Source organism: Anguilla rostrata, chromosome 16, assembly GCF_018555375.3.
Source record: "Anguilla rostrata isolate EN2019 chromosome 16, ASM1855537v3, whole genome shotgun sequence".
NCBI lineage: Eukaryota > Metazoa > Chordata > Actinopteri > Anguilliformes > Anguillidae > Anguilla > Anguilla rostrata.
Window position 1 is genome coordinate 19,314,975 of NC_057948.1, and position 72,089 is coordinate 19,387,063.

Below are 72,089 nucleotides of genomic sequence, written 5' to 3' on the forward strand. Positions count from 1 at the left end.
GCCGCACACGTGATTGGCCAAGGCGCCGCCAAGCCCGGTCATCGCGGTAAAAGCCTGGCTTGCCAGATACTGGCCGGTCAATCGCGGTGAAAGGCCTCGGCGGCCCAGTATACTGGCCGTCAATCCGCGTGAAAGCCTCGGGCTTGCCCCAGGTTACCTGGCCCGGGTCAATCCGCGGTGAAAGGCCTCGGGCTTGCCCAGGTATACCTGACCCGGGTCAATCCGCGGTGAAGGCCTCGGCTTGCCCAGGTATACCTGACCCGGGTCAATCCGCGGAAAGGCCTCGGGCTCGCCAGGTATACCTGACCCGGTCAATCTGCGGTGAAAGGCCTCGGCTCGCCCCAGGTATACCTGACCCGGGTCAATCTGCGGTGAAAGGCCTGGGCTTGCCCAGGTATACTGCCGGTCAATCGGTGAAAAGGCCTCGGGCTTGCCCCAGGTATACCTGACCCGGGTCAATCCGCGGTGAAAAGGCCTCGGGCTTGCCCCAGGTATACCTGACCCGGGCCAGTGGAAACATCAGTTCTCATACGGGAGGAAGTGAGAGAACAGCAATCACCTTCCCCTGCTCTCCGCGCTGCCTCCTCTCTCTGTACCTCCCTCTTTTCTCCTCTCCCCCATCCTCGCTCCACTTCTCTTCCTCCCTGCCTCCATATTTTTCACCGTCTCTCCCCTCTGGCTCCTACGGGCAGATTTCCTTCCTCCGTGTTCTCTCCTCCTCCCTCTCCTCCTCCCTCTTGTCCCGTGTCCACGTGTGGCCGGGGCAGGCGAGCGCGGCCAGGAGCGAGGGCCAAAAACAGCAGCGCCTCTCCCGCTCCAGCCCCGTCCCGCTGGCGGCGCACATGTGGGCGGGGCCGGTACCTGCAGCGCTGCGGGGGAGGCCGGCCGGCCGGCGTCCGGCTTCCGGAGGCGCGCGACGCGAACACGGCGGAGAGGAGAGAGGGACCCGCGCGGGACACAGCGGCTCTGTTCTCCCCGCTCCGCGCCGCCGACAAGCCCAAATTAAGTTATTCGATTTCAAACCCGCGCCCCAACCAGACAGAGAGAAAAATCTCTTTTGTGCCCTGCAGACGAGTAATTTCCATCCCGCCTTTTTTTCTTTCTTTTTTCCCCCTGCATCTTCCTTTCACGGAGAAAAAGGGTTGACAAGTTCTTGTCGTTTCTGGCCGGTTCAAGAAGGCTCCAACAAAAGCCCCCTTGTTCTGGGCCTACCCCTGTCAGACAGCGCACTTTGATATTAAAAACTCTAGAAGGAGGGAGGGAGCGAGGGAGGGGGAGAAAGATGAAAAGGCTGAAAACAAACTCCCACTGTCTCCTGCGCTGGTGTCTGTAGGTGTAGCCCCAAAATGGACTCACAAATATTTGTCCAGTCAAAACAAAATAAAACAAGCTCTTTGACATTTTATATGGCAGCTTCAGACAGCCGCTGCCAGTGTGCCTTCAGTGCTCGTCTTTCTCTAATGAACACTCCAGTATTCCCTCAGTGCCTCTTCAAAGGGACTCAGTCCTCTACACAGGCAAAGAACGGCCATCTTTGACAGTACTATACCCATACTGCCAGAAATCAAAACTTCTGATATCCCCTCACTATCTCTGAAAGGAGACTTGGCCATTAGCTCGGGGAAAGCACAGACATCTTTGAGAATACGCCTGATATGAAAATTCCTTGGTGATACAACGGCCCTGCTATGAATGCCGCAGCCGCACACTCTATTCAGAAAATGGCAGGAGTGCACTTGCTCAGAGTAACAACTGAGGAGCCGCTGTCACAGAGACTCTCTTCACCCCAAGTGATCTGGGGAAGTGTTTCCACTGGGCTGCTGACAATATCAAGGGGTGCGGGTGAACCTCGTGCAAAAGGACAGAAAATCTGTCCTCAGCTTTCAGTCTTCATGTAAAACCACTGGGGAACATTGGTGCTAGAGTTGCGACTGGTGTTCCTTCTGATTAAAGTTACAGATGACGGACCTGTGTCAACTGAACAGTTTGTGAACAGAACTGTTCAAAAGAGTGAGCATATACGACGGTCATATCAACCGTAAATATAATAATTTGCTCATGAGTTCAATATTTTTGGCTGGACCACAACAGTGGGGTCAGCCCTACAAACGCGAATGTCTGTGACTGAGTGACTGAGTGATGAAGTTACACCATTGGTCGGCTGGATCACGTGTGTGAGGTCCAGCCATATACTAGGTTTTAACCTGGTCTTGTTTGAGGTGTGGCGAAACTGGAACATAACAAGATGAAAGGGTCTGTGAAACATATGGAAACCCCACAACGTTCTGAACACAGCTGACTTAAACCGTGAACATTTCCCTGTAAACGGTTTGAACATCAGCAAAGGAACTGCCCGAGGCAATAAACAGAGACCGGTCGCATCCGCCGCCAAACCGCGCCTCGGCCTCGCAGGTGAGTTCCGTCTGCAGCAGCCGTCGGCACGGCGACCCCGCGCCGCCCGTCCCGCCCCGCTCACATCTGTCACGCGCTCCGTAAACAGCAGCCAGACTGGAACACAGATGATGGTTTTCTGACACTTGTCTTGTTATGGGAACAAAGGAAAACAACAGCGAGAGCCAGCACACTTACTCAGCCCGAGAGACAAGCCCCAGCCTGTGGACCTCTCTGTAAAAATGCAGGAGCCAGTATAATGTGGAATTTCTGCCTCTTTTTTTCTCTCCCTCTCTCTCTCCCTCTCCGCTTTCGAGACGCCTGCTATTAGAGTGGTTTTGAGGAGCCTGCAGGGCAGTTATTACAGCACTTATATTAATGCCTGGGATTGCTTCATTCAGAGTATACTGAAAGAAAAGGAAAAAAATGACACGCACAATTAAAAGAGCGCTTGAACAGCAAAGGACAACATACTCGGCACTATTGTAATAAACCAGGAGTGCAGCACCAAGGACACAAAGAGCGAGCAAAATACACAGATTGATTCGCTGACTTTGAAAGTGAAGAAGTCTAGTTACTCAACCAAAGTGTGATTGTCGTTAGCTTGAACTGTCAAGTGATTGCTTTAACAAACAGAGCACCAACCACTGAAGACCACATTAAAAGGAATCACTGAAAAGGTGAAGTGACTGTTTAGATTTTACAATGTTACAGGTCACTGGAAACGAAGAAATGACTACCTTGCAGGTGGAGTGTTATCCTACAATGTTTTTTTAATGCAGAACAAAGAAAGGAAAAATCAAGACATGACATCCAAAATATGAAGTAGTATGTAGTATGAAGGAATCAATTTCATTTGCAAACAGACAAAGGCCTGCATTAAGTCAACATTTAACTCTGATGCACAACTTGACAGTTTTGCTCTTCACAAACACAGAGCACATAAAGTTAAGGAGTATCACATGTATGTTAAGATACGGAAAAATGTTGATTCGTTCCAGGCCTAAGATAAAATAATGGAACAATCTAAGTAGTTCCACACCTGCTAGTTTTCATAGACCCATCCCTGCAGTCAGGTAAATGTTCTAATCCATGGCTACAATCAGCATGAGAGGTCAAAGTTCAAAGGTTGGCTGAGAATGAACCTCGCCCGACCTTGCTGCTGTCGCTGGGGGCTCATTCTCGACAGGGATTCTTGGCCATGTTAATGGCTGTTCGAACATTGTCGGCACCGTCAGCTCTGACAAGCTGCCGCCGCTCTCACCTGCAGCAACAGGCGAGGGGTGGGGCGCCAACATAAATCTGCAGAGGAATCCCTGAGAACCAGGCCGCCCCAGCTTGCTGTAAGCTCTCAGGGAGGCGGCGCGCCACACTGCAGCACCGCTGGAGCAACGCGCTCAGAGCCCTGCGGGGGGGAATGGGCCGTGCCTGCAGGTGGGCATGGAAACAGAGGGCTCTGGGCTTCCTACACAATTCTAATTTGCTACTACTAAGTTACCTGAGTGTGTCACATGATTTAGCTCCTATGGCTGTTCTTTTGTGATTTACAGCTGCTATCACATGCACATGGTATGCAATGACATCAAAAAAGGTTTTCATAGTGATAATTTAAGAATAAGTTGACATTTGTGTGTAATTGGTTGTGCTTAATTCATACAAGTCATATTTACTATTCTTTCAGTAGATTTTCCTACAGTAGCTTTATCCCAGACCAGCAACAGGACACCAGGAGGCATCATTGTTAGGTACTGCTCGATGTTCAGTTTGAATTAGCACAGTGCAGATGGCCCTTCTGCTTTACAATGCGGGACCTGAGAGGGGGCGTGTGCACGAGTCTGATTGGCGGTGATTGACACCTGCGCGTAGGTAAAGGGTGAGTGCGGCTCATCGGCCTGCCCCGCTCTCGGCCCCACCTCCAGAGCGGCAGGCGAGCTCTTACACACAGGCGCTGACAGAAGCCAGCGCTCGGCCTATTTGGCAGGGGCTTTAACAGGGCCGAGATGACAGACAGCGGCAGATTAAGATGTTAAACAGCCTCGCTAGCGACAGTCAGGGGCCCGCGCTCCGCAGATGGAGGCACACAGAGCCGCCTCAGCTCGTTCGGGGGACAGAGGCGCTCGTTATTATTTACCCCGGGCCCCTCTCAAAGGCCCCTCTGTGTGCCGAGGAAAGCCCGGCCGGACACCTCAGGCCCGAAACAGGGGACCTGCGGGGAGCGGACAGACCCCTCGCTCTGCGGCGGGGAGCGGAGAGACCCCTCGCTCTGCCGCGGGGAGCGGAGAGACCCCTCGCTCTGCCGGAGAGACCCCTCGCTCTGCAGCGGGGAGCGGAGAGACCCCTCGCTCTGCCGGAGAGACCCCTCGCTCTGCCGCGGGGAGCGGAGAGACCCCTCGCTCTGCCGGAGAGACCCCGCGCTCTGCAGCGGAGAGACCCCTCGCTCTGCCGGAGAGACCCCTCGCTCTGCCGCGAGACGCGCCGCTCCCGATTGGCCCCTATCTGACTGCCGCCCCGGCCACGTGGTCACAGGCCTTCCGCAAGCCGGCGGACGGAGCTCTGCTCCGGGCCTCCGCGATAAATCCGCCGATGGGCGGAGCCTCAGCTGGCTGACGGCCCCGTCCGCGACTCCCGAGCGACGTGTCCATGTGAGGCGCGCGGACGGCCTCCGTCTGCCGCCGCGCGTGCGTGTGCGTGTGCACACGCAGCCGCGTTCAGCGTCCGTCGCGGCCCCCTTTCGCAATAACAGACGCGGGAATCAATAATGCCCCAGGCCCGCTGGCAATCACTTAGATCCTGCAAAGCTAATTATTTCCACACAAACTCTCTTCAAAGCAAACATCCCTCCCTGTGCAGTCCTTAACTGCTCCAAACTGCATTTTGCATAGCAAACTCTCAAACCCCTTCCACAGGCCGGAGAGACCGATGTGCAGCGCTGAGGTCGCAGGCAGCGTCTCCGCGCATATCCATGAGCGCTCGCGCGGCGGTTTGCTCCGGCGCTCTGGGGCGGGTGACCTTGAAGGCGGAGCCGAAGATGGGCCCGATCTCCTCCGGTGCGGTCCGCCGGTGGAGGAGCCCCATCGCGGTACCCTTGGCTTCCCTTTCAGAGGGAAAGCGTAGAAGCAAATTGAACGGCCCGGGAAGAGCGCGACCCCTAAAAATACTCCCTGTCCCCGTTCCAGTAATGGAGTTGACATATTGAGTTCGGGGGCTTCCGGCCTGCCGGGCGCTGATCAATGGGCCGGGCAGCAGCACAGCAGCGCAGGCCGCCGCTGGCTCTGTGCCCTGCAGGGCCATCGACTGCGCCATTGATCCCCCTGCAGCCGCATCGATGCGCGCGAGCAGAGCATCGCTGCACCCGCGGCCATGCACAGACACCGCAGATCATTCACACCCTGGATCAGGATGAACACAGAAGGCTGTATGGAATGACCAATACAGCTAATAAGCTATATTATCCACTAAAAAATGGAAAATGAGTCTTTTATACTACTATAATTGCTCAGAGGAATTGATTTTGTTTAACAAGCAATATTTTTTCCCCAAAAAAATATGCCAGTACTTCATGTACCCTCCCTTCTCAAGGATGTCAATAAGTTGTCTCCTAAAGTGTTTTGTAAGCATTGATGGGGGATCTTTGACCACTCGTAAACACAGAATCTTTCAGGATCTTTCAGATCCTTGGGTACGTGCTTGTAGAAAGCCCTCCTCTTCAATTTAAATTCCAAGGATTAAATGAATGTGAACTAGAACAAGAACAGTGTCTTTACTGGATGAGCCACCCAGTAGCCCCCAATTCCATTTTTAACGCAGCCTGCTGGGCAGCATGTCTATATGATCTACAAAATATTCCTACAATCCTCTCCATTCAATCAACATTTATCAACTGAAGTCTCCCCCCGATACAAGCACAATGGCTTTCATTGATTTTACCGAATGCTACAATCAGCCAACCTGGAGTTACACATAAGAAAGAGGAACGGTCTTTATTTGTGCCCAGTTAAGGGCAGATTTCGACTGAACCCAGATGCGTGTCAGGCGGTGACAAAGCACAGGACTGAAGCAGGCCGCCCCGAGACATGCGTGAGACTGTTTCCCTTCCGTCATAATCCTCTGCCGTGAATGCTGTGCCTTTTTTACATTAACGGCACCAGCCTGAATAATGTTTGGGGATCAGGTTCAGACCGGGAAACAATATCGCTCATTCAGAACCCTGTATTTGGAGAAGGATACAAATGGGCACTGGAGAGAATATAAAACAGTGTGCATTTGCATAACTACCATGTTATTCTCTGTTTAGGAAACAGTCCTTCCCATGCAAAGGGATAGTTGTAAAAATAGATCATATGTAAACAGCCTTGCATTGTTGCAATAATCAAAAACACTGTGTGTGGCTGGAACTGAAAAAAAAGGAATTTGGACTGGTACCACTATACCCTCCTATTCAAATGCCAACAAAGTAATTGAACAATTACAGATACAAGTCACTTTTGTTTAGCAGCGTGCTTCGCACGGAAACAAATTTTCCAGCCCAACAATCCGGTAGGCACCAGGAACATTTAAAGCCACTCCTGTGGTTTTCCTGCAGGATTCTGTAAAGTTTTAAAAGCGCAAGCTTTCCATGAAGTAAATGTAAAAAAGCTTTCACTGGATTAGACTCATTCACACTTTCTCTGTTCAGAGTTAATGTACACGCCATTTTCACCTAAATTCCATGGTAAGGAGCTCACAGTGTAATCACGTACTCCCCCAATTAACAGAAATTCATCTTTGTTTGTTTGCTCTTTCCTGAAATGCCCTGGCTTACTTTCTGGATATTATTATGGTTTTCCTTACAACATTTTGATTTTATTAAGGTTTTATTATCAACGTCTGCTTTTGCCGCCTTCAAATAGTCTGCATAACATACACCCAAACACAGCTGGCTCGTTCACATGCAAATCCATTCTTACTACGCATATACTCCCAGTCCACAGATAGCAGAAACTGAAATCTGGTTGCAATAAAATCATTCTCCCCAGTGACTTAATGGTTTGCCCACTGATACCAGTGCTGTTTGCACAGAATGACGCACCCCCCCCCCCCCCAACCCCCATCCACAAATCCCATTAGAGGTTCATGCACAGCTGTGTAGCAGTAGCTTCAAAAATTCCCATAATGGAAACAATTAAAGGTTGACAAACACAGTTAATAGCAGAAAAAGAAAAGAAACTGCAAAACTTTTTGAAAGAGCTTCAAACATCTGGACAGTCTGTGCACCAGAGGTTCATTCAGGGGTATTGAAAATTTACGGCCCAATTAGAGCAGCCCCCTTGCAGGTCCTCTGTCATTACCCCTATTGGCGCGGCTCTATGGCTGAGTGTGTCTCATGCAATCACCAGCAGATTTTTCACTAATAAAAGGGACCTGTATTAAGCCCCTCCCACCCCCACCATCTACAGCGTTTGCATACCTCACTGAGACACCCATTATAAAGGAACCAGGAAACAATACATTAGACTATGTATCCATCAGTACTTCCTGACACTGGACTACGCATCCGTCAGTACTTCCTGACATTAGACTCCGCATCCATCAGTACTTCCTGACGTTGGACTACGCACCCATCAGTACTTCCTGACGTTGGACAATGGATCCGTCAGTACATCCGGATGTTGGACGGACAAGGCATCTCTCAGGACTTACTGCCATCTCTGGCTCCTTCCCAGCCAAGACAGTGGCAGATTGGAAAAATAAGAGGTGTGTGTGGTAGGAATTTCAATCTTCCTTGTCACTATGTCCCTATCAGAAGCATAGGAACATGATACCACGATAATGAGAAGACATGATCACAAGTTTTCGTCAGAGCAGCCACATGCACGGGAATGGCTTGGGAAGGCCTTGTGTCCTGATGCTAATCTATCAGCGACTGCCATTGGACAGTCCGTCTCTTTGGCTGTGAAATTAAACAGTAGTAGTTTTCTGTTGCAGAAAATAAATTCAGAATTTGCTTGCAATTGCAGCAGCCTTATATATGTGTCCATGTGAACATTAATGCAGACAAACGCACATATACATACATGCAGGTACACACACACATGCACAGACAGGCAAACAAATGCACGCACACACACACACACACACACACACACACACACAGACACACACACAGCAGGTATGCCAGGTCTGTGGTGCAGTGCTGGAATGTGAAATCTGACCTCTGAGAAACCTTACATTCTTTACTTCATATTTCCTCCTCGTGCAATCACATTCCAAATCTGTTTGGTCTAAATTTTTGCCACAACATGAGCACTTCAAAAACAACAAAAAAATACAGGTACTTTGTCTCTGCGGTTCAGCAATGATGTTATAAGAATTGCTCACACAGCCTGTGTTCATATAGCTTTTTTACCCTATGTCCATTTTCTCCCAGTGTGTACTGCCCGATTGTGTATCAGTCCTTATCACAGTGACCTCCTCTGTCCATCAGGAGAGCACATACAAGCCTTCACTCTGCTCCAGAACACATGACGTCAAGCTGCAGCTCCGGTCACTCTGCAGTCCAACAGTCAATATTGGACAGACACTGAATGCATGGATGGAGGATGCTTCACCTGTAGCTTGTACAGGCATACTGTGGTGCCCTACTGACCACAGTGGGGGTCACTGGAGTATAATGAGGAACACACAATCCCCAACCCTATGAAATAAGTACCTGATCAAACAAGTGAGGACATGACCAAAAAAACTGAGGGATCCATAGGTCTGACAAGTTCAGCAGTTGAACCAGCAGAGATTAGGAGATCCAACAACTGTGATGCACATTTTAAACAATTCAGAAGTCCACAACATAAAGACACAACAAAGGCTGAGAAGATCATTTTAACACAGACTTAAAGATAACACAGGCTGACAACATAAACACATAACACTGGCTCGCAACATAAACACATAACACAGGCTGACAACCTAAACACACAACACAGGCTCACAACATAAACACACAACACAGGCTCACCATAAACAAAAACAGATAACACAGCCTCCCAACATAAACAAACAACACAGGCTAACACATAAATGCGTAACATAGGCTAACAAATTAATTTGTGTAAAACAGGCTAACAACAAAAACACACAACACAGGCTCACAACATAAAGACATGACACAGGCTAACAACAAAAACACATAAAACAGACTCTGAACACATAGTGCATGCATCACAGACTCACATCACGCACTTAACAGAGGCTTGCAACATAGGCCGAAAACATACAGCACAAGCACCTAGCATAGACCCAAAACACGCTACAACATAGACACATAACAAAGAACAAATGAATGCAACTCTGGCCTACAAAAAAGACATATAACTCAGGCCTAAAACACAAACATATTGCAGACAGCACAGATGCATAACACAGGTTGAAAACACAGACATCCAACAAGCCTCCTACTACACAAGATAACCCAGGTCAACAACATATACAAAGAATACAGACATTAACATAGTCCCACATCATAGGCCCATACTACAGTCTAACACTGTAAACACAACACATCCCCATAACACAAATTCACATTTTAGGTCTACAGTACAGATAACATAGGCCACTGTTACTTGGCAACACAAGCCACTACACCAGACTAACAATACCGTTGTACAACGCAGGCCTATGATCCATATCTGCAGTGCAGTCTCACAGCATTGTTTAAGCCATTTCACAGCCCCACAGCACCAGCAACGCGGAGAACCTCCCCAGGAAGAAACCTGACACGGGCCGGGAGCTGGAGTCCATAAGGCCGCCATCAATGCGGGCCAAACCTCAGACTGGAAGTTTGGAAAGCAAGGCGGTGTGACTGCATTTCCTGAGTCCACCCCATTTAAACTCACAATATGGAACACATTAGGAGAACCAAGGGAAAAAAAAGAGCGAGAGCATTTTATGGCTCCACTGACAAATACATCCTTCAGAGTACGTCTTTTTTTGCAGCCTGGTGGAAAACAGCACATGGGTTAAAAGCGGAGACGTGCAGTTTTCTTCCCTTTTGCTTAATCAAAGACCATAAAGCAGTCAGAGGTAAAAGATTAATTTTCTTAGAATTTAAGCGATGTGGTGAAGTATGTTGATTAGCCGTGGGACCCTTACATATATATCACTGCACTCAGACGTGACGCAGGGGGAGAGAGAGTGTGGAGGGCTGGGGAGAGGGGGGGGTCTCAACATATAGTGCAAACCTGAAAGACAAATGAGAAAAATCTAAATGACATGTCCTTCTGCACAAACTGTTTCACAAAAACAAAAACACAAAAATGACCGGTACGCTTTATTGGCGTATTACTGAGTCCAGGGGGATCAAAAGTGTTTTCCAAAAGAGTAAAGCAGCAGACCTGCCTGTGTCAATAAATTCCTATCCTCTGTGTTAAAGCAAAGAGGTCCCACAAAGTGCCTTCGTCATACTAGGCGGATATATTAGACAGTAATTACAGGATGATTTTTAAGAGCCTGCCTTAACATACACCCAGAAGGACTTTCCAAGGCTTGTGGATTTGCAAGTGACCAAAAAAAAGATTAAATGATTGGCTAATTCAAGACCAATCAAAGTGTTTCCTGTCCACAGTGCATAACCTCCAACTGGACTGGCTCAGCCTCTCATTAATGAAGTAATTTCTTCTCACAGGCCTTGTTTGGTACAAACTCTGCTATCCGTAAGATCTGATTTCCATGTCTCCAAATGCAGGCATTTTAGTATAGATCTGTGAAATGGAGAAAATCTCAGGTAACATGCATCTATATTTAAGAATAATTAACAGCATTGAAAGACAGTTTGTTTAGGAAACGAGGACTGTGGGACCCTGGATCCAGGCTGGAAGGAGGACTGTCAGAGACGGGCCCGGAACAATCTGGGACAAGGACTTGCATGTAAGAGGAGAGCAAGAGGCAGAGAGAGGAGGAAGGGAGCACAAACAGCTGATTTCATGGGAAGAGGGAGATTGGTAGTTGGATTATTTATGTAGTTTCTCAGTGTGGATGAGTTCAGAATATGCTGGAGTGGGCATATTGGAAGTTTGGAGGAGAATGGTGAGCAAATTATATCAATCCACTCTCTGAGGGTCAAACAAATGGACGTCCCTACATTCCAACTACTTTTATTTTTTGAAAGACCTTTTCTTCAGTCAATAGCTCGAGGACTCCCAGCATGAGGGGTGAAGCAAGCCTCAAATTGGACCTCCAACGTAGGGATGTGGAGGAATGGGATGCAAATCTGCGGCACCAAAAACTCTTTCTTGTTGGGTTCTGTGCCAGTGACTAATGTGCTCCCGGGCTTCCAGCTCTGTGGAAACAGCGCAAAGAAAGGGTGAGTCAGGCGTACACTACACCGGGTGGCAAAGCACGGGTGACCACAGACCAGGTCATTAAAAGCAGACCCAAACCGCTCAGCAGAGGAATGACATGATCGGAACAACACCAATAATGAATGCAAGATGGATGAACAGCATCGGTGCACTATGAGGGGAGAGAGGTAGTCTTTGAGCCAAGTTTATCCATGGTGGACACAGCACAGGACCACTCTGCTCTGGTGGACCACTTTAAAAAAAAAATTTGGAGCGCAATGTGGGGATGTACATCTCGACAGAGTGAAGACACCGACAATTCTCCTCCGAAACATGGGGGGTCGCTGGCTGTTTCTTTTCACGCCACATAAATGTACTACAGCTAAGCTCCCATCCCATCCCATACACTGGGCAACACAATCATCGATTGCACATCACCCTAATCTCCAGGAGCAGACATGAAGTATGTCTGTAAAATAGAGGAATTACTTATATTTTAATGCTTGTAATGATCAGAACAGGTTAGCCAGCAAGCTTTGGGGCTGTTTTTCCTTCTGTTAAACGTGAAGTTAATATGTTTATGTAAGCAAAAAACAAATCCCATTCATGATGAACTACAATAATCTTAAAAATGCAAGGAAGACAAGATGAGTAAATAAGAGAGTGACTTGTATCCAAGCTGGGGGAGTAGGGGAAGGATCACTGTTATTTTGATTCAAAGGCTTAAAGAACTACGGCAGTATCTCTGTGAGTGTGACAGCAGCAGATCTCTGTTGGATGTGATCCCATGTCTCATGAGCATTTCAGTTTTGGGAGGACTCAAGACATCATAAAAGCGGTGATTCTGGAGAGCTCTGACAAATCACCACCTTCAGGGCCTTCCTATGCAAATCACTAAGCTCACTTACTCGCTCTCACTGTGGGCTGCTCAATCTGCTCCGGGGAGGTGCTGGATGAACCCTCCACGCCGAATGAAATATTTTAATGCTAGTTTAAAACCACATATTCCCTTATGGAATGGAACAAAACACACAAGTCAACGACATGACTCAATGACCAGATGACAAGTGCCAAACATTACTACTCTTTTTCTGTAATGGAATCAGGAGCTCCCTGTGATCAAAACCAATATTCCTTTTCTCTCCCAAGAAAAAAACTCACAACGCCAAGGAAGTAACTCTAGTCTGTGCCTTTGTGAATGGAGTCTTGTCCCACAGTAGGGGTTAATTGAAAGAGGAATGCTTTTGTGATTTAACGAAAAAAAAAGAAAGGAAAAAAAGTCCTTGGCCAGGTTTCAAGCTGAGAAACCCAGGGCAGAGCCATGCTGAAAGACTGGACTGTATTCACCCAGTCTCAGTGTCTCTCTTTAATTACTGCAGCGGCTGACAGATGCACAGCTTAAAGAAACAAAACAAAGAGAGGAGATATAAAACAGACAAGCTGGTAATTATTTACTGAAGACATTTTACCTATATAGGTAAAATGTCTTCAGTAAATAATACACATACATATACATACACACACACACACACACATATATATATATGTACGTGTGTAAGTGTATTATAGTCCAAGGAGAGCTAAGCGCTGGACAAGGGGGCAGGGGAGGAGTGGTTTTTGATGGACGCCGTCAGAATACTCCATGCACCTATGTGTGCTAATGCACGAGCATGTGTAAATGTCTTATGTGTATGTGTGTGAATGTGTACAGGGGTGTGTATGTGTATTCACATGCGTGTTTCGTTGTATGTGTGTACTTGTACTTTACTGTCCACATCTGTCCTTGTATGTGTGCGTACGTTTGAGAGTGTGTTCTTGAGTGTTAGTAATTTTGCATGTCTGTATCTCTATACATTTCTTTGTGTACTTGGGTGTTTTGCATGAGGTTGTATGTGTACACTTGTGCAAGACTGTGTATATGTGTTCTGTTTGTGTCTGTTAGTGTAGACACATGCGCATATGCTTATATGTTGTGTATGTGTGCGCTTGTATGAATGAATATGCGTGTCTACACTAAGTACTTCTGTGTGTGTGAATGCATGGTGGCATTCTTTTAACCTCTGTGGAAACTCGCTTAAATAAATCCTGTTTGTACGTCAGAGGGGCCCCGCTGAACCCTATAATTACCGGTGGATGGGATTTGCCAGGGGAAAAAAATCTGTGCTGGTAGGATTTGGTTACTGATAAACCACCTAGAGTTCCAGGCTCTTACAGTCTGACAGGTTCTAAGTCAGGGTTTTAACAGTGGCAGAATTATCAGGGGTTAACTTCAACTTTAAGGATAACTTAAGTCTGCTCCACCAGGGAGACAATGAAGTATGAACCACTTCGTCTGAAATAACCTTACCTATTAGTCACCTTTCCACTTCCAGAAATACTATCTTTCCTTTTCTTCTCTGTCTCCTTCCACACCTTAATATACTACGGAATCTACATCTACCTTACTGTCTCATATTTTGGTTTGAAGTAGTGCTTCATTGAGGTAAGCTGACACCCACATATTCACCACCAAATAGGCTACTTGTTACCCAAATGAGGCGACTGTACAATATTCCCATCTGTAATAACTGGCAGATCAGGGGAAGTAGCATTTAGCTTTAAACAGGACTACGCCCCACAATTGCGACCCAGTATATTTGTTTATCAATACACCCCACGGTAAAAGAGTCCTCATAACCTACACATTTAGCACTACCTGTGACATGTCCTAGATTTAGGAGCATATGGAAATGCTTCATAAAGTGAATTGTACATTGAAGTATGGATGTGTGGATATCCTGTTGTTCAATTCTCCTAAATATATTGTATATTAAGGTAAATTTCTGAATTTCTAATCGCCGTGACCAAACAGGGGCAAACAAAATGGCACCAACCAATAAAAACACCCTGGACAGACAGAAAAAGCTAGAGAGTGGACTGGCTCCCAAAGACACAAGGAAACTGACAAATTAACACTGATCCAAGTGACAAAGAGAAGTAAAAATTTCACTGAAGTGTAATTTGACTCATGGAACACCTTGAGGTTAAAACAAATGCAAGCCACAAAAGTTGAAAGTATCCTGAGGTGAGGACTGTAGCAGTCCTATCACCATACGAAGGCTCTTTCATAAACCATGCCAGAACATTCTGTGGATTACCTCCTCTCTGGCATGTGTGAGCAAGCCCTCCAAACTGCACGACAAAGTGTGTCTAAATAACTCCTGCAACAAAGAGATGTGTAATTAAAGCCCTCAGCCGAGGTGAGAAGACTTCCGCAGAACTTGCTCATGAGAGACGGGGAGCAGGAAACATCACCAGCACTCTGTGTAATCTTGCTTTTTTAAACATGCTATTACTTCATGTTGCCTGTATTCTGTCCAGATGTGCTGTATCTTTTCATCAGCGTGGAGTGGTAGCTGCACTAGTTGGACAGCTGCACCGTGCTGCTTTACCTACCAAACTGTGTGATTGTCACTCTCCTAAGGTTTCTGACTTTAGAGAACCTTCCCATTATCTTTCCTACAGGAAGCTAATCATACATATATTATTGCAGGAAGCCATTCACATGCACAATACCCAATGACGAGGCCTAGCTTGAGAAACTGGACAGGCTGGAAGGCTGGTTGCTTTCCCAGAAGGGGAATTGCTGTTGAACCCTCTGAGAAGGTAACATGACCTCAATTGCTTCAGCAAAGCTGCATGAGCGAGATGCCACTGTAAAATGCAAGATATGTGAGTCCCTCAAGATAAAGGCATCTGCTGAGCCAATAAGGTATAATATAATAACAGGGAGGAAGTAAATATTGGGAAATGCCTACTTTCAGCTCGAGGGGCACTCAAATGAGATTTTCTGCGAGGCGAGGATGGTCACTCTGCTCTTTCTTGTGCTTGTTGGAGCTTCCACTTTTACAGGAAGAGGAATCCGAGCTGGCAGAGCTTGACAGAGTCTGAGGTCTGTATTAGCAGGATTGTTCCAGATGGTGGCGGCACACCAGATGGTTCCGTATTACAATTTTAGAACTACATTACATTACAGGCATTTAACAGAAATTCTTATCCAGAGCGACTTACACAACTTTTACATAGCATTTACATTGCATCCATTTATACAGCTGGATATATACTGAAGCAATGCAGGTTAAGTACTTTGCTCAAGGGTACAATGTAGGCTACTAGATATAGCATTCCAGAAGGTCATCGAAGACTCAAATGATTAGAGTTAAAATACTATATTCTTACATACAATAACTACAAGTAGTTGAGTTTGAGAATTCAAAGTAGCGGCAGTGGTGGTAATACCGGTAGTGGTTGTAGTAGTAGCAATATTGGTAGAGAGGTGATGGTGGTACTGTAGAAGTAGCAGTAGTAAGCCAACCTCCCCTGCACTACAACTGGGATGGTTGGTATGCCATCAGCCAATTTACGGCTTGCTGGGGCATGCCCCATTCCTATACAGCATCAAGGGTTTGCCACTTTCCAGGGTTTCCTACAAACTGAACCACATATACTATGAAATCTACAACTATCTTACTGTCTCATTTTTGTTAGAAGTAGTACTTCATTGAGGTGAGCTGACACCCACATATTATTCACCCAATGTTTGTTTCCCAAATGAAGTTACTATTAAATGTACTGATATCTAAATGAGGCAACAAACAATATTGAGTATTTTAGCTCACACAAATTAAACAAGCTTTAATCCAAAGCAATGCTACCCAATGTTTACTAAACATAAATATTTAATGTAACTTTTTTTCCATCTCGAATGTGGTCATTCAAACTTTATAACTTATAGACAGAGCTTTGCATGTGTGAGTTACTTGGCATTTTTGTACATTGAAAACGTGTTTCTCTTCAGATTTAAATCACTGTAGTTAGCTAGGCTGTTTTCACCATCTGAGGTAGGCCTAACACATAGGCTAACAGCTTTCTAGCTAATATGGCACAATCCTTGCTTAGCTAGCTATTTACAAGTCATAGCGGGCGTCCCCATACTTACCGGCTACGTTGCTGGTATATAGCGATCTAATTTAGCAAACAATTACTTCATAAACAACATAAACTCAATTTGAATAGGCCTACCTTAGGTAGCGATCCCGCCTGTAATGCAGTACGCTTGCCAGTGCAGCTCTTGTCCTGACAAACAGCTTATCCTGTTGTTTTGGGGCTAGACATTAAGTTTGGTTGTGTGCAACAATTTGCTACAAGTCAGCCAGCTATGTTGCTAGTTTATTGTTATCTATTTTTGTTGTAACGTTTGGACCAATTAGCTAGCTACTGTGTTGTTGCTTATTTGCATTTCTGAATCGCGTATAAATTACACTAAAGTCAGTCGCGTTTGTTTATTTATTTATTTATTTATTTATTTATTTATTTATTTATTTATGTATTTATTGTTTAAAATATATAAAAAATAACAAAATAAAACTAGCGTGATATAGGTTGGGAAGTTCAGGCTTTGGTTCAGAATGTATGTGCATTGTGCAAACTAGGAGTTATGTCCAGAAGAAGTGTAATAAGCCTTTGGCAAGCAAACTAATAATAGCACAGACTTGATGGGCTTGGGCTCTTGTAATAAGACTTAAAATACTAATACGGTAGCCTAACTAAAAGATTCAAAAATGCATTATATAATTAAAAAAACAGATACATGTGTATATTCGTTGGTGGGGGTAAGAGGTCACTGCTGTCCATCCTGTTTGAGGCACAAATCTACATATTGTGCTGCAAAGTTTTCTCTGAAGTAGAAAATATTAGCTTGTGTTAAGGTACTGTTTGCTTGACAAGTGAAATTCTAAAACCGTCTCACATCATTGGCACGGTTTTGTATCATTTAGCAAAAAAAAAAAAGTAATAAAAATAAAGTCTAAATATAAGACTAAAATACTCGTTGAAACTGACTTTTTTTTTAGTGTTGGACATTAGTCACTCATCGCAGGTTTTAAGACTGCCACTTCCGAATCATTCAGGAACTCATTGAAGTATTATTGTCGCTGTCTGGGCTGTGACAGACCATAAAAGCTTTGTAATTTGGATCACAATTCTTCCACCACGTCACCTTGGGTTGTTCTCTGAGCAAAAGTATTTCATTTACAACAATCCTTCAACTTGAATCTGTAACTGGAAAAAGGAAATACATTTCTCAGTCTGGGAAAAAGTATATTAAGTAAAAGTATGTACTGTATTTTAAAATATACCACAGGAATGTTTAACAGAAAAAGCCAATAGCACTTACAAATAATTTATATGTACTTTTCATAGCCAACCGACCACTTTACCTGTGTTTCATCAACCTCACGGAAGCGACCTATGCAGTGCTCTCTGAAACATCTGTTTGCACACTATTCCATGGTATCCAGATGTGAACAGGGAGGAGTCCCAGTTGTGCCAAGACTGCCACAGATTACAGTAGCCTAGCTCAGCCTACCACAACCCTCTCTGAGGCCAAACGCAGCACACAAGGCCTCTGATTTAATCTGGACGATGTGCGTGTTTTACATCTAATACAAGGGAAGAAAAGGCAATTACAGTGTTAGGCATTTCGAGGCTGGTCAGCTAACAGGAATAGAACCGGGAATGGGAATATAGGTGAAAGACTGGGTGTTTGCCCCTTGGAACCCTGTTGGAACCCCCAGTCCCACCCCCTGATCACTTGGCTTTAAAGATGAAGCAGAAGGAGAACCACCCTGGAATTCACAGCCTCTGGAATGTTCTGAGGTTTTGGCAGGGGAAAAGCTATAATCACAGGGTTTCCAAAGCCATGTTTAAAAAAGTATAGTCAGGCACACATTTTAACACACATACTGTACTTGCACATACAACACAAATCTCAGAAGGAAAGTAAATCTTTCGGCATTCAGGAACTTCTGGGTAATCTGCAGGATTTACACATTTGCAGGTATTTTTAAGGTAATGCATTTGTGTTTACAATGTTTATAAGTTTATAATCCTCTGAAGTATAGTTTAGTATGGATAGTAACCGTGGTACACCATTGTAATGCATCAGTTCCTCCCATCCCTCAGGAAACTGTATCATTCATAAGTTAAATTGTAATAAGAAATCACAAGATTTTACTGTTTCTGTTTGTCTTGCTTTAGTATTGCTATTTTTTGTGTGTCAAATCATCTCTGGTTTACTCTTCTGAATTGGGTTGCTTGCAGCTCAGACCATTACACAGTCAAAGAAAACAAAATGGCCGCCCAGTCCCCTCACTAGAACAGTAAAATAGCCAACAAAGCTGAGTTAAATCCGCATCCTGTTAATCAAATCCATTCTGCAGGCCACTCACACAGTTCTCCTGTCCCCATCTCCAACCAGCCCAGCTACAAAGCTGCCACAAGTATTTTTTGATCTCCAAAAAAAACAGGATGCTTTCCCAGAGATGCAACCGAGTGTGCAAAAAGAGAAAAAAAATTAGTAAAAGAAGAAGTAAAGGCACGACAATTCACCCTGCAGGGTCTAATTGGGCCCACGTACCCGCTGCGGTTTGTTGTGTAATCTGTGAGCTATGCATTTCGGCTTCTCGCTGCCCAGTACAATCGTCTGCCAGTTCGTTTCCAGTGGTGATTGGGGCCTGTTTCCCACAACGCAGACACAAAGGCATGGGCTAATGCTCCCCAGTTGTACGCAGCTGAGCTGGAGAGGAACCCTGCCTCCGTGTTTGAGCTCTGCACAGGTTTGGCTAGCGTACAGGAAGCAGAATAAAAAGGGCTTGCGGCCCCTTTCTCCAGAGAGGCCACCAAGGATGGAAAGAAAAGATGCCTGAGGTGAAAGTTCCACTATTACTGGTGTGTTAATACAGTTTATGCCACATTACAGCATCTACTCCAGCGTACTTAGCTATCTGCTTGGGTAACCCCCCACACCCCTGCTGCAGTAGTGGCACCTCGTCTCAGCATGGAGGGCAATTTCACTAAACACCTAGCCACATTTGTTAAAATAATTTTCTCCACAGAAACAGCACATTTTCGCTAATTTACAGTGTTGCTTTTCTCATTAAAGTCATAAAAACAGTGTGGTGGTGAATGTTTTTTGCCGATGGGTCTTTACTGAACCTGGGTGCTACAATGCATGAACACTCCCACCCCCCAACCTCCAGCCTCCACAGTGACCATCAATACCAGCAATTAGTAAGGAAGCTAGGTCCACGACCTCCAACCACGATTCATTTTAATAGATTTCCCAAATGAGTTCAGGCTCAAAAGTTTCAATAGTGGCCATTCACACAGGAAAGGGTCTAAAACTCTGGCCACCACCTCCTTGATCACAACATAACCTTGAATGTAAGGAGAAATGTAGCAGCAGCCTAGACCAAGAAACCGCTAACCACAGATAATGTGCGCTGGGCTCACTGTAGAGCTTTGTCTCCAGAAGGGCTGGGACCTGGCAGTGAGGTATTGGGCATCCAGACTGCAGAGCAAGCAGGCAGCTGTGCCAGCCCACAGCCAACTCACTGTCTTTGGGTGCTGGAAGCCCTGAAGGACTGCAGAACTGCTCCATCTTCCCCCACCACAGTCCATTGAGAAGCTCCATCTTCTATCTGTATACCATTCTCCAGAACAGACTGGCAATCACTGTGGATCTCCAGAACCTCAGGGTGCTCTAGTTTCACATGAAGTGACTGTGACTGTATGACTGCTAGACTGCTAGACTGCTGGAGAAGGGGGGGGGGGGGGGGTGACCATTTCTTGTGACTGAAGAGTTTGAGGTTCACTGCTGACTTTGAGGGGCTATTGGAGGCGTGAAAGAATCAAAAAGCAGTCTGATCTGCCTCTCCTCTCTTCCATTTGAAGATAAGCCATTAGATGTTATGAAATCAGGGTGGCCATTATATAGTACTGTGGGGGTACGAGTAAGGAGGCCCAACAAATTTTGGGAAAACACAGGATAAAACCTCACCAAACTACTTGAGGACAAGACTTCAAATAGAAATATTGGGGAAACCTCTCCTTAATATCAGATACCCTTTTGCCAAAGCAAGCCTAGAAGTTTAAATGCTAACCAAGATTATTTTATCCACTAAAGAGGAAACATTCACTTCATACATCTTTCTAGTACCCTCTCCAAAAGTTGGTTAACCTGAAGTTTCAGAATATTTCACCCCCTGCTTTCCTCATGGAAAGCAATGTGTTTAAAGCTGTAAACCTTAATTTTTTCATATAAAAATTCCCTATTTGATAGCTTTTCACACTAGAATTTTTGTAGCGATATCCATTCAATGTTTGTGTTCTGTAATTGAATGAATGAAACATTGCATTTATATAGTACTTTTCCAGATGCTCAAAGTGCTATAGAGTGATGAGGGAGAAACTCACCTTAACCAACACTAATGTGTAGCACCCATTAACACTTTAAACATAACAGCACAACATAATATAACACTGATACAAATCAAGGGTGGACTGAATAAGACAACTTGGAAGAGCAACTCAAACCTTCCTGTGTATCTCTCCATTGGTGCGGTTTGCAGAAATAATGGTGTAATGACTGAAGACGGTGTCCCAGTATTTTGTATTTTGTACCACTAGGCACTGGGCATTGTATGCCATCATCACAAACATGTCCACATGCAGACTTTGGCTCTCATCTGTCAGTGTGTGTCAGCACATACATGGCCAAGGAACCATTGACACGATTGAAGCGTACGAATGTTAACACTTCAAAAAACTGACAGAGGGATGCCAGTTCTGACACTAAAGCAGAAGAAACTCTCCGGAGATGGAAACACGAGTGAGAGGGGCTGGGATTTGGGTGACAAAATTAGACAACCACAAACGAAAGAAAAATATTATGCGAATACTTTATTATCAATGTGTGAATGGTGTTAGCTTTTCGTCTGGATATTAATAGTACATGAAAACTATACACCAAAACCAGCCACATCCTATTTTTGCTGTATAATTTTTCAAATTGGTATTGAAAGATTCTTTATCTTTTATATATATTTATATATTTATATATAAGCCAAAGTGCATTTTCCGGTTTCTTTTTCCTCTCTTCCATATACACATTGCACCATACATAAATAATTACATTGTAAAAATGACTCCGTATTTACAGGTATAATATATATTTCATATAATATATAAAACTTTATATTAAATCTAGGTAGATGATATTTGGATATTTTCTGGTGAAAGCGGTCCATCTGTCGAGTCTCTCTGTCTCTGTCTGTCTGTTTGTGTTATCTGTGGTTGCTGAGCAGGATCTCCAGCCAGCAGGGACAGGAAGTGATGAACTGCCGGGAGTAGCAGGGGCCCCAGCCCTTGGCGAAGCTGATGCGGACGCTGTTGGGGTCGTAGGGTCCAGGTCCGTCCAGGTACTCGGGGTCGGCGGCGTGCTGCAGGAGGCAGGACCTGTCGTAGTCGAACACCTTGATGGAGTAGCCCGGCATCACCTTGCGCACCACCAGGCTCCTGCAGTTGGGGATGTCCAGCGTGGGGGAGTTGACGAAGATGGGGTGCTCGCTGCGGTTGTAGGCCCACACGCCGTCGGGCTCCTTGCTCAGCAGGATGCCGAAGCCGATTTTCCCCCGCGTGCGCTGGACGGTGCTGCTGCGCTGCTCCAGGCTCAGCTGGCCCAGGCAGAAGCCGGTGCCTTGAGGTAGATCATAGAAGATGCTGACGGAGTGATCGTACACTGCGTAGAGGCGGCCCACCCGCGTCCGGTGCTCCCAGTACGCCACGTTACACCAGTGGCTCTGCTTGGGGGCGTCCGGAGACATACTGGGATCTGAGGTTACGAGAGAAACAGAAGAGAGAAAGGGACGTTTTCAATTTTGAACAGCCTGTCACATGGAACACATTCAAACAGCTACACAAACAAGCAGCTACACCAAGCAGAAGCTAGCATTTGCCATCATATAAAACAACTACCAATTGGTCCCTTACAGGACAGAGAGGGGACAAAAGAGACAGATTGATGCTTATTAAACAAATTAAAAACAAAATGAAAAATTCAAGTTACCACGCTGCAAATAGAATAGTCCCAGCTAAAAGGAAGGATTAGGTTTAAGGGGATTAACTGTCTCCTTTTGTTGTCTGCAACAGATGTCCAAGCTATAAATACAGAAGGAGGCATTGTATTGAAATTAAAGCAACATATAAATACTCTCCGTAAGCTGGCAGCCCCACACTGCTCCCTGATATGAATAGCCTATGGGGGTATTATTAGGTCAGTTATGCCTTGGAGGAGAGTACATGGTCTGGTCAGTCAACGCTTTCCACAGCCTTTAACACTGACCTTGCCATTTATGAAATAAACAGACCTCGACCACACAGTGATTACAAGTTTTTTTGAAAGGTCAAATGAAAAACAGTGTTCTGCTGCAAATGCTAGCCAAGCTTGGTTGACATTTTCTCTGTACAGAAAACCTGCATGAGGATCGCTTGCTACATTTACAGTACAGGGAGAAATGATGACATTAAATAATTTGTCATAAAGATTAATCTCTTTCTTTTATAGCTTGCTTTCACCAATATAACAACTTTGTTACAGGTTTTACAGATATTTACTGATGCACTATTACACATTGTGCAAGGGTACAATGGCCATGCATTTCTGGAGAATGAAATGAACACCCTGAGAGCTCACCACACAACCGCCTGTAATAAATATGGTTTTGAGATGAACTCTGACCTGTGATGACCACATAGAGTTAAACTTCTGCACACGTTTCAGGAAATATAGCAAGATACAGCTTGCTGAACATGACAGGGCACCTACCGGGGGGGGGGGGGGGAGGAGGAGGATCAAGGCGAAGGCAATTCAAGCTAACCAAAACCACGTGTCATTGTTTATGGCCACATAGTCCCATGCATATCGCTGACTTTCCTCTCGCTGCAGGGTTAACTCCCGCTGCACGCATTCAGCGCAAAGCAGCAGAAGCACACCGAGAGAGCTCAGCTAAGAACCGGACTGGCTTCAGCGCAGTGTCTGGAAAGTTCCAGTTACGAATGTTAAAAAAAAGCCACCACTGCAGCATTTAAGATTTCAGAATAAATACAGATCTAATATCTGGTGCACGCACGGGGATGTGCAGAACCAAAGTGCTGAAAGGTGTCGAAACCACAGTGCTGGAAGCCAACGTGCGTAATATGGGAAGGGGGGGTGAATTATGTACAAGATCTGCACTGCACTGAGAGGCACAGAGATGAGAGATGCAACCAGGGCTTCAGTAAGGTAAAGCAAATAGCACAGTTTGTTGTTTAGAGGAGGCAGGAAATTTGCGGCTTGAAATTTTTTTGCCTTTCCAAATACTGGACTGATGTAAACATAGCGACAGGAACTGGGGGCAGAGAAACATAGCCAGCAGGTCTGATCTCTGCTAAATGAACAATGGGGTCTGAGTATCAGGCCTCAGAAAGTATGCGCATATCTATGCATACGTGCACATATGCGCACACACACAAGCATATACATGCACACCCGCACGTACACATATGCAGACACACACACACACGCCCGCACACACACACACCCCCGAAGACACACACATGCACACACACACACACATACACACACATTTGCACTTTAATACACACACACATGCTCACACTTTCTCACACACATACACACATATATTTGGCCAGTGATGGGTGACAAAGTCAACACATAAATAGGAACCTCTTATAATTATTGATAGTTGTCATCAGTATTCAGGCTAATTAAAACTTTTTTCCTAAGACACAAAAATAGCCACTTTAAGTCACTTAAAAACATTTTCTGGAGGTGAGAAATGAGTCCAAAAAAAGAGACAAAGCAAAAAAGCAAAAAAGAAAGGAGCGAGAGCACACTCTTATATGAGGTCACATCCGCCTGTCATTCCCAGCTCCAACACCCCCTGCCCCCCTCCCCACATTCCTGGCAGGCAGGGAGGGGGTGCGGGTAAGCGGGCCAGGCAGGGGGTCCCCCTCCCCCCATCTCACCCCCCCACCACCACCACTACAGGCTGAGGGACGGCATTCAGCTCCCTGACAACTTAGTACAAGCCTGCGACCTGCTGACCCCCCCAGCCTTCATGCTATCAGCTCCCATTAACTCACACACAGAGTGAAGCCGTTCTTGTGCTTCAGAGAGTCTATTGACACAGAGGATTTAAAGCCCGGGCCTGTGGCCCCATTCCTTTCATTCTCACCCCTCTCTGGGCTTAATGACTGCCCTCCCCATTAATAAACCTCCTTTAAGGTGGCGAACGGCAGATACGCTGCAGAGAGCTCTCCCCCGTTCGCTTTCCCTTCAGCTTGGCTTCATCTCACACACACACACACACACGCACACACAAACATACACACATACACACACACACACAAGTATGTGCCCTCACACATGCATTAGACACATGTACATGCGCAGACACACAAAACACATTCGGAGGCAAAGCGGGTACTCTAGTGAGCAGGCTTGCAATGGTAACGGTAACTCTCCTGGCTGGGTAGACGGTGGGAGAGAGAGCGAGGGGGCGAGTATTGGGGCTGAGACAGGGGTCGCAGTGTGGGCCCTGGTGCCTCTCCAAACTCGCCTTCCTCCCCAGTTCCCACATAACCTGCTCAAATTGCCCCCTCTCATCTGAGCCCCACGTGTGCCATTAGCGAATTCCAGCCCTCCAGCTCCCCACAGCCACAGAGAGCTCACTCCTCTCGGGGTATCGAAAAGAATTCAACCCGGACGTGTTTATGACCCTCTATTGTCTATAATAAAACAGGACCAGCTCACGCAAACCAAGGCAGGAGCTCTCTCAAAGTCTCAACTCAGGCGGACACAAGTCTGTTTTCTCTCACTTGCATCTCTCTCCCTCACTCTCTCAATCAGTCTCTCAGGTTCTCAGTTCAATCGGGCCGTTTGAGAGCTGCATGCTGGTTTACACACAAAAATAACTTCACACACTCACCTGTGATAGATATTCAACTGCCTACATATATGCTCGTGAGAAGCTATATAAAAGTACCTTCAACTTCTAAATGATCAAATCTGTATCGATGGAATAAACTCTGATTCATAGAGGGGAGCAGCTTGCTCTCTGAGCTCTTGTAATTTGCGAGTCCTTGCTTAAATAAATAATTATTAATTTATGCTCTTGATGAATTTAATTCAGATTAAGTACCAACATTTTTCCCTGGAGCACACTGTCAGCGGTGCTCAGTTCTGTAGACTGAAGCCCCAACCACACCTGCTGTTGTAGTCAAACATCCGGAGCCCAAATGGAACCATTTTTGCCGACTGGTCCCCAGCTCTGGCACAGGCCTAACGGCACAGAATGTGGTGGATCTCCCCACTAGACCCTTTACCAGATTTACCGGACGTGTGAAATGTCAGGAGCAACAGCAAACTCCACACCATGCATATAAGGCCACGCGTTCGCAAACTCCACACCATGCATGTAAGGCCACGCGTTCGCAAACTCCGCACCATGCATATAAGGCCACGCGTTCGCAAACTCCGCACATGCTAAAGGCCACGCTCGCAAACCCACCATGCATTAAGGCCACGTTCCAACTCCCACCATGCTAGGCCACGCGTCGCACTCCACACCATCATATAAGGCCACGCGTCTCAGAACTCCGCAGCCTGCTGACATGGGCTGCTGATTAACCGGTCGGCCTGCAGGACACTAGCGAGTTGGAGCCTTCCTTCCTACTCCTCTTCTCATTCTCTTCGTCCCCTCTCTTCTCTTCGCCTCGGCATTCACAGTCTAATCCTACGGTCCTGCAGGAATGCTGTGCTCACTCGCCCACCACCTGCCTCCTTAAGACATATGAGCCCACATCAAGAGAGAGAGCGAGGGAGGGAGGGAGGGAGAGAGAGAGGGAGAGGAAGGGGGAAAAAGTCAGGAATGTCTGTTCTTTCTGCGGGACTTGGAGAGCGGCGCACGGAGCAAAGGTTAATAATCTGTTTAATGTTTGGCCTGAGAGAAGACAAAGCATTTACCACAGGCAGGCCCTTTTCCTGTGCTTGTGTGTCCGCTTCGCAGCGAGCGTCAGAAGAGTGTGCTTCAGAAGCGTGCGCACTTTGGCTATCACAAGCCCACGCACAGGCAGACCGATTCTCAAAAGCCTTTGTGTACGTGTGAGTACGTGTGTGTGTATGCATACGTGTGTATGTGTGTGTGTGTGTGTATGTGTACATGTGTGTACGTGTGTGTGTGTGTGTGTATACGTATGTGTGTGTGTGTGTGTGTGTGTGTGTGTGTGTGATAGATAGGAAGAGGGGGCTATTACAAGCCCACGTGCAGACAGAGTGGTTTTTGAAAGTTGTTGTGTGTGTGTGTAGAGAGAGAGAGAGAGAGAGTAGAGAGACGGGGGGCTGGGTGTGTGCGTGTCACAGCGAGAGAAAAAGGAAGAAAAAAAATGGAGTTATGAAGGGCAAACTCATTAGAAACACCTTAACAAAACAGTCACAACCCCCCTCCCCCTGACAAGGCCCTGTTTATATAATTTCCAGAGCGACTCTGGCCTCCTCACAGTTCCCCTCTCAGCCAGTCTGCCTCCATCTCTCTCTCTCCTCTCTCTCTTCTCTCTCACACACACACACACACACACACACACACACACACTCCCCCCCCCAATTGTCCTTCCTCCTCTGCATACCATCGTATCTCTTCATCTCTCTCTTCCACTCTTAAGTATCTCCTCCTGAATACTGCTTTACCTACAACACAGCCTCAGAGTACGTGCCTGCAGCTATGGCATACACCGTCATAAACACAGGGATTTCTGACCGGGTGGGTAAGAGAATTATTTCAACTCAGGAAAAAAATGAAGATGGCAAAAAACTGGACCGGCCAGTGTGGGGTCAAAACACCATTGTGGATGACCGTGCATGATGACCATGCATTCATTCTCCGTAAGCTCTCTACCAGTTCTTCCAAAGCATAGATGTCCACAAAGGCCACACTGGCCAGCCTGAATATCCGGCCCTCTCCGAAGGCACCTTCCTGTAGAGCCGACGGTTGTTAAGGTTTTTCGACCCGGCATTAACCACGCCTCGCACGGGCTTCTTGGGCAGTGTGGCGATGGCGGAACAGCGATGGCGGTACGGCGGACTGCTGCTGATCCCGAGCACCGCCGCCCCAAGCGGCTGTTCCCCGCTCTGCCCCGATCAGCAGCTTTAATCAGCCCTGGGGAGGATCAGTCTGTGCCTCAGAGCGGCTCGTTGCGGGTGTACTGGCGCCTGGCTCTTCACGGTTTACGGAGGAGGGTTTTGGGGATGGCGAGGTGGGCGGGGACAGGCAGTGTGTGTGTATGAGTGGGGGGGGGGAGTTAAAGCTGGGAACAATTACGCTGCTCTGCATCCATTTAACCCAGCCACCTTTTAACAGTTCCGTTTACCCATTAGAGAAGTAGCTTTTGTTATTATATTTTCAAAATCGTCCCCCTTTAGTGTCAGTCTCGTGGAACAGGCAGACGCCACACTTCTGCTCTGGCATGTGCTATAACACTACTCCTAGCTGGACCGCACACCCCAACAAACAGCGAGGGAATCAACATGTCTCCACATTCAAACTTAAAGGCATCAAACTTTAGCCTCTTCAGCGAGACAGACTTCACACTTTCACAAAAATTTTCACTCAAGTGCTCATATGCATTACGTGTGACACCCGGCTAAAACTCACGTGAATACTGCGGCTCATACCAGCATTTCAACAGCAATTAATTACATGTGACTTACGAATCATTCATTCTATGCCTGTGAAGTCCTGCAAAACCAAATAGCACAGCGATACCAACCGCTCCATAAAGAATATCATTGTTGTTTGTATTATATGAAGACATCTAATTTCATCCAACATATGAGAAGTAGCGAGCTGAAGACAGAGCACCGGTAAAAGCGCCGGTCTCCTGCAAAAGCGTCGAATCTGAGATGTGAGTTTGTCGCGACGGCACGCAAGCGCCACAGCCGTGTGACCGGGAGGACGGGGCGAACAGCGGCGGAGCAGAGGAGCAGTGAGCCGGGGGGCCAGATGGGGACTGGGGAACAGAACGCAGATATCAATCACCCCTCGCCCCGCGCCCCGCGCCCACGGGCACACAGGCAAACACAAACCCGCGTACGAGCAAAGGAAAGAGAAAAAAAACGTGCTTTTAAAAAGGGGGGTTGCAGACCATACGTCACCAGAGCAAAGAGGGCCTGTGAAGCAAAGGGAAAAAGGTTATCTGATGTGGCTGGTCTTTTATTTAGTTTTCCTTTTGTTTGCAGCCACAGGTAAACCAGCAGTCAAAGCCAAACACATTTACCCCCCCTTCACACCCCCCCCCCCCACTCCACCACCCACACGATTCTTTACCACGCTTGTCTGTTTCTGCACGTACAGCATGGCGGACACACAATCACCACGGTAAACAAAGGTATTTTAAACCCCCATTTCACAGGGAGCACGTCTGCTGCGCTGCTTTTGATTTCAATAACAAGGAAAGGGCACCATGGTAACCACTTGAAATCCATAGGAGGAGAGGACTTTAATTCCCCTCTCTCTGATTGGGCTATACTATAAACAAATCAAACAAAAAATATGCAGTTGAGCCATTTGAGCTCCCAGGGATCTCAAAAAAGCTTTAAAAGTGTGTGTGAGAATATCTATAACTGAACAGTTTCCCCAGTTCCCACAATGCAAATGCTAAACAAATATAATAAAGACAAGCATACAGTCTCAGGTGTGTCTATTACAAAAACAAGCACTAGCATTGACAACACGAAAAATAAGCAGCATATTGGGCAACATTTTTCTGAAGCTTGGTGGTTGGATTAACACCCAGAAACAGCTGTCAGAAGCAGACATACTGCATCATGATCAATAAGTGATCATAATCATAATCTTAACTCACGTTAGGAGCTGAATGCTCCAGGGCAGTGATCAGACAGGCGTGCAATGCTGCCGCACCTGAACAGGTTTAGAACAGCAGGTAGGACTAATCAATAAAGACGTTTAAAAAAGACAAAAGAAGAGATGACTGGAGCGGGACAATGAAGACAGGCAGGCGGGGAGAGACAAACCCCACCACCACAAACAAAGAAGCGAGCCCACCCCCCCTGCTGGGGTACGCACTGCTAAGTACACAGAGGGGGCTTGGGAGTTTCACTGGCTATCCTCAGTTATTATCCAGTAATGCTTTTAAAAGCAACACCAGGCCAAAAAAGAAAAAGACAAGGACAACAAGAAAAGCACTGCCTGGGGGTAAGAGAGAGAGAGAGAGAGAGAGCATGAAAGAGAGAGCTAGAATGAGTAAACGGAATAGAGAGAACAACATACAATAAATAAAAATTAATGGCTATTCCACAGCTGTTTTAATGTGACTTATTTTCAGAATATACTTTGGCAACTTAAGTGTGTACTTGTCATGCCAATAAAGGAAACTTTGAGAGACAGACAAGAAAGGGAGGGAAAGTGTGACAGAGAGAGGGAGAAAGCGACAGAAAAGGGCAAACGGCGGGAGGGAAAACGACGAACAGACGCAACCTCCCCAAAACTTCAGCTTGGTCCCGCCGAAGCGCAGGCGCGTATACATTATTTCTGAGCTCCGCTAATCCGGGGAATGCTGAGAAGATGAACTCATTTCGCTGGGGCTCTGGCTGCAGGAGAGAGGCGCTCTGCCGGGCCTGTAACCAGCGCGGCGACAGAGGGAGGTGCAGCCCGGCCTCTCATCCTGTGCCAAGGATTAGATTCCCCTCCAGCTATTAGACTCCACCACTGAGCCGACAGGGAGGGGGTGGGAGGAGGGGAGAGTGTGTGAGCGTGTGGAAGGAGGGGGTGGGGGAGGAGGGAGTGTGTGTGAGCGTGTGGAAGGAGGGGGAGGGGGGGTTGTGTTGGGGGGTGCAGTGGGGAGGGAACCCAGCGTGGATGAGACTTCAGTTCTGACACAGCTCCGGCAGAGTGGGGCATTCCATTCTCTTGAGCTTGGAGCGCGGGCCGTTTTGTGGGATTAAGGTTCCTCCGATTTGAGACGCAAAACAAAGCAGAAAAAAAGACAGCCCTCCCTCCCTCCCTCCCCCGCGGCCCCGTACCTCTCTGTGGTACAGACTGGGTTTCCCCCCCCCCCCCAACTATCATTACAGGGCAACTTACAACTTACTAACAGGCTGCATTTAGGCTGGCGTCTCAGCTATCTCTGCCATCAAAGGCTGCTTTATCAGCCAGACGTACACACTGGGGCTCCAGTTTATATATATGGATTTTTTCCTTGGAGTCCTGCTTCCTGTGCTGCAGCTGTGCAGTGGAGAGACGGGCACAGCAGCACAGAGAGATGGGGGGGTGGGGTGGGGGGGGGTGGTGTTCAGCACAGGTCCCACTTACATTCCATGGAACCTTCATGAGTTTAACGAAAAGGACCCATCACACTTTGAACGATAAACTATTGCACATAACACATGAATATTTTCAGTCCTGCTTTCCTTCTCTCTCTCTCTCTCTCTCTCTCTCCTCCCCTCTCTCTCCCTTTTTCTTTCTAAAGAACTAATGAGACAAAGTGGGGATGGCAGATAGTTAAAAGAATCCATAAATTAAATCAATAAACAAGAGAGGGTTTAAAAAGCACAGGAAGTTCTTTCCTAACAAGATTAATGAGGAGGGAGTCGAGCCGTTTGTTCTCCCCTCTGAAGGAGCGAGGAGCCGGGGCGCGGAGAGCGCTCGCTCCGGGGGGAGAGTCCACGTGGCCGCACCTCCCCAAAGCGTGTCCTCCACGGGTCCCGTGCGAGAGGAGGGGAGCCGGACGAGCAGGGAGGGTGTCCGCGACATAGCGCACCTACACAGGGTCCTGCCTGCGCATGCGTGCCACGCAGCCGGCATAGCGCACCTACACAGGGTCCTGCCTGCGCATGCGTGCCACGCAGCCGGCATAGCGCACCTACACAGGGTCCTGCCTGCGCATGCGTGGCAGAAGGCACAGTTTGCTCACCTACACAGGGTCCTGCCTGCGCATGCGTGGCAGAAGGCGCAGTTTGCTCACCTACACAGGGTCCTGCCTGCGCTTGGGTGGCAGAAGGCGCAGTTTGCTCACCTACACAGGGTCCTGCCTGCGCATGGGTGGCAGAAGGCGCAGTTTGCTCACCTACACAGGGGTCTTATGTGCAGCTTTTGCGGTTGTGCGCAGAACCCTATCTCCGTGCAGACGAGTTTGCGTGCAGCACTTCTGCGCAAGATTCTACTGGTGTGGACAATGTGCAGGGCACCAACTGCATGGACAATAGCATGTGTACTATGCATGCACAGGACCTATCTGCATGGACAATAGCATGTGTACTGTGCATGCACAGGACCTATCTGCATGGACAATAGCATGTGTACTCTGCATGCACAGGACCTGTATGGAAGGCAGCATATGCAGTATTTCTGCGCAAAACTCTGATCATTAGAGACACTAGCACTCTCTGTCCGTCCACCCCGACTAAGTGTGGGAATACACACACACACATACTCCTGTGCATACTCTTATCAGCAATCTGTCACTGTCTGCCCTTTCAACATCGGCCACATCCACACCATCAATCGCCATCTTCACAAAAGCATGCTTTCTGTGTGTGCTTCATGCCAAGACACGTACACTTCAAACACACACCCACACTTGCATGTAAACACCCACACATGCACACACACACACACACACACACACACACTGCTCAGCGCTACATGCAGGGAATTATGTCTCTTTGCTGGTTCACACTGCTCTGGCTATTCTTAACCCCAGTGACTTCAGTATGAATGCTGGAGTGGCTGCAATAATCTTTCTATATACATGGACACACACACACACACACACACACACACACGCACACACCTATAGTGGAACTGACATATCTGATGGTTTCAGAAGTGGGGATCGAGCAGGAGAGCGGTAAAATGGAACTGGGAATCTCAAACAAATCCTATAATTCACCCAAGAGTAATTTTGGAGGATTTCAGGGAGGGAGAGGGGGCATGTTTGGCATAGGCAGGGGCTCTGGCCGTACCCTTCCCTGTACAGACAGCAGCCAGCCAGGGGAAGGGGAAGAGGTTTTGCTTCACAGGACTCCCCAAAGAGGTTCACCCCAGCCCCCGCCAGGACAGCGTGCTGAATGTGGGGGTGGCATTGGGCCAGTGGGTTGGGCAGTTGCGATGGGAGAGACCCTGCACATTCCTGGACACCCCCCACCCCCCCAAATTTCCTACTCCGGCCAGGACGGTGGGGGAGGGGACTGCTAACAGATTTTGATTCCTCTCTTCCCAATTCTGCTCCCCTCTCTTTCTCTCACCCTCTCGTTCTCCATCTCCACCCCCTTTCTTTTCATCTCTAATCAATCTCTTCTACTTTCTCTTGCTATCTCTCCACCCACCTCTCTCCCTCTCTCTGTCATCATATGTACCGTTCTCTAACTTGCTACTTTCTCACTTCTCCACGATCCTCTCACTCTTTCTCATCCAATGCCTTCTTTGTCACCCCAATCTCTCAAGAGTCCCACACTACCCACAGCAAAACCAGAACCGGCAAAAGAAGACGCAAGAATGCAAGATTTGCCTTCATTATATGAATGCCATGACTTTTCTTACAACCAAAAGTGCTTAATTTCGTGGACAAAATTAAATTAAAACTACCCTGGGTCTTTCAGACAATGGCAAGGATGTGGTTTCAGCTGAAGGATCACCAGAACCTATATTTATTGAGACTTGTTTGTGTCACAATAATTTAAGATGAAAGCCTGTGTATTCTGTTACCCTGCCCCCTGAAGCGGAGCTGTCATGACGGACGGGGCTGCTGTTTGAATACTGTGGGGCTATTGATTCAGCCCTGTCAGGAAGACGTTGATGTCAGGGTTCCGTTTCCATGGCTGAGTAACCCACACCCCCTCTCTCACGACCAGCCCCGAGAGCGACTACCCAAAACAAACCTAAAGCCAGCGCCTTTCCTCTCAAAAGTCTTGTTTTTTCTTAAGATCGTCATTAAAAATGCAAAAAGCAAAACATTTCCAATAATTCAAAAAGCCGATCCCTGTCAACATCTGCAAAGAATCTTTAGGTTAAAGTGAATGGCAGGATTTCATTAAGCAAATTGCGAGTTGGCAGAAACTCTGAGGGAAAGAAGAAAAAGCCACAGCCAGTCCTATAATTTAAACCTTATTTTAAAATGCGACAGGCTGACTGCACAAACTGTGCGGCAGAGCTTTAGGGGAAAAAAACACATAAATAAATAATAAATGAACACAACATCGACACACCTAAAGGGGACCTTCATTTCTTGTCCGTAGACCACGGCGTTCTCACTAATTGCTCTGGTGCTGCGAGATTTCCCCTTCCCATTCATGCACTGAACAGCTCTGAAAAACTCCGCGTTGTCGCTTGTAATTAAATTTTCAGAGAATGTCTGAACCATGGAAAATGTGGCGATGTTCTGGAATAGTACGTATCCAGTAGTTTTTTTCCCTGACGTTTAGGGCACTTCACAAAGCCCTCCTTGTATTTTTTTTTAAAGAGGTTCCTCGAATTCAAACTCTAACCAACCAAACACAAATAAGGTGATTTTTTTTCTTTGCCCGACTAAACGTGTCAACGTCAACAAACACAAGAGTGTGGGGCAACCCGGTCCTCAGAGCGGGGCGTGGGAGGGAAGGTAACGCAAAACACCACAACGGGAGGGGAAGCTAGCGGAGAGCGCTTTCACACTGCGTTACGGAAACTTTCAGGATTGAGGTGAAAGAGAGAGCATGGGTGGTGACGCCTCTGGAGCTGCCCAAGCCACAGGAAGTGGACCGTACAGACACACGGCACAGTGGCACCGTACCCCGGCATGCTGAGCGGACCCTGTGCGGAAGTGGACACACGGCACAGTGGCACCATCCCCTGGCATGCTGACCGGACCCTGTGCGGAAGTGGACCGTACAGACGCACGGCACAGTGGCACCATCCCCCGGCATGCTGACCGGACCCTGTGCGGAAGTGGACACACGGCACAGTGGCACCGTACCCCGGCGTGCTGACCGGACCCTGTGCGGAAGTGGACCGTACAGACACACGGCACAGTGGCACCGTCCCCCGGCATGCTGACCGGACCCTGTGCGGAAGTGGACACACGGCACAGTGGCACCGTACCCCGGCATGCTGACCGGACCCTGTGCGGACGTGGACCGTACAGACCACGGAACAGTGGCCCATCACCTACCATCCAACCAGGACCCTGTGCGGAAGTGAACAACGACAAGAGTGGCACACCCCTGGCTCGAGCGGACCTGTGGGAAGTGGACCGTACAGACGGACGGCACAGTGGACATCCCACCGGCATGCTGACAGGACCCTGGCGAAGTGGACACAGGCACAGTGGCGTGACCCCGGAGTGCTGACCAGCCCTGTGCGGAAGTGGACCGTACAGACACACGGCACAGTGGCACCGTACCCCGGCATGCTGAGCGGACCCTGTGCGGAAGTGGACACACGGCACAGTGGCACCGTACCCCGGCATGCTGAGCGGACCCTGTGTGGAAGTGGACACACGGCACAGTGGCACCGCACCCCAGGCTCCCGCTGTGTGTGTGTGTGTGTGTGTCCTTACGGAGACGCCGGATGGCATGGGCCTCCGCAGATAATCCAGGCACTGCATTCTGGGACGACAAGAATGCGACGGCTATTCTGCGTTTTAAAAATACTAACGGCGATATGTTCAAACACAACTGCCAATGCCTCCCCTGGGAGGAAGGGGGAGGTTGGGGGAGGGCAGAAACATTCTTAAATCTATTTTAACCCAGCAATCAAACCACAGGTCTGCTCTGCGCCCGGCCAGAGCCGCATTTCTGGGGTTTATAACTGCGGGTGAACCGGTCAGGAAATAAAAACAATATCAACAACAGGCCCATCTTCCCCGACCTCACCCTGGCCCCCATCCCCACCGTACGCCCCTCCCAGCCCAGCGGGAAGGGTGCCCTTCCAGGGGCGCGCTCAAACGGCGTATCGTTCCCCTCCTCACAGGCTTCAAGATGAAGCCGCGTTACAACACAAAACTAACAGTTGGAAATTCCATCCATTTTTAATGGCGTTCCTCTCTGGTTATTTGTTGCTGTAACCCCGTGGCCTGCGCTGAATGAATGGTGCTATTGGAGGAGTCCAGCGCTGCAGCGTAGAGGGAGAGAGGAGAGGGAGTCACCAGGGACCGACCCCCCTACCCCTTCCACACACACGCAAACACACACAAACACACGCGTGCGCACACACAAACACACACACACACCCACGTACTCACACCACAGCAGTCTATCCCAGAATACACTGCAGGATGACCTCACTCACATTGTTCATGAAAAAAAAAAACAGAAAGAAATTCATGCTATGCCAAAGCAATAATTCCACATACTGTGTTTTTGAACTGAAGTGCACTATTTCTACGGCTGACGTGTACTTCTTCCCCTGATGCTTTTGTGAGATGTTCCGTTTTGGTCACCTCAGAAGTAAGGCTTCTGAGGTAAAGGCATTCTTAATCAATCCCAGAGCTTGACGAGTGGGTCTGATGTTTGGCCACTGGGTGTGATCTACTCGCTTTACAATGCTGGCCACCAGTCACAGCTACCATGTGCTATGAGTAATTCTCACACTTCCACTGAATCTTTGAGACTATCAGTTGGACAAATTAACTTATAAACAGAGCTCAGGGCTGTACACAGAATGAATTTAGAGGCGATTAAGAAGAACCGTGAGTCAGGCGTGTGTCAGCGAGATATTTATCCTTTTTGTACACCCAGAACAACCCTGAAGCCCTTAAAGGAACACCTGTCCAACATCTGGCCGTGTACCTACCCATATATCACACATACAGTGTATATACGAGCATACAGAGACAATATCCCCTCCTTCACCAGAGACACAGGGAAGCAAATTCACAAGGGAACGCTGCCACTGTCAACAGGTGAAGGCAGAGCCAGATAAGGTTACCAAGTGTTAAAAACAAACACACCGCTTAACAACTCCAACTCTGTTGACTTTGCTGGTGTTTCATTCGCTTTCTTCAGGGTACGAAAGATAAGGTGTTTTTTTAATTTTTTGTTCGCCAGGGAAAAGGCCGTGCCTCCTCTGCGAGTCCAGCACCTCGGCACTCCATGAGCAGGGAGACACAGAACGGCCCAGTCAGGAGCCATGTTGGGACACATTCAGGGGAATCCCGCCGCTACTCGTCGCTAACTAGCAGATCTTTCACAGGTCACATAGATTTTTCATAAATCCTTCATAGACCACCTATAGACCACCTGTAGAAGATCGCTGATGGATCCCAATAGCAGCCGCTAACCAGAAACAGCAATCAACTTCAACTGCAGTCCATGCGACTCCACGGTCTGCCAAGCACGGTATGCCACAGTATCGCAGGCACAAAAGGAACGTGGGACAAACTAATCAAGCTAATACAGCCAAATGTTCAAGCAAAATATGTGTTATGCGTAGAGTATCTGCAACTTATTCATCCCCCACTAAAAAAATAAAAACAATGAATAGCACAATGTGAGCCCTACAAGTTCATTCCAAACATAAGCCGAGAGACTCATCCAGTGCTTCACAGTGACAAAACCATAGAAATAGCAGACGCCTTGAAACCCTTACAATACTCTCTACAACCAGGAGAGAAAATAAAAAGATCCCAATCTTGTACCTGTAGTGATCTGATTTCAGTCCTCCTCAATGATACCAGCTGCATTCACGCAGGTTTATGCATATACACACGTGCACATGCGTACACACACACACACATACACACTCTGTATGTGCATTATTTTATGTGCATTATATAAGAAAAACAGAAAGAGAATGGCATTGAGTGGAATGCAGCTCTATAAGCTGCTCTGATTGGACAGAACACACACAACGGGGGGGGGCAGTAGGGGAGGGGGGGGGGATAGTACACAGCCCATCTCAGCAGCTCCTCCAGAATTAGAGTAGCTGGCCCTAATTTCAAAATTGTATCCCCCCTCCCCCAATGCCATCAAAGAGGCAATTCACTGCTCGCACCGCTACCGAAACTGGGCCGGTTTTTAAACAGGATGTTTGGCGGAGGCCTCTTTCCCCTCAAATAAACAATCCACAGAACCTGACTTTCTGAGGCTGGGTGGAAGTACTCGAGTCACATTATTTCCACATCCTGTATCCTGGAGCAACCAGCACCCCCCCCCCCCCCACCTTTCCCCACAATCCCCGGAGTGTGGCCGGGCAAGCGCTGGGCTGCGGTGGAAACTGGAGTCCGCATGCCAGGGGTCCCGGAGAGAAGGGTCAGGCTCACACTAGCAGGGGGGCTACGACTGCCACTCGTACAGCTGTCAAGTCATCATATATACCCGCACACACAACACGGAATAACACAGCGCCTGAAACTAAACAGCACGCATTTACTCGTCAAAAAATAATTCTAAAAAGAAGAAGATTTTCGTTTTTAAATCAACCATGAATTAAAGTAATCACTTTATTTTTTGGAAATAAAAATATATAATTCGTTCTGAACGATAATATATATTTTCAGATCTACTACGTGCATTATCATTATAGTTAAGAAACACATTCAGAGAGTATCAGGCCCTTCTAATCAGTATCTAATGTGGGGTTAGACCGGCATGTTTTGATTGCACAGTTGCATGCCCTCAAAGTACCTTTCATGTAAGACTGAGATGTGGGTACAGCCTGGCAGGCAAATGAACCGGTCATGTTTCATTGTGTGTGTGTGAGCCACTGTGTCACTAGCTCATGAAAAAAAGTGGCAAAACACCCTTGTTGTGAAACTGTGTGTGTAATGCGGAACACAAACTCTCAAGTCAGATGTGAAAACAAACAAGTTTTTTGAATGAGATTTAACAAAAGAAGGTCTATTAAAATCCGCTAAAGTTCACAGTGCTGTTGCCCCAAGCAAACTAAAAAGGAAAGGGGGTTGAGGGGGGAGGTTATGGGGGCATGTGGAACTGTCACATTCATGCTTTTTCACCAAAAAATCTGTTTTCAACTTCTGCCACAGTTATGCTGACTTTGGATCCTGCCTGTCCTCCCACAGCTCCACTGCAGAAAGCAGAACCCTTGGGCCCCCAGCGGCGTCAGACCTCCAGGTCAATATCCCGCGACAATGCTGGCGCAAGTCACATGACGGCAGGGACGCCGCGGAGACTGCGGCTCCCTCACCAAACGGCAGGAACGACTTGGCGCTATCAGATTCAATCCCCACCGCGCCTACCGGTGCTCTTTCCTCAGAGGGAAATGGAACTGAACTTTGATTCTGAGCCATAACCTCAACCTCTCTGTTTTACCGACCTTGAATCTTTCCATGACTTACATCCACCTTTCCTGCTTTCTCATAACAGTGAAGGAAGGAGGGATAAAATACGACAATCCGGGTGCTTGTAGTTCTTTTCGGCAAACGCGAAACACTGGAGATAACTACAAGTTACCAACAAGTTATTGATTTTGCTTGTACTAAGCACACTATTCAGAAATTATGGTTTTATGTATATTTTAAATATATAGTTTTAGTTGATCTACTTTTGCATCCTCTTGACAATTAGGGTGACGAAGAATGCACTACTGATTCCTTTGTTTGCCGGCCAAATGAAAAGAATGCATTTCTGCACAAATTGGATTTATACTGAGGCAAAAAATGCAGGTTATTATCGTCTAGCAAATGGAAACCAGACCTACAGACTCCTTCCTGATGGCTGGGAGTGGGGGGCTTTCTGGGAAGGTTTTACCCTCACCACAAAGGGAGAGAAAGAGTGAGAGAAAGAATGAGAGATAGAGATAGAGAGAGAGGAGACAAAAATTTCTAAAAGAACATTCTACTGGGGTTTTATGGGAGGTAGTTCTATGTAAAATAGTTTTCAGACCTTACAATCTCCTGAAACACTTGCTCTTATATATTAGTATCAAGCATCTCTACAAGCGGTACTGCAGGTGATGGTAGGAGAGAGACTGCTGGACTCTGCACAACCCCATAGCGTCTCTGCCCCTGAAAAAACATGAATCTTGAGCTGCATAGCTGGTCACGTCAATTTAAATAAATCGATGAACACGTGAAAAAGAGCAGCACATCTTTACTGATAACCCCTTCATCACCACAGCCTGCGGGGACCTGACTCCTGACCTATGACCTGCAGATCCTCCAGTCAGAGGCCACGTCCTTCCACATTTTCTCCACCCCCCCCCCATAAACTGCAAAGGGCCCAACCACTGCAGCATACAGCGCCCAAGCATCTTTATCTTCTGCCCAACATTGCAATCTCAGAGAGCACATATATATATATATATAGCACATACACATATCTAAATCTTGAGAAGAATGGTTTCTGTCTTTTTTCTCATTTACAGTATTTTGGTAAAATAACAGATGGCTAACTTGTACCACTTTCTGAGTTATCCTGCAGGGTACACACAAAGACCCAATGCCTGGGAGTATGTTTGCCACCCTAACCCCAACTCTTACAGCATCAATCTTGAAAGCTAACTGTGACCTTCCCTGCCCTTTATTAATGACTTAAATGAATGCCTAGTATGAAAAGGGGATTTTGCTTGTTAATTTTTGTAAAAAATCTTTTAAAAATCTTATTCCTTTATCTATTTATTTATTTATTTTATTTAAAAACTCGGTCCTTGCTTGCAAAGCTCACAAAAGGCTGAGTGTGTCCACCTTTCAAAGCCCCCAGGGTGTCACTGGGGTCCCCTTTATCTCCACATCCTCCCTCAGACACAAATTCCCAAATTCCAGCCAGTCCCAGATGCATTAGCCTTCTTTCCCGTGAACGAGCCTGACCTTAAGGACAAACAGCAAAGTCCTGAACGTGAAGTTTCACAAAACCAGAGGCAGGCTTCTTAAGCCTCCTGAGCTCTCAAAGAGCTACCACTGCAGGCGCTAACACAGGGAAGAGTCCCGCAATGAGAGGGAGGGTGACAAAGGGAGAGAAAAAGGTAGAAGGAAAGGGGGAGAACTGGGAGGACAGAGGGAGCATGCAATTAGCATACAGACATATAAACGCGGGCCAGTGTCCAGTTGGATCACGTTTCCCTCATTAACGGATGTTTCTTGAGAGTACGCTACTGAACAAGTGTCAACAAAGGAGAGTTGTGTAGGTATTCTTCACTGCTGCACACAGTGGCGTGGGGAATCGCAATGCACCGAAGTTTCAACTGCCATCTGCACAGACTCTACAGGCACAACTACGCATCAAAAGAATTTCTGAAAAATGTATAAAATATTGTGGTTAGCTGGAAGCAATGTACTAGAAATGAACATATGGTAAGTACAGAAAACATTTTGCTCCTTGAGCTATGATGGGTTTCCCATTCTGTTTATTCAAATAAATTCCAGCTGCAAGTTATATGATACACAGAAGACACACAGATTATGAAATGTTCAAGTTAAGGAAGTGTCCAACTGCTGAGGCCCACTTTACTGTGCTATCCTCTAAGGTAAAGACACACCTTTAAAACGGGACCATTTGAATACCTGCACAAGCCTGTGTGTGTGCGCGAAATAACAGAGGAATGAATAAGGACACGCTGCTCGCTGTCAACCCTACATAAAATATGAAACCACGGAAACCCTGCCACACAAGGCACAGCAGCAACCAGAAAAACACTATATCATGGACGGGAAAAATGATACTACACCTACAGGCATAATGGGTATAGGCATGTATGTATCTATGTATGCATGTATGCATATATGTATGTCTTTCTTTAGTTAATATTCTGCTTCATGTTCAGAGCTAATTGTGACAGATCATGAGATTAATTTCATTGACAAATAAGATCGTCTGCACTGCCTTGTGGTTTATTGTTAATTAATTGTTTAAATTTTATAATTATCATCGAATAATCATGGGCTGGCAGCCCTGACTCTCTGCTGTCTCACCGCTACATGAGTGCAGTGCAGTAACAGCTGTAAAGCGTTTACAACTCCCTCTTTTCACTCTGCTTCTCAGACCAGGAGTATTGCCTGCACGTCATCAAAGAGTGAAAAAGAAAGGAAAAAACTTGCAGAGCTCACAGGCTCAGTGTGTGAGGGGAAGAAAAACATGCTCACAAAAAGCTGCCCCTCTGCCTCTCACCCAGTCATTCAGGAAGCAATGAGATCCACTTCAGAGCGCAATATTCTCATCTCCAATGGGCCGCATCGTGGCAGCGAGGAAACAGGTGTGCGGCCAGTCGTGTGTGGCAGACACACTCAGTCGCAGTCATACACAGGCGCACACACAGGCGCACAAAGACGTATGCTGCCACACTCTAATATGCGCACGCACACACACACACACGCACACTCATGCACACATACATACAGGCACACACGCATAAGCGCACACACATACACACACACACGCACACACGCACACACACATACGCGCACACACATACGCACACACATACACACATACACACGCACACACCCACACACACATACACACACACACCAGAGACACATACAGAAGTACTGTAACTGAAAAGAAAGACGTAAACATACATACTAATACTACAGTGCGCAAGTTGCACTCAGATTTTGCTGGGGATTAGCTTAAATCTGAGAACTTACCTTAGACTGGTTTTAATACTCAGATCAGTGAGGATCACATATCACAGGGCCTTTCTCTGATGCATAAAAACAGAACGGTCAGCTTGCTAACCACTGCCATACATCCCATAATGCACTGCTATGTCATTAAGGTAGCAGTCCTTGCTTCACCTGGTACCCAAAAGCAGTTGAAGATAAAAGGCTCCTAACTTTTTCTCAGTACCCTAATGCAAGAGATCATCCTATTACTTTTTGTAACATCACCTATTACCCTGTTCCTTAAATCTTAAAAAGTTCCAAGTTCCCTTCAAGTAATAGAAAAAAAGCTAATCCACCAACCCGACCAGTTCAAATGCGTTCATCAGCCATTGTTTGACAGAGAAGAGGAATGTTCAGACAGGGGTATTACTGTAGCCCAGGGCTGCTATCTGCTGCTGCACATTTGGCTAACCCCCACATGCCCCCAAGCCCTGCTTTTAAGAGCTTAACTAGTTCCTGCTTGGGGTGGGGGTGTGGGAGTGTGGAGGACCACACATACAACTCCTGTTAAATTGATCTTTTCTTTCCAAACACTTAACCAGGCGGGAGGGGGCCAGGGGGGTGGGAGAATTCAGCTCCCTTGTATGGTTCAGCACTTTGGGCTAAATAAGATAATCGGGCCAACTGCATTACCCAGATTTCAGGCAAACAAGACAGGCTGTATGAGAATGCGCTCTCTATGAAAGAGCACTGACCTGTATGCACCATGTTCCCCAGTTGTAGAAAAGGTTCTCCCACTTACGGGAGGAATCACAGCTACACACGCCCCTATCCAACAACAACAAAGAACTCCTCCATAACAACAACATTTTTGAGGGCCACCAGGACATCTATTTTTCTTGGTTAAATGAATTATCAGGAGTCTTCTGCAAATCTCAATCTGCAACTATCCTACAATGGCTGTCTCTTCTAACGACTGGTTGGCTAATCTATACCACACAATAACTCTGTGGCTGTCATTTAAAATGGCTGTGAGGTGAGTCACTGCAGGACTTTGACATCCTCCCACCCAGAAAGGGAAAATGGGCTTGTCGTGCGGGTATGAGAAACGGGTACACAAGCGATAGCGGGATCAGGACCTGGGAACATAAAGTTTGAGCATGACGTGTCCACCCTCCACCTCTCCTCGTCTGCTTCCTGTGAGGGAGCGGCAGCAATTTTGGCATTATCGTAAGGGAGGAGCGCCGCCCAGAAGAGTCAGAAAGCCAGCCAGTCACTTCAGAGGTCAGGGGCCTGTAAATGATGTTCCCCTGCCTATCGCCACACCAGGGGCCCTACGCAGCCTCATTTACAGAGGCTGCATTTCCTCTGCACGTAACTTTGATCCTGACCATATATAAACATGGTTCCAATTTCATAAGAGAGGAGTGCTTTACTGCACCTCCATTCACAGCTAAGGTTCCTCCAGGCCCCTTCTCCGTCCCCAGCCTGGTTGGAGGCCGTCTGGAAACAGAGATTTGAGGAGTGGGGGGTCGGGGGTGGGTTATGTGGATCTTATTACAGTGTGAGCCCACTCAAACATTTTTTCAAAAGAAAAAAGCAGCCAAGGAGAAACTAGCTGTGGTCACTCCTCATGCCACACTTCCCTCTCTAGCCCCTTCACAAAGAAACCTTTATCACCCCATGGCTTGTAGACATCTTAATGGGTTTTAATCTGGCGAGGCAAAGACCGACTCAAAAATAAAAACAAATTAAGCACAAAGTATGCCCATTTATCCAAACACACTGAACGGCAACCAATGAACCGCTGCACCAGGGAGAATTAGATTAGCTGCTCAACTCTAGCCCCGGTATTAATACTTTCTGTACCGGCCAGACCACTGAAATGCCAGGCATACACCCAGGAAAGGTGGCCAGTCATAATTTACACAATAGCTTGAACAATAAACAAGACGTCATGCACAATAATGCATGAGTCCCTGCCCCTTATAGATCCACATTTGAGATACTGTAACAATGTTGATTAAAAAGGTGGTCAGAGACCTGAAAGCTGCCAGGGCTTTGTAGAGCTTCATAAGTGAGCCGTACTTATGGATGATCTCTACGTCTGCCCCTGGACACCCAATGAAATTTTACAAACAGTGAGCAGGCTATGCCATTTACGCGCAGAGCAGCAGATCCCTGTATGTTCTTCTGGGCCCCTGCAGGGGGAGCTCTACCTCAGCGTGCCTCCTCATTGTTGGGGAGGCTCTGCTCCTCACCTTTTGTCCCCATACCGAGCGCTGCTTTCCTACCTGCCCCTGTTCATTACACCTGCCTGGGGCGCTGCACAGACTAAACGGCACCAATCGCCCTAACCAGTATGGCCCTCGGCACGCTACCCACACAGTCCTCTCTCAGATCTGAGCGCCAGATAGCCGGGAAGTGAGATAAGAGGGGAGAGTCATGCTGCTCAGGGTGATTCACTGGCCCCTTTGATTCAAGCAGGGGTCTGAAACTGAAAACAGCATGCACGCACCGAGCACAAGGGCAATAAAGGAGACCTTGCTGTTGTTTAAACTTACTGACCGATAATTTTTCACTGCCGCCAGTCAGATCTTGGCACAAGCACACCGAGCAAAGGATTAATATCTAGACGGAGCGAGGCAATGCACGCTCACATGTATTAACACTTATCTTTTAATGTTGGCGGTTTCTGTCATGTGACACAAGGCGGACTCTTCTTAGTACCCACTGAACTCAGGGATGAACTTAGGAAGTTACGGCAAACCAAATGAACAAAGCTGATATAAAGCACAATATAACCCACGTTCCAGTGTGTTACACTGCGCTGTGCATCAAAACTGGGCCCAGCGCAGTGGGCCGTTCGGACCTGGAGCACTGCCGATGGACCCGGGAGGGCTGTGTGCTTTCTAGAGCGAGCACTCACCTGAGAAGGGCCCTGGTGTGGCATTCGGGGAGCTGGAGGCCTCAGTTTCAGTGTAAGACAATGTTGAATCTGACAGATCTGCAAAAAGAAAAAAACAGGACGATCACTGTTTGGGCTTTCACAGGGCCTTCATTAGTCACCACATTCTTCTGATGTCTGGTGCTGTGGTCTAAAACTGTGCACTGCCCACTGTGCAACACCTGATCACAGACCCATAAACTAAGAACTGGAATAATAGATTTAATGTCTGCAGTTGAAGAAGTATCACTTGAACAGAAGTCTGGCATTAACCATGGCACTTCCCATAATCCACTAATGTGATATTTCCTGATATATCTGCAGCCCACTATAATGTATTTTACATCACCAAGTCATGTTTCCCTGAGAGGTATGGCCCAGCTTGGTTTGTGTTGCCTGTTGGTGTATGTCATACCGGGATAGGAACCCATCAGTGGCTTTTAACAGACCATGCCCTATGTCTGCCCCCAAAGAAGGTCAGCACTGCCCAGCTGCAGCATGGACACAAACCGCACCAATATCAAAAGTGCTCAATGAGTCAAGCAGCGCAACACTGTGGTTCTTATGCCCCACACCACAGATAGCCCAGCCTGTGCACCTCCAATGCATCCGAACACAGCGGTTCTACAACATGCTGTCTCTGCACTGTGCAGTCTCAAATCTGCACAGCACCAGGGTCCCCAGTTTCATTAGTGTACCCATAATGCAGAATTTCTCTACATATTCTACATCAGTACACAGCAAAATCTTCCATTTTAAATCAGCTCTAACAAGAGTACATTTTAACCGGATACAACACGTTATCATTTTGGACTCAGAAAAACAACGTTAAGCATTAAATAATCACTGAATATTTTGATTGTGGAAACATCTTTCCTCCCCTCTCACTGAAACGGGCGGCTACAGCATGTTTCTAAAAAACTGCTGATGAACATGAATTTATTGAGAAGGTCAGACAGTAAGTTCCTTTTCAAACCTCTTCATTTCCTGTCTGAAGGTGGAGACAGTGATGGGAAATGTAGTGCACATTGCCGACTTACCCAGTGGCTTGAGTTCTTCAGTGGGGGAGAGCCTTGAGTAGGGTGGTGGAGGTGACTCTGAAACACAGAACATTCATTAGACAGGTTCTTTTGGAATCCTCTGTTTCTTTCAGCAAAGACCAGTCACCACACTACCATGGACCAGAAAGCCTCCTTCCCACTTAAAAAAAAAAAAGTATCAATCTCACTTTTGAATATAGAGCTCATGTCAAAAGCTGGCAGCAGATTTAATTGAAGATAAGTGGCCAGAGTCTGGAGAACAGCAGAGTATCCGAAAACCACAACCCCAACCCAACACATCTCCATAACTCTGGAGCTGTGGGACGCGCACGCGGCAGCCAGGGCGTGCCGGCTCCCCTGGAGGCCAGGGGATCAGGTTTGGAAGGGTCTGCGGGAGCAGGGTGCCGGGGCGGTGACCGGCGGCAGAACCCCGAGACTCAGACTTTAATAAACACCACGGCGGCTCTGCCCTCCGCCTCCTAACTGCTCAAATGAATACGAAGGCAGCGCAAATGACTGGGAGCGACTGCAGCGCTCAGCGTTTCAGTGATTGCCATGTTCGCGTCTTAAACTGAAGACTTTTTTATCTGGAATTTTTGGGAAAGAGTGGATTACCGTAATGCCATTTCAGGAGCCAGCTTCTGACTAAAATAGTGGTTTAAGAATTTTAATCCACAAAGGCTAGACTTAAATGTGAGCGGTAGGGAGGTAAAGAAGTTCACCAGTGCGACAGAGAAGCATGAGGAAATGTTGCGTGAAATAAAAGGCCCGGCCACCACCACACTTCCAAAACTTTTTGAGACTCGCTCAATTATTAAATAAAGAATGTAGAGTAGAGCAAATATAAACTCATTTCATTTCTGTTCTAGACTGGAAGTTTTGCTCCCCCCAGGGGAAAAGATAAATTACAAATACATTTCTGGAAAAAGCAGAACATATTTAGTACCTGGCATCCACATTAATTTTTCATCACAAGAGGTCATAACATTCAGCCTACATTACATCATGCTGTTTTGTCATCTACCAAGAAAAGGAAGTGGCCCTTCATTTGTTTATACTCTTGAAGACATGCAAAAAGAGCTATTATATATTAAACAATACAAGCTAAAGCTAATTGTATTGCTTCTTTATTATTACTCTAGAAACAGCGTCAAATTGATGTTCTTTTGAATATTTCGGCAACAAATTAGATTACAAACAAATGAAATGGCCTGGTGATTTCTGAAATATAGGCTATATTCACATGTTTCAGCTGATGGTGTAGTGGACCTGGGGAAATCATTAATTATTCTTCTATCTTTGTTGGTTGTTTTATCTCTGGTTGGTTTTCTGGATAATAAAATTCAGTATTCCCTCAAAATGCAAATATTCAAAAGCAAATATATGTAGCAGGCCAGCTTCTTTCACGAAGTAATACTGCAAATGATATATGACCTTTAAGATACACTTCCTGCCAAGTTAATGATTTGGAGGTTGAGTCCCCCACAGAGACCCCCTGACTTTACAAAGTTAGGTACTAAACATATTTTATATGTTGCTTACACATGCCAGAATTCTAAATAAAATAAAAATATAATAAAAACACAAATATGTGAAAACATAGCATTTTCCAAGTTTAGGATTACAATGAAATATTTTTTAAACACAGTCCCAAGCATACAGTTTGTATGCGTATGCACAAACGTATTTCCATTGCTGCACTTACAAACTTCCAAATTGTTTTGTTGTTGTTAATAAAAAAACGAGTTTTGTTTAAAAATGAATTGCTAATGGTCTAAAAACAGGCAGACGTTAGGACAGCAAACTTCCAAAGCACGCAACGAATTTGCCGAAAGGAAAAAGGTTTTTGAAAGGAAAAGAGGAAAATGAAAACAGAGCTGTAGCGGGTTCTTTAAGAGTGGCGGCAGTAATTGCCAGGATCCTAACTCAGTCACTCAGATACACAGCTAGTCAGTCTGGCGCCAGCATTATGCAAACTGTATATTATCACCGCTCCTTCACCTAAATAGCACGAGGGGACCTCCTTAGGAAAAAGGGCTTTTAAAGCGCAACTTGAAACTGATCTCATTTCAAAGGCATAATGCCTGCCTAAATAAAAGAAGAATAAAAAGGTTTTGTCTATCTAAATCCCTGTTCTCTTCGCCTAGTCGTGCACTGTCTTTTCCCGACTGTGGTTTAACTCCTATTTACTTGTCAAGATTTAGCGATCAACAAAATAAAGTGGAGGGCGCTGTCTGTCTGTTACATTTAAATATTAAACAAAGTGCGTGCGTACGCTCGTGTGTTTACTGGATGGAGGGTTCCTTAGAAAAGGAAATGACCGACATAAATTTACTTTTAAAAATTAAGGTTTTATTAGTTTAATAGTAACCGAACACTAAGTGTTTCTCATTTCATATAATTTTCTTTCTAATACCATGACCGCTCCGTGACAACCCGTCTAATTCTAATGTCCTTCAAGAAACAGGTTAGAGTACATTTTTGGTTATCAACTGCCGAAGGTCATTGTTAGCCATAGGAGACAAGATTAGACTGTAATGTGTATCGACATAACAGTATTCTTTTGCATTAAGATGTGGCGGGAATGTTTAGCGTTTCTCTTTCTGTGAGACAATGTGTTAGTAAATGTATTATATTGTTTAAAAGGGGGAAACGGCCAGCTGTACAGAAAACAAAATGTTGAAGAGTTTCCCACGTTTACACTATCGGTTTTGTCATCGTGAATTCCAGGCTTTGAAGTGCGTGTCACGGCCAACTAGCTCCTGTGAACATGGGGGCTATGGAAAGATCAAACCACCGCGCCAGCTTAAGAAGATAGAAATACTAAAGCTCGCATCTTCACACGCGATTTCACACGTGGTCCCCGGGGTTAGCGGGGCCAACCGGTCCAACTTCACAGACGCCATGGAACCAGTTGACCAGCTATTGAGAACAGAAGGTTGTTTTACAGATTTACACAAATTATCTTAAAGACTCAAAGCACTAAGGTCCAATGTGTATAGCCTGTGTGGAATATAGGCCTATTTGAAGTGGTCTATGGGACTAATGATTTCAAAAGTTATATAGGCTAGCTCAACGTACTGTGAAACAGTTGCTTGCAGTATTACAAATCATGGCCTAGTTTTGTCCACACACACACACTTTACTGTATCTGTTGCACCCTCCATAGAAATAACGTATAGGCCTAACAATAATATACACATGTCATAATATATTCTCATTACCAGTTTTTGTCATAATGCTTCATCCTGACATCAACAGTTTAGGTACTATGTGCAGCCTACATAAATACCTCAGAAATAAAATCCAGTTGATAATGTGCAGGTTGAAAAAGTCATATCCAAAATGAATACTATTATTACTACTTCCAGGGAATAGGCCTCTTCTTTAAACTCAAGTTAAATCAATACTCTGTTTGCAAGAGTAATCTACATCACCAGATATACGTTTTGGGGCTGTCCAGCTTGTTGCATATTTGAAAAAGTGTACAGACCCGATCATAGGAAAATACTGAAACACATGCCTCATTTTTGGAATGAACTGTGCATTATAGACAATCCGAGATTTCTGCAAATGTTAATAGTATACATTGGTAACTCTTCTCTTTTTGAACACACAACTTCTGTTATAAAGCTATATAGAGTGGTGGCAAATGATTTAGTCCGCAACTCCTACATTTGGTGGACAGTATGACATTCCGACTTCATTTACTTTTATTGCTAATGTATAAAGTGGACGGAGGCAATTTATCGACTCTATATTAATTCGTCTGTAAATTCTGGGAATGACAGAACCGGCTCAGAAATGCACCTGAAATGTATACCTAATGAGAAGATGCCAACGACACTGAAATTCACTTACCACCAAATTGATTTCGAATCAGAAAAGGGCCCGAACTCGGGCATTGATGATTACTTACCTTACTGTCACGCATATGCATTACTATTTTGTCCATAAAAATGTCGTTTTGCGTCCTTGAGAACGCGAAAATAAGTAGGCAATACACGAACATTCCTCAGATAAACCCGTAGCCTACCATAAATATCCTCAAATGTTTCGCTTATAGACTGTGAAAATCGGTGTGAGAATCAATGAGCAATGTATCTATTAACAGGTGGCCTTACCTGGACCACAGAGTCGACTGTAGTGATAGGGGTTGCAGCACACCGCCGGCCCATCCTGAACACCGAAGCTCTGGCACTCACAAAGCGGCTTTAGCTGAGCCGTGTGCTGCAGGTCAGACCAGCGGTAGAGCTTACAGAGCAGCAGATGCGGAGGGGCCATATGGCCGCCTAACCGCAACTCCGTCCGAGATACCATAACACAATCGCTCGGCATCCCCCCTTTAGACTCCACGGCCTCCAACAGAGTATCCAGCGGTTTTTCCTTTAGTCTTTTTAAAAGGGTGTAGGTGGCGGTCTTGAGCTCCTGCTCGACTACAGAACGGGGTTTCACCTCCTGTCCCCCAGAAGAGCCGGTGTCCCGGAAACTACGGTTCCTTAGCACGAATTGACAGGAACCAGGTTCCTTACCCCGAGGCGTCTCAGTGCTTCTGGGTCCGGTGTAGTCCCGGTCTTTGAATAGACAGCATGTCACCGTTTTGCTTTCGTCCTGCGCGGATCGGGGGCTTCCCTGCTCCAGGACACACATGGCACCCCCATCTTGGTCCAAAATGACCCTAGAGCCGCCGCTCTCTGCGTTATTTCTGGTGCACTCTCTCCCGAAGTCCCCCTCAGTCGACCAGCCTCGGGTCACCGGTCTGAGTTCCGTTTTGGGAATCTTTTCAGGGTTATTGCCGCACAGATCGTCCCGACCCCCCTCGCCGGTATTGCTACTTCCATCTCCCCCGTCTCTATCGGGAATCAAACGGCTTCTCCAGAGTCGCCGCACAAGACCTGAGCGTTTCGACCTGAACATACGACAATTTATAAATCTATATGTGTTCTATTTTTGTTCAGATCTGTGTGGATTCCAATAATTTTTAAGGTCGTCGTACAACATTAATGATTTGTAGATGCCGTGCAGTGCATGCACAGCCGAATGCTGTATATATGTGGCCAAGCCGCAACATTAGAGTATGAGCTAAAATTATATATTGCATTAAAAAGGGATGGGGTGACAAAAATGCACTGCCACATAGAAATCAAAATGCATTCACTTTAGCTAGAATCCTAACACAGAACACGATAATTCGTGTATGTTCTGACAAAGCAACGGCAAGGGGGCACTTGCAAAAAATGATCTAGTGATATCGCACTATTCTAGTCCCATGATTGCAAAAACAAACGCATACAAAAGAAAAAGTACATTAAGTAGTATCCCAAGGAAACACTGCGACAGAAACCGATCGGCTCGCGCTCTGCTGTGTTTTTGGACTTTGAAACACCCTCGGCTCTTTTCTTTTTAAAGCGGCAATCGGCGCATGAATGGAGCGGCTCCGCTGCAAATTAATCCCAAGAAAATCCTTGCAGAACTCTCAATCCCAGTGGTTTTCCGCGATATAAGTATTCGTTTAACAATCCCAATATATCCTAATATTCTTGAGGATGAGTGTAGGAACAATCCCTGGGCTCCGACGTACCCCTGGCTCCGTGTTCAGATCTGGTCAAACAGCACCCCAGATTTCTTTCTTTCTCCGTTTCTCTCTCTTTTTTTCAGATTCTGAAGCACACACACGCACGCACACACACACACGGGGCCCCCGAGGAGAGCTATGGAGCCATTGGCTGGCTCCCATCATGTGCTAGTCTAGACACTTTGGCGGCTGTGAGCTGCACTGATTGTTGCGCAAACAAGGTTTCAAGTTTCTTAACTCTTAAAGGCATAACATCCACTTCGTCCCTCTTTAAAGACTATTCTCTAATTCTCTATCGTACTAATGTGCGGATGTGTGGAGCGCATCTTTTAATCGGCGGTCAACTGTATGTGTGTGTTTGTGTGTGTGTGTTTAATATGATATTTAATGATAGGCTACATTATTATTATTATTATTATCATCATCATCATCCTCATCATCATTATTATTATTATTATTATTATTAGTATGCATAATTCTACAATTGTTTTATGTTTGAAGTGTTTAGTTTAGTTTAGTTTAGTTTAGTTTAGTTTAGTTTAGTTTAGTTTAGTGACAAAGTGGTTGAGTCTTGCAGTGACCAAGGTGCAAGCCCATCATGTGCACTCCCCTCCGGGTTTGCAATTGTGCCACAGGGAGTAAGTTACCTGCACACAAGGAATTTTCACTGGAGCGGGAAGCCCACAAAATTCCAGCATATGACCTCATGACGCGCTGGGCCCCTCATTTGTGTGTGAATTCCAGCCTCATACATCAATCTGTAAGGTAGAATACCTTTAAGGTTCTTTTTAAATGTTTATTTTTTGTTTGTATTGTTTAAGGCATTTTCGCACGTCATCAAACCATTAAAGCACGTTTCAGATAGAAGTCGCACTGTGACAAGGAAATGTCAGCTGTAACTGCAAATGAAATAATGCAAATTTTATAACGAGTTTTTTTTTTTTAAATTTAAGTATGCGTTTAAAAGTCAATGCACTGTAAACTAATATGAGTTTTTTTTGTGAATAACAGTAGGTTGGAACAGGGGAATTCCAGGTGGGTGACTTTTCCAAAGAGGTATCTTAAAGCTTGTCATATTTTTCCCTGTTTAGTTAAAGCATTTAATTAATGCTACTGTGCCTAGCCATTAAAATTTGTCACGTGGGCAGGACGCAGATATTTTTACTTTGTTCTGGCTATAGGTATTTGGCACTAGATGGCATTTAAGCATTGCGTACAAAGCAGTGTAAAATAAATAATAATAATAATAATAATTATTATTATTATTATAACTGTTCAGCTCTTAAAGAGTTAACGCGCTTTCCTACTGGAGTCAGTCAGGCGCGGCCACACCCCCAGATGTATTAACTTGCTCAGAGTAGCAAAAGTTCAGGAACGAAGAACGCCGATTGGCTCTGAAGTCTTCATGTCTTGCCCCCTTGAGACAAGGATTGGTCCAAAAAGGAAAATAGACGCGCCCACTATGCGGTTGTGATTGACAGTGAATGAAAGAAATTCCCCATTCTCCGGGACGTTGTCAACGCGCTCAGTGCTTCAAGCTTTTATTCGCTGGGGCCATATTTAAGTGCGGTGTGGACAGAATTGTCCAGAAGTTTAAGGAGCGATTATGTGACAAAGCACTATATTGCAAAATCCTGACCTAGAGAAAATGTATTAAGAATAAGTGAATAGGAATGAGGTCTTAGTTACTGTATTAATGGTACGTGTGGATTGCGGATCTTGACAGCCAGCAGGTTTTTGCTATAATGTTAATCACGAAAGGGCATCGAAAATGTCCTCTTTTCAAGCTTATGTAATTATTAGCATTTTCTGTACTATTATTATTATTATTATTATTATTATTATTATCATTGTTATTATTTTAAATACCAACATTAAATTAGATTTTATTCCCATCACTCTTGTGAGGGCAGGGCATTGGATGCACAGTGTATTTTTCAGTGTCAGTCAAACCCTCTGACCAGCACCATGCTGAGCAGATCGGTCCTGGACAGCGGTGCCGAGACGCAAGGTTCCTGTGTTAGCAAGTTTATACACAGAGTGAGCGCTAACACTTCCACTGCCGGGTCCCATTTGGAGACATGGTGGAAGCAGCCGCTTTTGGCTCTGCCACATCCTCAGAGGGCGTATGCTGTTTCTAACGCACCACATGGCCCCCAGCAGCACTCTTAATGCCAGGGGTCTGGATTAGCACAAAGCTGTTTGAATAGCAACCATAATCACATATAATAATTATTAACCTTGAGTGTGTTTCAGCTTGGAATAATGCATACATTTTTTTTTCTTTGCTTCGCAGGATTCAAATCTAAGTGCAGTCTGAACCCTCTTTACCCCCCCCCCCCCCCCCCCCCCCCCCCACTCCCCCGGTGGAGTCATGAAGACTGTGTTGTGCGTGCCAGTCTGTGTACAGGAGTCATGTTTCTCCAGCAGGGTCAGGAGGGTCATGGAGGGTGGACACAGAGGGCTTCTTGCCTTCACTACGCTGTGGGCACCTGTTCCAAAAACGTCCTCCTTTGTAACTCAATCACACGTCGGACTGGAGGCTGGAGGGGAGGCGGGGTGGCTCAAGAAAAACTGTTATTACAAACCGCAGTTGATTTTAAAACCATTCCTGCATATTTCTTCATTAAAGTTGAGTAAAATGGCTACTGTTGTCCCACAAACTGATGACCGGAGGTGACCAGAGTCACAGTGAGAATAATGTAATGTAAGCACATCCTCTGCAGCTTGTACAGTGTTGCTCGTGTGTCTTCTTGATTGGGAAGCAGTGCTGACTTACTTTCAGTAATCCAGGCTTGACTGTTTGGTTCGAATGGAATTTTTCCTAACACTGCATATGAATACAAATCTTTTTTAGACAGCCAAATCTGCAACGCATTCATGTGGCCATATATGTAGTGTTACTTGGAGACCACAATTATGTGCAACTTTAAAATATGACTAAAATAACATAAAAATAGATTGAACCTACTCCCTGTGCCGGGGGAAATATAGCAGTAGCGGACCAACAACACAGCGTTGGCCATGAGGTATTGTTCTGTGAGTCCCTCGGCAGTCGTAATTCAGGTTATAGGAGGATTTGAGCAACTGTCTTGACAGCACTGCACATGTCTTTCTAAGTATGGTATTGAAATGGCTAAGAGCTCTTCATTCGTACATGTGATGCTGCCAACAGTAAAAAAAATATGTTTGCTTTTTTTGGCTGTACAGAAATGGCTGAAAGTTACAGGGAAGGCAAAGATGTGTGATCTGAACAGCAGCCAGTCTCTTATTTTCTGAGAATGACAAGGAGGTAATTCTTTTAAAAACTCTATTGTATTTGTTCACATTTTTGGTGGATAAATCTTCTCATTTGGTGGTGTCTTCGGCTTAGAAATTTAGCCAGGGGTGGGTTAAAATGTAAAATGAATCTTCTTACAAAATACAAAATCCCTCCCAAACAAATATATCCGTAAACTACCATTCAAATGGCAAACAGGGAATAAACTATCAAAAAAAGAGGGAAGCAGTCAATATTACATATGAAATACATGAAGTTACGTATTTCAAATAAATGCATGTGTCTAACTGCCCATTCTTGAATTAGGCAATTTTGCATCACTCTTTACTGATGATTAAAATGGCAAATGGTGAACAATTGAACAAAGCCAATTATCTTTTTTTGCAGAAATACCTTGTCAGGAGACAATTCTAAATCTACATAAACACACACCCCATTTTCAGAGGAGTCTTTCCCCCTTCCATTCAACGTTTTCCAAAGAGAATGGAAATTGTTTAGGGAATTGAACAGTAGTTTTGGGATCTGTGGTCACGAGTTTGGCACACTAACCCCTACACCATACAGCTGTTCTAATGTGTGCTGTACACGGGTAAGAGCAGTAACCAGTAAGGGTCTCCTCACAGAGTGTTTAATTGAGTCTGTGTGCCTGAAACAGGGCACAGCTGTTTATAAAGGCTCTCCCATGCACAACTGCTCTTTCCACCCGGCTAGGGCCAAACTGCACCCCTGGGGATGCCTGGGGTAATATCCTAATGGTCACGGCAGTTTGGTATGGGACAGACTCTTCAGAAGAATTAGGATTAGACATGACTGAAGGTCCCTGACCTGCAAGAACCGCAGGAATCAGGAATGGAAACGTGAGTTTGTGAAAGGCATTTCAAATAATAATGTCCCTGTTTGCGCTTGGGCTTTGGAGTTTGTGCTTGTCTAAGGATGAGAGAGAAAGTGTATTATCCCAGTTTATTGTGTTGTCAATTGTTTCTACTGATTACAACTATGAATAGGCTATTACAGTTTAAATATTATTGTCCGTTAATCAATTGTTTCCATCCATCCATTATCTAACCTGCTTATTCCTGGTCGGGGTCGCAGAGTGGCTGGAGCCTATCCCAGCATACATTGGGCAAGCATAATACACCCTGGACAGGTTATCAGTCCATTGCAGGGCATGCTTATACCTACGGGAAATTTTGATTCTCCAGTTAGCCTAACCTGTCTTTGGACTGTGGCAGGAAACTGGAGTACCCGCTGGAAACCCATAGGGAGGGTAAACTCTACACAGAAAGGCTTTGAACCCAGGAACATCCTTTTTGTCGTGAGGTGACAGTGCCATCCACTGCACCACCGTTAACCCCAGAATTGATGTTTCAGATGGTGGAATTTCAGTAAACTGTGTTATTGGTCACCCTCTTTAAGGATTGGGCATTATAATACTGTCATTGTTATTGCTCCGGGATATAACATCATCAGCATTATAATTATAAAATATTACCACTGGAAATTTTTCACGGGACTATTCTTGACCCCAAACCAAATGTCACACATGCAATACATGTACATAATGTACTAGTGTCTCATAAAGAGCAAAACAGCCTGAGTGTGCTGTAGCTGAGTGATCCACGGGTTGTGTGGGTGAGAAGCTGCTGAAAGGCCTGTCGCTCTGCCGGTGTGTGTGTGTGTACTTTATGGGTGCACTGATGGATTGGAGGGGTTCAGAGAGGTGCTGTCCTTCCTTTTGAGTGGACCAAAGGAAACATACCGAGAGACCGAAGGATAAGACCATGTTTGTTCCCCATTTTTAAAGGTTGGCGAAGCAAAATAAATTTTAATCCAGAATACAGAACGGAGCAGAGAAGGGGAATAGAAACACACTAATACTCAGACCTGAATTCCTTTCTTTGCTTTTCATTGCATTTATACTTGTGGCCCAAAGTTCATGACCTCTTGACCCTTCAAGTGAGAGAGGTGGGTGTGTGTAATCTTGGAGCTACGGGACGAATCATGTTCTTCTACCTAAAGAGCCCCTTTATTTGTGTTATTAATGCCCATCAAAAGTGCAGACTGAAACAAAGACATTCCAGCTATCCTGTCCTGCATAAGAGAGCAGTGTGGCACACTGGGGGCGCTGCCCTTCTTCCCTGTAGCAGAGGCGAAGGTAGGAAGAATGGAGGACAATAATAGAAACATCTAAAGGTACAGCAGAGCAGGGGGCTTTAGTTCTGTGAAAAGAGTGTGGTATGAACTCTTCTGGGCATTAATGGAAACAACCTACACATCGGCAAATGCACAAAATTACACTATGGTGCATGCACACTCAGTATGCTGTTTACACATTGTAACACATTGTTACAAACTCTAGTCTTACATTATTTTTCTAATGTGTAAGTTAATTTAAAAATAAAAAACTGCTTATTTTGCAGGTAAAAGTGGACTGTTTTATATTCAGCACAGTGTTCTTTAAGCTAAACAGCACTGCTTGAAGCAGAGGGAATCTTTCCTCTGCATCTTTAAAATAAGCTCTTATGGGGAAATACAAATTTATGCAGTAACATGACCTTTTAGTCTACAGCAGAATCTTAGAATATGTAAAATGTAGTTTGAACTAACTTTGAAAATATGAAGGGTATGTATAGAGATTTGTTATTATTTGTTACTTCTATTTGCTGTCATAGCTCAGTGGAGGCTTCAAAGTAATTCATTGGCTTTCCAATAGCAAACCAGTGCATCCTACTTAAATTATCACCCCACACAGATTCCTTATTCTTTGAGTGAAATACATCATTGATTCAGCGCATTTATGGAATGAATTTCCTTAACTAATTTAATGTTTGCATCACTAAAATGTAATTGCATCAAATCAATAAACTATGTAAGCAGTAGGGGTTGGCTGTGAGAAAGACACATCTATAAATTGTTATGGATAAAGAGACCATTTTTTTCAAACTGATTTAGGGGAAAGATTATGCATCATGAGAAGGAAATATTGAAAGAGGGCCAGGGGGAGGGAGAGAGGAAAAAAGGAAGAAAGAAAGAGAGGGGGAGGGAGGGAGGGCAGGGGGAGAGAGAGAGAGAGAGAGAAGACAGTTAAATCCTTAATTGGGAGCAATTTGATTAATTTGGTTCTGTTGGAGACGGGAAGTCCGAGGAGACAGAGCCTGAGGCCCAGAGTGTGTTGTCTTCGGTCTGTATCGCGGGGAGTAATCAATGCCCCCGGGCTGGCTGTCAGGAGAGAGGCTCCATGATTGCATTCCTACTGATCTGGGCCGTCATCAGCCCACTCACAGGGTCAGAGGGGCGGGGCTGCTGACTGAGGCTGCTGCCAGTCCTCCCAAAGCCCCGCCCAGCCCCCCCCCCATGTCCCGTGTCCATCGCTGTTTGAGAACAGAGCTCGACAGATCAGTCCCGATTCATTTTTGCGCACAAGAATTGTTTTGTTTGGTGGAACAGCACGCTGGGGTCGTGGAGATGAAGGTTCGAGGGAAAGTCAACAGGACCCACGCCAGGACCCTGGTCAAGTTCCTGATCTTATCTGATCTGTGCTGCACTGATCTTTGCTTGCCGTACTGTACTGATATTTTCTATGCTGTACTGTGCTGTGCTGTGCTGAGGTCAACTGTGTAATGCTATACTGTGCGACACCAAAAGGGTTGAGCTGTGCTGGCCTGACCTGAGCGGTGTTGATGTGAGTCGCATAAACAGTTAGCGCCCCAGTATCTGGGAGGGTTGCCTTGGCTCTGTTTAAGGGCAAACGGTGAGTGTGAAAGCCGTCATTCATCATTCACAGACATGGGGTTCCCCTCACGCTGAGCGCTCTAGCTCACTGTCACATCCAGCTCTACACTCACAGAGATTTATTACTCCTCAGAGGTCATGACATCATCACATCGCTCCCACACCAGTGCTCCTTTCCTCATCTTCATCTACCTCAGCGAGAACATACAGCTAATCTCAAGACATAAAACAAAACATTTGTGTGTGTGTGTGTGTGTGTTGGTGTGTTGGTGTGTAGGTGATGGGAATTGACTGACCTGCCATCAAACGATCATAAGAAAACTCTCCCACCAAAAAGAATGATATTCCTGTCAAATGTTCAGCCCGCTAGCACAGATTCAGGAAATGGGAAAGGTCATATGACTTTACTCCTAACCATATTATTACCATTTCAAAAGCTTACAGTTTGGCGTCACCATTGTAGATCAATGTGGTGGTTATATGAAAGTTCTTGTCAAAACCATGAGCCCCCCTTTCCTGACCGACAGAAACAGCATGGCTGTGGCCGCCATCATTGGGTCCTGCTGCAGTCAGACCCAGCCCTGCAGAAGAATAATATTTTCTCACTCTTTTATCAGCATTTGTTCAGTGGTTCATGGAGACAGCCATTAAAATCCAGATAACTCATGCAAATGTCTAATCGTGCTGTCTGACAAATTGATGGAAATACATTCCTTATGACCCAAATTACAGACAGGTCCACCCACAAAGGCAGGAGGGAGTCTGTGCTGAGGACTGCTGTCCCCCTGTCATTCCCTCATGGTTATGGAAGAGGCCACCTCTGGCTTTGAGACCACACTGCATCACGGTAAAGAGCAAGTTAATGATTTATGAATGCACTCCAGCAGGACAACAGGTACTGTGAATGTGAGTGTGTGTTTGTGTGCATGGGAGTGAAGAATTTCATCTTAGTGTTTCCAGCCAAACACAGGTAGCCCACGGGTAAAATTGATTTATTGTCCTGATTTGAATGCAGTATAGACATGGACTTAGGCAGTATGTTCCCTTAATATTCCAGTCTGTAGTGATAGGCCCAAAGCACAGATCCAGCACAGTGCAGACAGAGCTTCAGAGAGTAACTGCATTACTCACTGACAATAGACTTTTCAGATCGCAGGCGGTTTTTTGCTACAGAATCTAAAACAAACTCTAATTTCACACACACACACACACACACATGCGTGCACATACACACACACACACACACACACACACAGTGGCGTGCACAGGCTCTCCAAGGGGCATGGGCAAAAAATGAAGAAAGTGGACCTTCTCTGCATGCAACAACGGGGGTGGGGGGAGGGCATGCATTAGGTCACACACACACACAAACACACACGCAAGACTGTGTCTCTCAGCGACATGCACAGACCTTCTGATAAGGCATTTGTTCATTTGTCCTTTGCTATTGTGTTGTTACTTGTGTAGCGTCCAAAGGCTCACCTATGACTTATATACCCTGTAATAAGACTGCGACCCTAAGACAAATGTATTTCTTTGAACATACCCTCTGCACTCCATCTAATGAACAAAATGAACTCTCCCTCCCTATGGGGAAAAACAGAAAAAATTAAGGAAAAACAGTTGGTCCCAAAAAATATATTCAACTTCCTTCTTTCAGACTGAATGCTCAGCAAAGTCCTCCGATTGATTGTGTATTTGAAAATGTTAATGACCTCTGTGTGGTTCATGCCAATGTCTGTCTCAATGGACAGTAGGAGCAGATTTTGTTAAGCAGCTTGTTTTTTTTTTTTTACCGGCTTCAGTTTCAAAAAAGCGTTTCATTGAAGCAGTTGTCACAGGCAATGTGGCATAGATTTTGAGGAGCTTTATTAGGGTAGGGAATCCTATTTAGAGTGCCCCTATGGTAAAAAAAACACACATTTAGTTTTTGCCCCTAGTAGCTTGTGACCTTTTTTGAGAAGCTCAAGTGTGGTGTGACCTTAGGGGGAAAATGAAGCATTCCTTTAGGGTACAGACCTACCCTGGTTAAATAAAGGTTTCAAAAATAAGGGCACTTTGGCACTCAGAGTGTGTGCCCACCACCGCACACAATCACACACACACACACACACAGATAGAGAGAGAGAGAGAGAGAGAGAGAGAGCGCAGTGTCTTTACATTACCGCAGTTTTCAGTGGGAAAAGTACACCAAAAAATACTTAACACTGAAAATATTAAAGAATGCCAATGTCAACAGTAAAAAAAAAGAAAATGGCCCAGCCAAAATAAACTTGCACTAAGCACAGATCTGCACACCTCAGGAAGATAGGACACTCAGGCTCCAGCTAAACATTCCCTTTTAACCTCAAATGTGAATTAAAAGCAAACATATACAAGCACTTTTTGTTCCCCTTTCTGAACACTGGAAAGTGTCAAAATGGCCAAAAAAGATTAAAAACACTACAAAAAAAAATGTTTGTGAAAAAGAGTTGCATTTATTATCATATATTATATTACACGAGTGAAAATTTAGAACCACTTCAATTTCAGATTCAGTATAAGTCAGTTTTATTTTTATATAGAGTTCAGACCAAGGTGTTCCATGTCCTGAACAGTTAAAACAATCATCAAAATACGGAACACATGCAAAGCACCGTTCAGTCAGTCACTGACAAGCTACACAAAATCACAGCCAAAAATAAATGTTTCCACGTTTCTGATCTTAGCTGGGACACAGTTTCACCAGAGATGAGTGAAGGTCACTGGAACTCTGGATGAAGGACTTTGGTCTTGCTGGCACCTGGGCATCACCAGTAGTCATTTTCTTTGCATAAAGATGTAACTGGCACATACTGTGCTAATGTAGAGATGAGTGAAGGTCACTGGAACTCTGGATGAAGGACTTTGGTCTTGCTGGCACCTGGGCATCACCAGTAGTCATTTTCTTTGCATAAAGATGTAACTGGCACATACTGTGCTAATGTATGATGACTCCTTCCCATTTAAGGCCTTATAAGTTTCTACCTAATCACTGACACACTGTTTAAAAGCAGCCATAGCAATGATTTTAAAACAGGTGTGAAGTATTCACTCCAGTGTGTATGAGTCAATAGCCTAGCAGCTGCCTTTTGTACAAGCAGCAACCTATTTCCTTCATGTTCGGTAGTCAAACTACAGTAGTATGGATGAGACTTACCAACACTTTGCATCTTTCCTGCTCAAAGACGAAATATGTTTTGCCATGTTTCTGATATGATAAATGTTTTTATTATTATGAAATTCTACATATTAACAATGACAACAAAAACAGTAATTTGATAATTCAACAAAAAATTCATTAGAAAATATAAGCATACCACACACACACACACACATACACATACACACACACACACGCACACGCACACACCCACTTGGATGGTGGGTTCAGTAAAATGTGTTCACAGGCCCTGATTCTTGGTCTGTGGAAAGAACAGATACTCACATGGTGTGAATTGCTCTGTTTTTGAGCCCCAGTAAAACTGAACCTTCTTCAAAACACTATAGAACACATTGCCAAGTATGATGTCAGTTCCCTGTACAGATATTTTATATAATTTCAACCTCTGTTCAACAAAAAGCCGCACCAGATTTGCCAGCGAGCCAGCAGAGACCGGGTGGATTTTCCTTTTAGTTTGAATGCCTGACTCTGAAGGCTTACTAAGGAAAGCTCGGAGGTTGGAAAAGATCAGAAGCTGTGTTGTTTATTATCACTTAAAATGTAAAACGTAAAATGTAAAACATTGCTGGATTCCTAGTTAATTGACAGTTGGGATAATACAGCACCCCCGTCTTTCTGTAGCTCGACAGATAATCTGATCCTGAGGGACAGAAAAGTTAATTGCATTGGCTTGTTACTCTTGGAATTTGGATGGTCTTTAGTCTTTGTTAATGTATAGCAACAACATTCTAGCATGTCAGATTGACTTTGTATGTGGGCTGATGTTGAAAGAACACCATTACTCTGGTTATCTTCAAATTGTAGGGCAACTTATTCTGACATGGGCTGGGTGTGTGTGCAGCTGCATCTGGTGTTAATGTACCATCAGTGCGCAGTTGAACTTGGATAATTAAAGGTAAAATTCACATAAGCGCACATACATTCACAACAATAAACTAATAATGGGCACATGTAAGACCGCAACTTGGTTTAACGGTAACAGTAACAAAATTGTATATGACACACCCTGGAAGATGTCTGTTACGGCTGGCTCGACTGGCCGCAACAAACAAAGTCCAGATGCATCTAAAACACGACAGCTAACTGATCTAAAAACAAACCCAGACATTTATTAATCTAAATAACAAACAAAAACACACAAAGTTCACAAAACAAAAGCTCTCCACACAAATCACAAACCCCAAAATAAAACCTCCACAAATCACAAGACCCAAAAGAAAATCCCCCCTGCCTCATACTACTGGGCTTATATATTGGGCCATAGGCAGGTGGAGGCAATCAGCCAATTAGGTAATTAAGCAACTACCTCCACCTGCACTACCCAGGCAAGCAGAGGCAGGGGACGTAACACCCCCACCCTTAAGACAAAAAAAGACAAACTAAAAGGTCTTTTTTTTTTTTTTTCAAATTACTATACAAAACAAAAAAAAATAATACCAAATGTCCACAAATTGTCCAGAGGAATCTGCCACTGTAGGGAAGTGTGTGTCTGCGCGCAGCCTCCTCGCCGCCGCAGGGTACTGTGTGGTCTGCGCGCGTCGTCCTCGACGCCGCAGGGACCTGTGTGTCTGCGCGCGTCGTCCTCGACGCCGCAGGGACCTGTGTGTCTGCGCGCGTCGTCCTCGACGCCGCAGGGACCTGTGTGTCTGCGCGCGTCGTCCTCGACGCCGCAGGGACCTGTGTGTCTGCGCGCGTCGTCCTCGACGCCGCAGGGACCTGTGTGTCTGCGCGCGTCGTCCTCGACGCCGCAGGGACCTGTGTGTCTGCGCGCGTCGTCCTCGACGCCGCAGGGACCTGTGTGTCTGCGCGCGTCGTCCTCGACGCCGCAGGGACCTGTGTGTCTGCGCGCGTCGTCCTCGACGCCGCAGGGACCTGTGTGTCTGCGCGCGTCGCCCTCGACGCCGCAGGGACCTGTGTGTCTGCGCGCGTCGCACTCGACGCCGCAGGGACCTGTGTGTCTGCGCGCGTCGCACTCGACGCCGCAGGGACCTGTGTGTCTGCGCGCGTCGCACTCGACGCCGCAGGGACCTGTGTGTCTGCGCGCGTCGCACTCGACGCCGCAGGGACCTGTGTGTCTGCGCGCGTCGCACTCGACGCCGCAGGGACCTGTGTGTCTGCGCGCGTCGCACTCGACGCCGCAGGGAAGTGTGTGTCTGCGCGCGTCGTCCTCGACGCCGCAGGGAAGTGTGTGTCTGCGCACATCGTCCTCGACGCCGCAGGGAAGTGTGTGTCTGCGCGCGTCGTCCTCGACGCCGCAGGGAACTGTGTCTGCGCGCAGCCTCCTCGCCGCCGCAGGGAAGTGTGATGGCAGATCCCGGACGAGCCCCCATTTTGTTACGGCTGGCTCGACTGGCCGCAACAAACAAAGTCCAGATGCATCTAAAACACGACAGCTAACTGATCTAAAAACAAACCCAGACATTTATTAATCTAAATAACAAACAAAAACACACAAAGTTCACAAAACAAAAGCTCTCCACACAAATCACAAACCCCAAAATAAAACCTCCACAAATCACAAGACCCAAAAGAAAATCCCCCCTGCCTCATACTACTGGGCTTATATATTGGGCCATAGGCAGGTGGAGGCAATCAGCCAATTAGGTAATTAAGCAACTACCTCCACCTGCACTACCCAGGCAAGCAGAGGCAGGGGACGTAACAATGTCACATTGCTAATCTGCAAGCCATGAAGCACACACACACACACACACACACACAAACAAACAAAGGGAAGAATGTATCTAATATGCGGTATGCAGTATTACAATTCTTTCAGCTTGTTGTGCGTTGTCAGCCACTCTGATCAGTGGGGACCCAGGACTTGTGCTCCACTGGCATATTGTATGCCCAAGAACAGGCACTGAAGCTTGGCTATACATGTTCACTTTAGGCTCAGGCTCTGGCCTTCACATGGGCTCTGTTACAGCTACAGCAGATTAAACATACACTCATTCCCAGTCTCATTTCTAATCATTGCAGAGCATGCCCAAACACTATCTCATTTTGTACTCATGCAGTTGATTATGGATTTTAAATTATGAATTGCAAAACTGTAAACAGCTCACATTCTGGTAGTAATACATTTCATCCTGAGCTTTGACACATTATAACAAGGGCCTGTACCTTTCAACTTGCATCCCACATCAAGGAGTTCAGTGCTTTTATGAAAATAATTTAAATGTTGAAAGAAATGCAAAACTATACAATCTACACAACAGTTTGAAAGAGATGTTTAATGTTTGGTGGACTCTGGAGCAGAGGGGTGGGTCATATTGTGATTTGTCTCGAAATGATACAAGTAATTTTTTAATATAGATACACATGAAATCATGACTAATTTACCACTGCAATTCTGCCGACTGCAATCCACCCTTCCTAAACTAAGCTATGCCCATTTATGGATTAGCACTGGTATAGTCAGAATTTGATACTGGAACCAATGCTTTAACAGGTGTTTGCTGCCTGACAGTCCTACTCCTTAGTTTGAGCATAACACACAGAAACCCTCTGAAATATCTGTATTGGTAAGATTAATAAAGTGGTTTAGCTTGCTTTACTATATTTAAGAATCTCCTCTGCTAAGACAGTGAGCCACAGAGTGAATGCCTGGCTGCAGGGAGGTTGTTATGGCCTGTAGGCCTTCTCTGTCTGTAGCTCTGTCGGATGCTCATTAGTTCTACCGTTGGTTTATCTAGTGTTTGTGGGGTGTGGGAGGGGCGGACGGGGAGGGGGGCCTGATAACACACTGGTGTGGCGTCGGACTAGTCATTGCCACAGCTTCCATTTAAAAACCCGCCAGTTGATAGCGTATCAGCAGACAGGCTGCGCTGGGGAGACAGGGTGTCCGGCACCAAACTGCTTCCCAAAAATAGCCCCTGTCCGAAACCAAGCCCCCCTCCCCCAGGTCTGGAGAGGTCCGCCATAGGAATAACATGTCATCAGGGCCCATTGCTGTTAATGGAGCTCCAGGAGAGGGCAAGAGGCGCTCCCACCCCCCCACCCCCCATACCCCCCAGCAGCCAGACTAGGAGCCCCCTCACAAACATACTCCTCTGAGGGCCGGGGAGATAATGGACGCTTACATGCCTGCTCTGCTAATCTGGAGTTAAGGGAACCACCGCAATCACGGTCTCCCAAGCACCGAAGGGACGCGACACTTCTCTCCTCCCACACTTATCAGGGTGTACTCCAGTCCACTTCTCCTCCTCTCCTGATTGCACACAATATCCTCATTTAGATGGAGATTAAGCACGCTTTCTGTGGCCCCACAGAAAAACACAGTCACCGCCGAACGCGCGCGTTAACCCTCTGCGGGGCCAGCCTCCCCCAGGAAGCCCCGCGGCGGAGCTCAGGCTCGGCGGCAGAAACGTTCTGTTCTCCTGGAGCCGATAGCTCGGCCGGCCTCGCCGGCGCTGGACAGCGCGCGCCAGCTCCTCGCGCAGCGCGCGCATCTTGGCAGAGCTCGCTTCGCGAAACCGTGCCCCTCCATTGCACCGGAGCCCAGACCCAGGCCTGCCCGCTGGAGCATGTTTTTTTCATTAGGTGCCTCTGTCCTTCTGTCTCCACCCAGAGAAACAGGGGTGATTTAAGCCCTGGTGGTGCGGTGGGGTCAGCTGCGTGACCCGCACCCCCCCCCCCCCCACCCCACCCCTCCCCCCAGTCCCTTCGCTCGCCCCAGGATGATTTACTCAGTTCCCACTCAGGCCGAGCTGCTGCCCGCGCACGGGCCTCCCCGAAGGCCCGCTCGCCCGAGCTGCAGCACAAAATCACGCTCGCCTGATTCCGCATCATCTTTCTTTCTGTTCTCCGTGCGGTGGAAAGTGCAAATGAAAACAGGAAGGAAAAAAATGAGAAGAGATGTGAAAGAAGGAGAGCTCAGATGAATGAATTATGCGACAGTAAAACCTGACGACTCAAGGTCTGAGCTCTATAGTGTCCTGTCCGAAGGACGTGAGGCTGGGGAGGAAGTGAGGAAATCCCAGGGACAGGATGTGATGGAGAGCCGCTCTGCTTGCGACAGAGTTTGCATTTGCATTTGCTACCTGCAGTAGTCAAGAGGGATATGGTACAAATCGCCTATCAACTGCAGGTTTTGTCTGTCCTTGACCCCCTGGATACCTAGCTTATACATAGTTACTGACATCTCACTCCAGATCCAAGAAGGTCTGTGTTAAAAAAAAAAAGCTGAAAAGAGAAAAAGCAACTGACCACAAGGTGACTGGTCAAACCGTTTTTACTTTCGCACATTGATCTCCTGGCTCCTTTCCTGCAAAGTGAACCACACATGGACCACACTTCCCTCCATCTGCTGAACTAACCCGGATGGGCCATGCAGATATTAATGAGGGTGGCAGTGTTGCCCTGACCTTGCCATCACCCCTCTCAGGGTTCAGCTCGAAGACTCATTTCTGGCCTTTTTTTCCCCTTCTCTGCTGTTTTCCCCCTGTTTTCTCGCCATTTTTGAATTTATCCTTTCTTCCGTTTCTGGGCTGTCCTGACCCCGGTGAACCCACTCACTGGGGAGAGGCAAATGCTCGATGGCACGTCTCTGCGTTCCACAACGCCAGCTCCCAGCAGAGAGAGTTTAATGGACTGGACTTCACCACAGGAAACTGTTTCGAGGAAATATGCAATTCATTTGTATTTTTTTTTCTGCACTGTAAAATGGCACGGAAGCAGACAGGAGTCACTTTCATTCCCTTCCCCCAAAGACAGAGAGTTAGCTAGAAATAATGCTCTCCCAAACTTTAAGACGTACACACGCTTCTTGCTTTTTAATGCCAGGCCCTCTGCCCCTGCACCTTGCAATACCCTGACCACTCTCAATTGATCCACTCCAGTCCCCCTTCTGTGTTCAAAGAACCATGGTCTGCTGATCACAGACAGAACAGGTCATAGATTAAATGTTAGACAAACAGTTATAATGATACAACAGTGATGACCAATCTACTTTAAAACAGCCATATAGTAAAACGGCACCCCTGACTGGTGATGAATCTAGGATATATGATAAAACTGGTAACAGCTCCTGCAGTAGCCATTTAGGTAAATATTACGCAGCAGTAACACATTATGAAACATGAAAATCTGGACAACAAGAGGGCACCAGGCTGAAGATTAATAATGGAATGGAAAGGAAAGGTATGGGGAAGCACCCCATTCACACCTTAGAGAAAAGCAGTGAATGGGTTGCTGCAGGATAAAGGACAGATGCAAGTGTGAAAGCAAAAGTAATTAGGGGCCCCTGCGGGATAGCTGGAACCAGGAAGTCTCCTGTGGCCTGCTGGGGACTTTCAGAAGGTACAACAGGACTCATGTCATCCACAACGGGATGCAGGGATACTTCCTCCTCTGGTCCTGCCAGCATTTGTTTATTTTCTCACACTGAGCAATTTGGCAACAATGGATGCCGCTGAGCCCCATCTGCTGATGCTGTTGACGCCCTGGTCCGATACACTCACATAATGCACACATAATCTTCAGTATTTACAAGAGTGTGGGTCAGGGGTGGGCAATTTCAGTCCTGGAGGGCTGGTGTGCATGCAGATTCTTGTTTCCACCAATTACCTTGGATGAAAGAGCTAATTGATTAGATCACAGTAAAACGTTTCATATAGGGACACAAGAACACAATACATGAGCTTATGAAGAAGTGTGGCTAAAATGTCAGATGGTGCAAATGTTAGGGCTAATTAAGTAACCAAGGCCAGAAATTGGCATGAAAACCACTTTGGCCCTCGTTGCCCACCTCTGGTTTGGGTACAGCGTGAAAGATAGACACCACCAGACCTTTCAACTTGGTTGATGAATGTTCCTCAAAATGGTCTTGAGCTGTAATTATTTATAAAATGGCCATAACCTGAGCAAACAGATGTAGGGGACTACAAGTGAGCAGCACTACAGTATGACCACAGATCTCCAGCCCCCACATCTCATCTCCACACAAATGAGACCAGGGAAGGACCAGATTATCAATACCACGGCCAAGGACATAAATCTCCATGATTCTATACCATTACACCCCCGTGACTGGGCAGACATATTACAATCAATTTGTTTGTCTCTTGTTTTTATAGCCCTGGACAGCCTGTGAAAAATGGATCTCTTTCAAAAGCGATTGAGTAACCATAGGAGGCTGAGGTCCAGAAGATAACAAATGGAGTTGCCTGGCCTGCTGTCTTGTCCACTCTCATCCTGAGTATTTTAATATTGACACAGAAAGCCTCAACTCCAGGCCAGGATTAAGCAGCCTGGCCAGAAGACCAATGCTCATTAGCAGAGGTCCTATGGAACTGGGAGAGGACGTTATGAAGATGTTCATGGTCTGGCGAAAGCAGGTCTACGTTAACTATGTTACTTCCTGTGTTGGCGACAAGCAAATAACATTACATTTTGTTCAAGTCTTAAAGCATGAATCAACCCCCCCAGACCCACCCCCGCCCCCCAGGCTTGTCCAACTGCCCCATTGTTTGTCCTTATGCCGGGCTGGTCTTTTTTCCACTGTGAGGGGCCACGGCACACCGCTGCCTGCTTCTGAGGGTACGAGGGAGCAGTCTATTCTAATTTTGATTTACTTGATGTGGTATCTTGAAGGAAACTCAGAATGCCTGCCAGTCTGGCCCCCCGCGGGGGCTCCCCGTGTGGCCTCAGCCGAGCGAGCTGGCTCCGCTCACAATGGACGGCCCGCCACGCTGCGCCTCCCCTGTGCCTCGTGAGTAACGTGGGTCCCACACCAGAGGAGGACATCCTGGCGGGGGTGGCGGTGGTGGGGGTGGAAGGAGCCGGAAACACGGTGGGGCCTTCTCAGTTCAGCAGGCCCATCCTCAAGGGCTTTCTTTCTCGGCCAGTCCTGCTGGGCGCCCGTAAACATCCCACACTGTCTTTCTGTCGCCCCTCTACTGCGTGTTTTTCTTTCATTCCCTCCAAAGCAACAAGGAAAAAAACTGCATAAACAAGTTACTCATGAGTCATTTCTGGATGCGTATTACAATCTGTGCAAGAGATTAAAACATTTGAGATTTTTGTTTTTGCCAAAAAATCAAAAGGGCCATGTGCTAAAATTAGGAAAAATGGAAGATTTAGCATTATGAATGTGGGTCTTCGAAAATGACTTTACCCTAACAGTATTTGCTCTGAAGTGAACACCAAAACACAATGTTTTATGGTTGAAAATTATGGTTATGGTTTGATTGATTCTAAGAATTTTTTGAATGGAAATTTAGACATAGAAGCCTGAAAGAATCAGCACTGATTTATCATTTGTTACCTTTTGTCACAACATAACCTTATGCCTTATGCTACGTTGATGAAAATCTTCCCAGAATAAATTTGAGCCCCCACATTTCTTTTTTCTGAAAAGAAGTCATGAGTGCTCCTTTGCAGACAGGCCAGCGTGGCTGCGAGGCTCTGATTGATGCAACCAAAGGAATTTGAGTCTGAGGGAAGCTGTCGGGCGCCAAGAATGAGTTTAGGCAGGCAGGGCCTCATTTATGGAGCAGTGACAGGACCAGCCAGAGCCCTCAGCAAGCCGCTGATGAGGCCGGGCAGTGACTTGTGACCATGGGGCCCGTACGTGGCATAAAATGGCCGCTCAGGGATGGTCAGTTAGTGTGCAGAAAAAGTAAGCTCAAGGAGACACTTCCTGTTTTGTTTTTTTAGTTGTTTTTTTTTTTACGTGGGTTGCGCAGGGAAGCAACAACAGAAAAAAAAGAGGAGGTCATTCCAGAATCCCCTGTTGCAAAAACAGAACGAACCCTAGCAAAATGTTTTGTCTTCAGGAAAGCATTTGCATTGTTTCAGACTATGACCTGAGTGCCTATATGTGTATGATACGTGTGTGTACGTGCGTGCTTTAGCATCCATGATCGCCTGCAGTGACCACTGTTAAGCCATGTTCCAAGGCTCCTGACACCCATCCGATTTCTCATCCTGTAAATTTACTAGCTGTGTCTGAGCGTGGGGAGCGAGACGGCTCCTGCACCCCCCCCACCCCCCCCCCCCCCCCGTCTCTGTGCTTCAGCCGTCTCCACGGAGGCCAGCACTGGGAACCACCTCTCATTCATGTGTTTACTTTCTAAATAAGTCTCTGTTTAGACTTACATCAGTGGGGAAAGAGTATCTAAGAAAACGAGGAAGGAAACCAGCGGAAAACAAAGGAAGAGGAAAGAAACCCTCGGTGACAGAGGCTGCCCCCTCGCTGTTCCTGATTACGCCAGAGTCGCGCGCCGCTTGGCGCCGTCGGAATCGGCCACAGGCAGCCGGTCAGGGCAGACAGGGGAAAGGAACGTTGGCCTTTTTGTGAAAAGATTAGCGGCTTTCTCAAATAGCAAAGCAGCCGGGCAGACCGCGGGCCTCCAGGCTTTAACCCAGCGCGGCACATTGTTCCTTTTCCATACAAAAGGGAGAAGAAAAGGTCTCCTCCTGTGCCCGAGTATATTTTTGGAATTATATAATGTGAGATGTAATATATGCTGCGTGTAGGCCAAAAGGTTGAATATCACGTCATCGTACAGGTAACGTCCATTTTGAAGTGATTTTTCCATAATAGGACTGAGGTAGGCCGCACCCATTAAACATATACACAGTCATTAAAAGTGTGTCGTGAACAGATATGCTCTTGCTCTTCTGTGGTTTATGAATATACAGAAGAATTGGAAGGGTTATAGGATGGTGCGTCCGTGAATCAGTATGTGGGACTATTTCTCTAGTGTTACAGTATGAGCCGTGTGGGTGTGATTGCCACGGTGGGGAGACCAGGGAGAGGCTGTCACAGACTCTGGACTCCCCAAACAGCATGGCTCCCCTCTCCTGCCGGTTTCCACCCTTCACTGGAGGAGGGAGACTGCATGTGTCAGACAGCAAGCTCTGTCAGACTCCCACCACAGAGCCCCCTACCCCCACATCACTTTCCCCCAGCGACTGTGCCTCTCCAAAACAGTCACCCTCACGGTCCCTACTTTTGCAATTCCTGTCACCAACAACTCGTGCCATTCCCACAGCACGTGCAGGAAGTTGGCGCCAGACAAAAGAGAAAAGGAAAAAAGAGAAAAGGAAAAAGGCACTTGCAAGTGTCTTTCAACATTTATAATTTGCCTCACAGATGATTAAATACAGAGAGGATGAAAGGACCTTTGCCCACCTTATGATGCTATTTGTAGGTGCAATAAAAATATTAATATT

The 72,089-nt window shown here is 46.2% G+C and overlaps 1 protein-coding gene across 1 annotated transcript; it reads right to left on the reverse strand.

The window, feature by feature from the left end:
- Positions 1-21,458: 21,458 nt before the first annotated feature.
- smad6b (SMAD family member 6b) lies at positions 21,459-51,848 on the reverse strand. The gene is made up of 4 exons (XM_064312642.1): positions 50,243-51,848; positions 46,119-46,175; positions 45,061-45,138; positions 21,459-22,413 (listed from the first exon to the last, which is right to left on the reverse strand). Exons 1-4 carry the CDS (start codon positions 51,033-51,035, stop codon positions 21,866-21,868), a joined length of 1,476 nt encoding a protein of 491 aa, XP_064168712.1. The 5' UTR covers positions 51,036-51,848; the 3' UTR covers positions 21,459-21,865.
- Between the last annotated feature and the right edge of the window lie 20,241 nt (positions 51,849-72,089).

Coding starts and splice junctions, on each gene's coding strand:
- smad6b (XM_064312642.1), bottom strand. CDS start 51,035: ATGTTCAGGTCGAAACGCTCAGGTCTTGTGCGGCGACTCTGGAGAAGC. Junction 46,176..50,242: donor CAGTCGACTCTGTGGTCCAG/GTAAGGCCACCT, acceptor TCTGTGTTTCAG/AGTCACCTCCACCACCCTAC. Junction 45,139..46,118: donor TGAAGAACTCAAGCCACTGG/GTAAGTCGGCAA, acceptor TTCTTTTTGCAG/ATCTGTCAGATTCAACATTG.